Source organism: Hibiscus syriacus, unplaced genomic scaffold (genome assembly GCF_006381635.1).
Source record: "Hibiscus syriacus cultivar Baekdansim isolate YM2019G1 unplaced genomic scaffold, ASM638163v2 tig00000132_pilon, whole genome shotgun sequence".
NCBI classification, from domain to species: domain Eukaryota; kingdom Viridiplantae; phylum Streptophyta; class Magnoliopsida; order Malvales; family Malvaceae; genus Hibiscus; species Hibiscus syriacus.
Genome location: NW_024061764.1, coordinates 1046059 through 1100334, shown reverse-complemented (window position 1 = coordinate 1100334; position 54276 = coordinate 1046059). Strand labels below are relative to the sequence as shown.

Below are 54276 nucleotides of genomic sequence, written 5' to 3'. Positions count from 1 at the left end.
CTCCTCCTTTATCGGTGTTGCATGTTCTTCATAAGGATGTTCAAACGTGGGATTAGGCTTTGTTGGACATTGGTTGTTATTTTTTGACTGCTCGTCTTTCGCAGTGTTTTGTTTCTTGTTATCATGCATACTCTATTCCTCCGACTAGGTTTAGGGGTTTTTTAACGAGACAAATTCATATTTTATAAACAATTGTATCTGATTTGCTACTATTGCTATATTTCAACTGCAAATTGTTGTGCAAATCCCCCACGTTAGGAAGGAATGCTTAGCGGGCTGGTTTTTATTTAAAACGTGGATGACATAACAAACCTAAAGCGTGAGAAAATTAGAGAGAAGAAAATTCCAAGGAAATTTTGTTTCTCTGGTAACATTATTGTGTTATATGAACTCAAAACGCATGGTCTATTTTTGCAACGTGACAAGCTCCCAAAACCATCCATCAATTTTCCTAACACTTTCTCTTGCCAGACGGTCTAGCATGGCTGATAATGATAGGACCCCCTGTTTATCTTTTTTTCTCTCTTTTCTTTTCTTCACTTTTGATTTTCTTTGACTTCCATGGTTCATTTTTCCTGTGAGATTTTGATTTCTTGTTTTATTTGTTTGTTTCCGTAAATTCTTTGGATTTCAGGTTGTGTTGAAGAGTTGTTGGCCAGTCTGAAGTCGATGCAGGTGGCAGAGCAAGTTTGTTTTGTCCTACTGTACCTCGTGGAGATCTCATTATATAAATTATGTAAAGGAAAATGGTGCAACATATGAATTATAAACCAAGAAACTTTTCATTAATAAGATTTCTTGTACAACATTGGTAAGGTTATCAATGGACAGTAAAAGTAAAACCAAAATTGGGATTTCGGGTGGAATTACATTACTTAAACAAGCCAATTGATATTGAAGGCCAAGGCATAGGAACTAAGCAGACGTGGGGCTACCCCTGGATTTTCTCCTTAATGTTTTGGGCCTGTAACCAGTCTCTAGCACCTTCTCAACCTCCTCGAACGGCAGTCCTTTAGTTTCAGGCACAAAAGCGTAGATACAAATGAAGCCCGTCACACAAAACCCAGCAAAGAGGAGGAAGGTGCCAGCCGAACCAATAGCTTTGGTTAAGGTCAAGAATGTCTAGCTGACAATGAGATTGGACATCCAATTGAACATGGCAGCTAGCCCCCCACCTAAACCTCTATACTTTAGTGGGTAAATCTCAGAGTTGACAATCCATGGCACAGTTCCATGCCAGGGGAGAAGCAAATGATGTACGACCCTAGAAGAATGATTGCCACGAACCCTATTTTGCTTGGGCAACCCACCTCGAACCAAGTACGGTTTCCCGCCCGACATGCATCCTTTAGCTCTGTAGTCGCTGCCAGACAAGCTCCTGGAGAATGCTGAAAGAACAACAAACCAAGTGAATATGGTACATGATTTTTTACGAGTCTAGAAGAATTGGAGAGGTAAATATGCTTACTTGATTTGCTTTATCAGCACAGAAACCGCATTCAGCTTTCAGGCAAGACATGCAGTTCCATGATGCTGGGTTAGCAGCTGACGTATAGCTGGGACATGTAGCATTTGCAACAAATTTCGTGGATTCCGACGGGTTAATCTTCGGAGCGTGGAGAGAAGCCTGCCAGAACACGGCGGACAACCCTACGAGGCATACGATGATACCCACCATTGAAATCAGCATCATCTTCCTCCTCCCAGCTCTGTCAACAAAAAACATGCTCACCACAGACCCAGGAGCATTAAGGCCCGAAGTGACCAGAGAAAGTGTCATCGCCGTCTTGTTCGATGCAAACCCTGCGAACTGAACTGTCATTGGGCTGTAATACATCACCGTGTTGATGCCTAAGAATTGCTGAGCCACATGGACCGTCACCCCAGCATACAGCCCCCTTCGGACTACAACATTTCCAAAAGCACCCTTCAACTTTGGCATCATAGAGTCCCCAATTTCTTGCTCGTCAGCCTTTTCAGTTTCCACAGAGATTCTCGAAGTATTGATCTCTTCGTTAACTTCGTCAGCAGAATAAATCTTTTTCAGTATGGCCTTGGCCTCTTCCACCTTGTTCTGAAATGAACATAATAAACAATATATCATCATCATCATCATTATTGCCTCATAAACATCAATTGGGACAAGATTTTAACCTGTCTGTAAAGCCATCTAGGAGGCTCGGGAAGTGTCAGCATCAACATAAACTGAACCAGGGCCGGAAGTCCAGCTACTCCAAGCATCCAAAGCCAGGTTCCTGTTGTCTGAAACACAATAAAAATTTGTTGTAATTGGAGAGGAAGTTAACTCGAACATCCCTATACTTGAACTTGAGACAATAAGAGATGATAAATTTCGAGCTATAATGGTCATTATGACATACACGAGTGAATGCGAGATTGACTACGTAACCCAGAAACTGGCCTGCTGTAATTAGCAAGCCGTTGGTGCTAACAAGTCCACCTCGGATTCTAGCAGGGGAAGCTTCCGATATGTAAAGAGGTACGGTCATAGAAGCCATTCCGATTCCTAAACCAACAAAAATCCTTCTAAGAATAATCATCTATGGAGCCACAGCGACAGACATCACCATGGAACCAACAAAGAAAAAAACATCAGCAACCAAAATCGATATTCTTCTCCCGAACCTGCCATTTATCCACCCTCCAAATCCAGCTCCAAATATAGCACCCGCCACAGCTATAATCACAATGGTTTCCTGCAACAATGTTATCATATAAAGTAGAGCACCGATATCAATCCTGGAATCCACCATTAATGATCATTTATATCAGTAAATAAAAGTATGAGAGTGAGTAGATGTTATAGACCCTTTTACCCGTGTCATAACCAAATAGGAGCCCTCCAATTCCAGCCGATAATGCAAGCTTCACAAGGTAAGGAGTCCTCCATGTTGTCTTCCAGCATTCAGTAAACTCTGTCTCGTCTGCTTTTGAACCACCACCTTCCACCATCTTCTGCCAAAGACAAAACGAAATTTCCTTTGTTGAAAATAACAAAAATGAAAAAAGGGTAAGTTAGAATTATACACTCCTGTGTTCGAATTATATGGTCTTGTCCTATAAATAGATGAGAAGGTTTTACCAAATGTGAGAGCCTCAGATATGTTCAAGTGAATTGTTTGATTTGTGTAGTTGCAGAATGATTATTAACTCCAAGTGAATGAGTTAAATTTCTTTGTTTTCAACGTTGAATAAGCCGATGTTGACAGTGTTTTAATAATGTTCGCCATTGTCTTAAATTAACTCGTTTTTTTACTATGTTTAAAGTAGTAAAATATAGCTGTCTGAGGTTCAACACAAATTTCTCTGTCGCACAGACGCCATCAATTTTAGGACATGACAATTATAGGACGTCCTTTTGAACTGCTTTTTACTTTTTATTTTGAGGTTGAATTCATGTGCTGAATAGGATTTTGCTCGCAAAACTTTCGAGATAATGTTCTTGAGCAAATTAATTTACGAGATAATGCACTCCCCATATTAATTGCTCAAATAGGGTGAAATCTATAGTTGGCCGTAGGTCGCCATGCCATCCGGGCGACCTACTAGGTCGTCATGTCTTCCCGGCGAGCTATGAGAGAGATTGCATGTGTCATGCACGTCCCAACACGCTGGGCATCCGAGGCCATCCGAGCGAGCTATGCGAGAACATCCGAGGCCATCCGACCAAGGGCATCCGACCGAGGCCATCCGAGCAAGCTATGCGAGGACATCCGAGGGCAAGAGGAATCACGCGAGGAGCAGGAGGGAGTGCATGGCGACCTACAAGGTCGCCCGGAGGGCATGGCGACCTATGCTTGGGGACGTGCATGGCTGGCCACGTAGTAAGTCGCCCGGAAGGCATGGCGACCTACGACCAACACTGTGGATTTTACCCTATTTGAGCAATTAATCTTGAGAGAGCATTATCTCGTGAAATAATTTGTTCGAGAACATTATCTCGAGAGTTTAGCCGATTTTGCTTTTACTGCCAAATCAACTTTCAACTCTCTTCGATTTTATTTGGATAAGTAGTGCCTTTCATTTATCCAAAAATTAAGCATAGATTGCTACTGTCGGTAAACTATTTATTTACTCATCCTATTATCTTGTTGTTTCGTTTTAGTTATCCTATCATTTTTCTTCTAAAATCATATTTAATATTATATTTTGATTCCGTTTTGATCAATCTATGTTGAAAAAAATAGAACTATCAACATGAAACTTTTTATTTATTTTTAAATGATGACATGTCATTACATTATGTTGACATAACAATATTACCGCTAATTTTTAACGATGAATGATCGAAATAAAAATAAAATATAATATTAATCATGATTTAAAAAGACAAGTTAGATGATCAAAATTAAATCATAAAAATAATTGGTTGACTACCTACGTAGTCTTGCAGATGGAATTAAATAAAATGATATTTGATTTCCGTCGTCGTATTTTACTTTATATATAATTTAAAAAAGAGTTAAATATTATGAAATTATCACAAACTTAAACCTCACTCTTTTATCCTAGACGTTTTTCAAACGTTTTTATCATAAACCTTAAAATTAATATCCATTATTAACAAATTAATATCCTGAACTCAAATTAATTTTTCTTCTCCACCCCACCACCACCACTGTCATTGGAGCCATATGCCTTCATCTTGTCACAAACTTGGGCTTTTTCCCCACACTTTGGGCTATTTTGGCTATGTTGGGCCACATTTGGTCTTGGAGGTTGATAGAATAGTATAGATTATTCTAGAACACTCAAGACTTGTACATATTCTAGAAGCATTCTAGAGTCTTCCATGTTAGGTAGGAAATTATGGAAAATTCTAGAGAATCTCTCCCTACCGTAGGATCAAGTCAATCTCCACCGTCCATTGAGGAGGTGAGATGCTATAAATAGGTGTAGAATCCTCATTTGTAAATCATCCAAAAGTTGTAAGCTTTCAAGCATATCAACAAGCTTTCTTTCAAAGTTCTTTCCTTTCTTCTTTGTTTCCTTGCCAATCCTTTCCCACACTAGCACGAGTTTGAGTTAGGCTGACTTAGCTATCGCGAGGGGCGAAAAGGAGCTAAGGCCGCACGAGGCTTATTGAGAGATTAAGTCCGTGATAGTTGGTATCAGAGCCGGTTAAGGCATCAATATCATGCACGTATCTTGTAGGAATGACTGGGAACCCGAACGAGTAAACTGTTACTAAGGAACGTGGGAGAGAAGCTGCACCCACCAACCCGAAGAAGAGGGACCAGAGTAAGGCCCGCGAAGGAAATTCCTTAGAACCAATGGTGGCAGAGTTCGGCGAAAGGCTGGAGAGGGTCTAGCATGACTTCAAGACGTTGGAAGACCATGTCTTGGAGCAAGTTGACACACTCAAGGGGAGTGCTGAAGAGACCAACAACGAGGTGGAAGCTCAGTTCGTACGGCTAGAGGATATGATCCAAGCCTTACGTGAAAGTATCGAGGGGATGCGGGAGGACGTGGCACTTTACAAGAGGGCTGCTGTTAGCGGGGGTGCTAACATCACTGTCTTCACCCCGAGGGTCGAGTGCCCCAAGCCGCAAGGGTTCAACGGGGTAAGGGATGCCAAGGAAGTCGAAAACTACCTATGGCAGATGGAACAATACTTCGAGGGAATCGGCCTTAACGATAAGGCCGCCAAGGTAAAGATCGTTGCCTTATATCTTTCAGATACTGCTATGTTATAGTGGCGTAGGAAACATGCCGACATAGAGCGAGGGGCTTGTCGGTTAGATACGTGGGATGAGTTAAGAAGAAACTCAAGAAGCACTTCTATCCCGAGAATGTGGTCTACGAGGCTCACAAGAAATTACAGGAGTTGAAGCAACGGGTTATTATGCGGGACTATGTAAAAGAATTCACAACCCTTATGCTTCAAATTCCCAATATGTCCGAAGACGATATCTTGTTCTATTTCATTGATGGACTACTAAGATGGGCCAAGCAAGAGATACACCGTGGCGATATTAGAATGGTTGATGAGGCCATTGCCATCGCCGATTCACTCGTCGACTTCCAACCCTACTCCCACACCAATGCGATGAAGAATAAGGATAAGTATCCAGCCAAAGGTGGGGGAGAACGGCAGGAGAACAACCAAGGAAACCGAGATCGAGATCACCGAATGCCATAAACTAAAGAGGAAGATCGAGATCGACGTCCGGACCGAAGGGACTACGAAGAGAAGAAAAAGGCCTTCGTTCCTAAAGGATGATGTTTCTTGTGTAAGGGGCCGCATCCGATGAGTAGCTGTCCCAAACTTGGTTCATTGTCCGCCATCGTCGATCGTCAAGACATAGAGTCTCAAGCCGAGATGGGGTCGCTCTAAGTTCTAAACGCCTTGAAGGCCAAGTCGTTGACACCAACACCGAGTAATGGGCTCATGTATGTGGAAGCGGTGATCAACGAGAAGCTGACAAGAGCTATGGTGGACACGGGGGCTACCCACAATTTCGTGTCTAAAGACGAAGCCAACCGTTTGGGCCTAAAGTACACTGCAAGCACAGGATGACTCAAGATGGTAAATACACAAGCGGTACCACTCCATGGCGTGGCACGAGGGGTCGAGCTACGCTTAGGCACTTGGAAGGGCCAAGTGAACTTTTCAGTCGTTCCTATGGACGACTTTAAAGTTGTTTTAGGGTTGGACTTTCTTCGACAGGTAACCGTTATCCCTATGCCTTCATTTAGTTTAGTTTACATCTTGGAGAAAGGATCTCCCTGCATGATCCCCACGGTCGAGGCACCGAAAGAGCAAGGTCGATATGCCAAACAACTCTCGGCCATACAACTTAGTAGAGGCATCAAGAAAGGGGCCATGACTTATTTGGCCATGCTAAAAGAAGATGACGAGATCGAGAAAATGGATTACCTACCACCAATCATCCGTGAAGTCTTAGAGGAAAACAAGGACGTTATGTCGCCCGAGTTACCAATAAACTTCCACCAAGGCTTGAGGTGGATCACAAGATCGAGTTGGAACCCGATGCCAAGCCGCCTACCCTGGCACCATACTGAATGGCCCCACCCGAACTTGAGGAACTTCGAAGGCAACTCAAGGAGTTAATCGATACGGGAAAGATTAGACCTTCAAAGGCACCGTATGGCGTACCGGTACTCTTCCAAAAGAAGCATGATGGGTCGTTGTGCATGTGTGTCGATTACTAGGCACTTAACAAGGTAACAATTAAGAACCGCTACCCGATTCCTTTGATTGCCGATTTATTTGACAGACTTGGAGGAGCCAAGGTATACACGAAGATGGACTTGCAAAAAGGCTACTACCAAGTTTGAATTGCGGAAGGTGACGAGCCAAAGACCGCATGCATCACCCAATACGGATCGTACGAATGGTTGGTCATGCCCTTTGGTTTAACCAATGCACCATCGACGTTTTGCACGCTTATGAACAAGCTATTCCAACCGTACTTAGACTAGTTCATGGTGGTGTACTTGGACGATATCGTGGTATATAGTAACTCTATGGAGGAGTATATAGACCACTTGAGGATTGTGTTTAAGATACTTCGAGAGAACGAGTTGTACTTAAAGAAGGAAAAGTGCACGTTTGCCACCGAGGAAGTACACTTCCTTGGATATGTAATTGGTCACGGGAATCTATTAATGGGCAGGAACAAATCAAGGCCATAACTGAGTGGGAGCCGCCGACCAAGGTAAGTGAGATAAGGTCCTTCCTTAGTCTAGTAAACTATTATTGTCAGTTTATACAGGGTTATTCAACACGAGCATCACCATTGATGGACCTACTCAAGAAGGGGAAAGCATGTGAGTGGTCCGAACAATGTCAAAAGGCCTTTGAGGACCTGAAGGCAGTAGTTAGCCAAGAACCTGTCTTGGCCTTACCCGACTTTACCATGCCGTTCGAGGTGCATACAGATGCATCCGACTTCGTTATTGGGGGAGTACTAATGCAAGAGGGACATCTGATAGCATTTGAGAGCCGCAAGATGAACGATAACGAGAGACGGTACACGGTGAAAGAGAAGGAGATGACGGTCATCATCCATTGCTTGCGGGTGTGGAGACATTACTTACTCGGCGCACACTTCACCATCAAGACCGACAATGTGGCGACGAGTTATTTTCAGACTTAGAAGAAGCTGTTACCAAAACAAGCCAGGTGGCAGGACTTCCTAGCCGAGTTCAACTACACGTTGGAATACAAGCCGGGCAAAGCCAACGTTGTATTCGATGCCTTAAGTCGAAAGGCAGAGCTCGTCGCGATTTCTTTAGCCAAGGAAACCGTGTTAGAGCACATCAAGGAGGGCCTTGAACAAGATCCAATGAAAAGAGAATTAGTAAAGCTAGCTAGCGATGGTAAAACCCAACGGTTCTGGGTAGAGGAAGGTCTACTCTACACCAAGGGACGTCGAATCTATGTCCCAAAGTGGAACAACTTAAGGCGATATCTTATCAAAGAGTGCCACGACACCAAGTGAGCTGGTCATCCGGGTCAAAAGCGCACTATGGCATTGCTAGAGACAGCATACCTTTTGCCCCATATGAAGGATAGCGTGGAGCTTTACGTGAAGACTTGTCTTGTGTGCCAACAAGACAAAGTGGAGAACCGATAGCCGATAGCATTACTCGAACCTTTACCAGTTCCCAAAAGACCTTGGGATTCAATCACCTTGGATTTCATTAGTGCATTACCCAAGTCCGAAGGATACAATTCGATCATGGTCATCGTGGACCGATTTTCCAAGTATGGGACTTTCATACCATGCCCCAAGGATTGCACTGCGGAGGAGGCCGCGCGAGCGTTCTTCAAGAACGTTGTGAAGCATTGGGACTTACCAAGGAGCTTCATCAGCGATCGAGACCCTCGATTCACCGGACGACTATGGACGAAATTATTCAAGCTCCATGGCACCGAGTTAAATTTCTACACAAGATTTCACACTCAAACTGATGGGTAGACTGAACGGGTGAACGCTTTGTTGGAGTGTTACTTACGACACTTTGTGAGTGCTAACCAGCGAGATTGGGCAAAGTTGCTAGACGTCGCCCAATTCTCTTATAACCTGCAGCGGAGTAAAGCCATATGACAAAGTCTGTTCGAGCTTACAACCGGACAACAACCGCTCACGCCGCACACATTGACAATGCTACTTAACGAGGGCAAAAGTCCCGGAGCCACCAAGATGGCTAAGTCATGGGAGGAGAATGCCGACATCGCCCGCGCATGTTTAAAGAAAGCGAGGAAGAAGATGAAGAAGTGGGCGGACGAGAAGAGGCGACATCGAGAGTTCTCCGTTGGAGACTTAGTCATTGTGAAACTTTTGCCACAACAGTTCAAAGCTCTCCGAAGCATTCACAAAGGACTAATACGGAGATACGAGGGACCGCTCCAAGTACTTGCCAAGGTGGGTAAAGTGTCGTATCGCTTAGACTTGCCAAGTACACTTAAGATTCATCCGGTCTTCCATGTAAGTATGCTCAAGCCATATCATGCCGACAAGGAAGACCCAAGCCGAGGGTATTCACATCGAGCACCTCCCGTAGTAACCAAGTCTTACGACAAAGAGGTTGAAACGGTGCTCACAAATAGGACGGTCCGCAAGAGAGGAGTCCCACCGCGTACCCAATATTTAATCAAGTGGAAAGAACTACCAGAGTCCGAGGCAACATGGGAACTAGCTGAAGACTTGTGGCAGTTTGAAGAACATCTCAAAGCGTATGAGGCGACGAGGACGACGTCGAAATAGGTGGGGGAGGATGTCACAAACTTGGGCTTTTTCCCCACACTTTGGGCTATTTTGGCTATGTTGGGCCACATTTGGTCTTGGAGGTTGATAGAATAGTGTAGATTATTCTAGAACACTCAAGACCTGTACATATTCTAGAAGCATTCTAGAGTCTTCCATGTTAGGTAGGAAATTATGGAGAATTCTAGAGAATCTCTCCCTACCGTAGGATCAAGTCAATCTCCACCGTCCATTGAGGAGATATGATGCTATAAATAGGTGTAGAATCTTCATTTGTAAATCATCCAAGAGTTGTAAGCTTTCAAGCATATCAACAAGCTTTCTTTCAAAGTTCTTTCCTTTCTTCTTTGTTTCCTTGCCAATCCTTTCCCACACTAGCACAAGTTTGAGTGAGGCTGACTTAGCTATCGCGAGGGGCGAAAAGGAGCCAAGGTCGCACGAGGCTTATTGAGAGATTAAGTCTGTGACACTCTTCTCTCTATTCCTCCCTTCCATTCAGACAGTACGATGGTAAAATCTTCCTATTTTACCCTGATTTATCATGTTTTCCATACCTCACTTTTTAACCACTTCTTTCTCTCTCTCCACATTCAAACTTTATTAAATACATCGTTGTCATTGTCACTACTAGTTGTCTTAGGAAAAGCGAATTAATGTATGTGTCTTTAATATTGTTATCCTCAACAATCTTTGTGTTGATCTTGTTTTTAATATTCTCAAACGTGTCTTTCTTTGATGTTTTTTTATAATACTCCTCATAATAAATTTGTTGTCGATAAATTTAGTATTGATGATTTTTTTAATATTTTACCAATGAGTATATTTAATAATTTGTTGGTGATTATTTCTTTAAAATATCATTTTTAAATATAAAAAACCATAATTTACTCATGAATAGGTATTTAGATTTAGTAAAAAGTTAAAGAGTGCTTTGGATACAGATAGTTTGTCATTGAAGAACTGAAACTTTTATTTTATCTTATTTGTAAGTATAGAATTTTGAATTGATAATGAGTTTATTTTGGTAAAACATTAAAATGTTTAGGTTATTTTTTAAAAAATAATATTAAATATAAAAATTAAATATTGGATTTTACCCTAAATAAAAAGGTGCACTCAAACGTATATATTACGAAGACAGACCATAAAATATGTAGCTATTGGGTTTTCGCGTTAGGTCTTTGTGCTCCATTAATATATTGGACTCTTAATTCAGCAAACCCTAGTGAGCGGCAGCACTAAATCAAGGCTATAAATCACCTCCATTGTTAGCTCTAGTCGACACTTTTCTTTAAAATTCACGGCCAAATTCGTTAGTCGTTTCTATTTTTTTTTTAATTTCATACTATGTAGCTTTGATTTGGTTTTACCGATGGTAGTTTGAATATGAAGGGGGATCAAAAACCCTTTCTTCGTTTGGGGCAAATCGATAAATTATGTTTGTATATCCCAAAGATAACGTTGTATAGTAATGATGGTTGACGTTAATGGTCTTTCTTTTGAGGGAGTTCCTCCGTCGACGGCAGTCTCATATTCCATCGCCTTGTGGAGCGGCGTTGTTGCTTTTACCACGTGGGATTGGCCATGAGACTTAGGTGGTGTTTGTTTTTATTGTGTAAGGTCTGTAAAGTTCTTATGTCTACGCCGCGCAGACCACGCACAGACATTGAGCTTCGCAGACCGTTTGTTTTTTTAGAAGACAGAAGTTCTTCTAACGTCTGCGCGAGGTCTTCTTGGTGCAAACATGGTTTTATGTCTTCAAACGTCTTCAAAGAAATTAAAATTATTTAAATCTATTTTAAAATTTTATTTTAAAATATAGATTGATTTATTTTAAAATATAGATTGATTTATTTTAAAATATGAAAAAATTTATTTTAAAATATGAAAAAATTTATTTTAAAATATGGATTGATTTATTTTAAAATATGAAAAAATTTATTTTAAAATATGAATCGATTTATTTTAAAATATAAAAAAAATTTATTTTAAAATATGAATTGATTTATTTTAAAATATGAATTGATTTATTTTAAAATATGAATTGATTTATTTTAAAATATGGAAAATTTTATTTTAAAATATGGATTGATTTATTTTAAAATATAAAAAATTTTAAAATATGGATTGATTTATTTTTAAATATGGAAAATTTTATTTTAAAATATGGATTGATTTATATTAAAATATAGATAGATTTATTTTAAAATATGGATTGATTTATTTTAAAATATGGATTGATTTATTTTAAATTATGGAAAATTTTATTTTAAAATATGGATTGATTTATTTTAAAATATGAAAATATTTATTTTAAAATATGAATTGATTTATTTTAAAATATGAATTTTAAAATATGGATTGATTTATTTTAAAATATGAAAAAAAATTATTTTAAAATATGAATTAATTTATTTTTAAATATGGAAAATTTTATTTTAAAATATGGATGGATTTATTTTTAAATATGGAAAATTTTATTTTAAAATATGGATTGATTTATTTTAAAATATGGATAGATTTATTTTAAAATATGGATTGATTTATTTTAAAATATAGATTGATTTATTTTAAAATATAGATTGATTTATCTTAAAATATGAAAAATTTTATTTTAAAATATGGATTGATTTATTTTAAAATATTGATTGATTTATTTTAAAAAATTTATTATTGTAGTTGTATGGATTATTTAAATTTCAGTATTATAAAACTAAAATTATTTAAATTTCAGTATTACAAAATTCTTTTAAGTTTAAAAAATCAGTTTATTTATATTTCAATTTATTTTAGCAGCCTGCAGACATTAAAAAATAAACAATCTTCTTCTTGTAGACTGCAGACTTTTAATCTATCTCTACTGCTGCAGATGTGGTCCGCAGACTGCATACCTTTTACTTCTGAAAAACAAACACTAGTTGCTTTGCTTGTTTTATTTTAAATAATAAAACTGGTTTTAATGTGGGCAATGAGGACAGCAATCTCAAAATACCATCTTTCGGGACTGATTGGCTTTTTAAGCCTAGATGTTTTTCTGCAATTCTGATGCCCTCTTAACTTACAGCCTTTTCGAATCCGTGTACTTTATATGTTCATAGTGAATTACGTTTTCTTGCATTTCGTTGCAATTGTTATATATCCATATTCTCTTGCACTGTTGCAGCAGAAGAGAGAGAGATGGCTTTGAGGAATATTATGGGCAAAAGGGTCGGCATTGGGTTTATGGGGAGGAGGCTACTCTCAACTTCCACTTGTGATGTTGAGAGCGGCAACTTCAAATCCCTCAACCTTTACTCTGCCATCAATCAAGCCCTTCACGTTGTGCTTGAAACTGATCATCGTGCGTTTGTTTTTGGAGAAGATGTTAGCTTTGGTGGGGTTTTCCGTTGCACAACCGGACTCGCTGACTGATTTGGTAAAGGTAGGGTTTTCAATACTCCCTCTGTGAACAGGGTATTGTCGGGTTAGGAATTGGCTTAGCTGCTATGGGAAATCGTGCCATAGCAGAAATCCAATTTGCAGATTACATTTACCCAGCTTTTGATCAGATTGTAAATGAAGCTGCCAAGTTTAGGTATCGGAGTGGCAACCACTTCAATTGTGGAGGTTTGACAATAAGAGCCCCTTGTGGCGCTGTGGGTCATGGTGGACATTACCACTCTCAATCACCTGAAGCTTTCTTTTGCCATGTTCCTGGTATTAAAGTGGTCATTCCTCGCAGCCCGCGGCAAGCAAAAGGATTACTGTTGTCATGCCTTCGTGATCCAAACCCTGTTGTCTTTTTTGAACGAAGAGGCTTTACCGTTTGGCCGTGGAAGAAGTGCCTGAGCATTGATTATATGTTGCCTCTATCCGAAGCAGAGGTCATTCGACAAGGCAGTGATATCACACTGGTAGGGTGGGGAGCACAATTCTCCATCATGGAACAGACCTGTATTGAAGCAGAAAAGGATGGAATTTGTTGTGAACTTATAGATCTGAAAACTCTAATGCCCTGGGACAAAGAAACAGTTGAAGCCTCAGTCAGAAGAACTGGAAGAGTTCTTGTTAGTCATGAAGCCCCAGTTACAGGAGGATTTGGCGCAGAGATCTCGGCATCCATTGTTGAATCTTGCTTCTTAAGGTTAGAAGCTCCGGTTGCAAGAGTGTGTGGCCTGGACACCCCGTTCCCTCTTGTTTTTGAACCCTTCTATATGCCAACCAAGAACAAGATATTGGACGCCATCAAAGCTACCGTAAATTACTAGAAAAAATCCCGAATAAAACTTTGCTTCTAAACGAAAATGTGAACCGGAAAAGCTAGAAAATTTGAACCGGAAAATCTAGTTTTTGGGTTGGTTTAAAATCGACTGTTTCAAATGCACTTGTACATTTAAATTTTACTCGTTTGATAATTATTTTACTTTCAAACCTGACTTTTAGACCAAAAGTAGTTTTAAACAACATTACCAACTGAACCTTTAAAATATGAATTGATACTTCTTAAATAAGCATGATTTTTTTGAGTAAAAAAATAATTATTTTAATAGTACTTTCTTTTAACAATTTATCTAAGAGTAAGGAAGAGAGGTTTTACCAATGTTTTCAAAATCGGACGGGATATTGAATCGATGAAGGTATTGGTTCATTGGTTTAATCGGATTCAATCGCGGTTGAACCGAATTTTATATAAAATAATATTTTTTTTAATTTTACATAATATTCAAAGTAATATTAATATATATATAACACTTTTTTTAAGTTTACAATATTAAAAGGTATAAAAATATCACAAGTCATAACATGTATAAATGAAAAATCATAAAATCAAGTGAAATAAAATGATTCAAATAAACTACAACATAATATTTAAGGTAAAACATATTAAATAATAAATATAATTATATAACTATAATCAAAAAAATAAAATTGGGGTTTAAAAAAATCATAACAAATGATGTCATTTGGTTTAATTATTTAAAAAAAATAATCCCACATGGCTAAGAAACATAGAAGAGTATCCCAAAAGTTTAAAGAGTAAAAATATGAGAACAAAATAATCTCATATGGTTAAGAAACATAGAAGAGCATCCCAACTTACTTCTATAAATAATAGAGGTAATTTGACATTCAAAATCATGGAGCCTTTTGGTGAGCACAAAACGAACTATTATTTCGCTTCAATTGAGCTCAAATTTTAGGCTTCAATCGAACTTCTAAATTTTTTTAAGTTCGAGCCTTTTCGATTTCAAGTTTTAATATTATATTTCGAGTTGATAATTTTTAGCTCGTGAGTTTTTGAGTCGAGTTGAGCTTACTTTTAAAGTTTTCGAGTTCGAGTCGAGCTCAGCAATACTCGAATTTGACTCGGCTCGTTGAACAAACGACGTCGTTTGGTTTAATTTTTTTTAAAGAAAAAAAGTGAACCGACGATTCAAACCGGTTTTGCCGGTTTTCAGCCGGTTCACCCCGGTTTTCCTGATTTTCAGCCGGTTCTTCCGGTTCTTTACGGTTCTGTGCTAATCCGATTTTGGGAGTTAACCGGACCGGACAAGCAACCGGTTCACGGTTCAACCGGTCGAACCGGCCGATCCGATCCGATTTTAATAACATTGGGTTTTACTCTTGATGAATATAGAACCTACATCCTGAGAGATAAATTAATGTCAACTAAAAGTTTTTAATTACCTATTCTAAAGATTGTTAACATTTTAATAATATTTTATCACTGTCAACAATTTTTATGTCTTCATTTGAATATTTTTTTTAACAATTTCTACCTAGAAGAAAGAGGAAGGGAAATTTTTACTTTTAATGAATATTGAACTCATAATCTAAGAGAGATAAGAAGTATCAATTGAAAATTTTTAACCACTTATTTTATAGGTTGTTGATCCTTTGAATAATTTTTTAGATGTTATTTAATTAAAAATATTAAATTAATATGTGTTATTTATAAATATAATGTTAATCTTAATTTTAATTAGTATATAACTGTAATACTTAAAACATTTAATATAAATTTTTATTCGCGTAAGTGTTAAAATTTAGTAACATTCGTGTATATATATATTAAAATTTTAACACTTACGTGAATAAATTACTATATATATTTTAAAATATCAAATGATGTTTTTAATTATTAAATATACATCTCTTCCAACAATCAGTTGGTCTAGTGAGATGAGCAATTAGATTCCTTAAGCAATGTCATAGGCCCGAATCATGACATTTGCGAATGTAACAAATTGGGTTGGAAGGATCTCCCTCGCCTTTGCAGTACGTGATTTAGTTTAGTCAGTCAATAAATCGGATATCAATGATTAATTCAAAAAAAAATATAAGTCTCTACCATTTTTTTAAAATATATATGAATCATTTTTTATTACTATGAATTTTTAATATATATTCATGGATTATAGATAAGAAATAAAGTCATTGCCAAACTATAAATTTTTGGTATTTAATAACAGATGTTTTTCTTTATGTGTAAATTTTAGGTTTCATTAATAAGCTTTCATCTTACTCTTATTTTATTACTAAATTTATAATAAAAAAAATTAATTTAATCACTTATACACTAAATTATTATTATTATTATTTTGATCACTCCGTTAAAGTTACTAAAGATGGTATGATATGTCATTTTCTCACTTAAAATAAAAAAATAGGCTTAATGCAAAAATAACTATCAAAAGTAAATCAGAAGTTAATTTTAGGTACTTAAAGTATTTTTCGTTAAAAATATGTGTTTAAAATTTTTTTTCGTTATACTTTTATGTGCCTAATTTTTCGAAGTTATATTTTTAGGTGTCTGAACTATAATGACCGTTAAATTCAAGTGTTAAGTGACAAGTGTAAGACGTATAAAATTTTATTTAAAAAACACTTAAAATGAAAATTTATTTTTAAAAAACACCCAATATTTTTATTGTAACACCCCCAACCCGTATTCGACCCGGATACGAATCCGAGGTGTCACATTGACTAGTCAAAGCACATACTTTTACAAAATAAACCATAGAAAATTTAAAACTTCTGTTCTATAAAGAAATTCTTTTACATAAACATGTTAAAACCTTAACATACTCCATCAGAGCGTACATATTTAATGACTTAGTTACATGCCAACATACTAAATTATATGACAAGACATACTTTACAAAATATTTATGATCTGAACTTTGCATGGAGATATGCTGCTTTACGGATGCCAACATACTAAATTATATGACAAGACATACTTTACAAAATATTTATGATCTGAACTTTGCATGGAGATATGCTGCTTTACGGATCTGAAGCTTGATCTTCTGACTTATCCACACCTACGTGTAAGACACTTACACGCTAAGTCATAGACTTAGTGAGACATGTAAATGCACAATGCAAACTAACAAATGCATACATATATCATATAATACACATCATAATTACATACCTATTGAACCAATCATTAACATATTTATCATTACTTATTTCCTTGTCATTAATTATATTCTATCAACTGAGAATATATTTGACATAAACGTATAATATAACACCAAAACACAATAATACATGAATAAATACTAATGTCATATCATACATAATCACATATCATCTCTTATCACAAAACACATATGCACTCATTATCATTATCTTCTTTTCTATTATCATATGATTCTGAGCTTATCATTTATAACTATCATATAGCACAAATATCATTTCACCAAGAACACATATTTATTATCTTTAAAGCTCATGCACTCTTTTGAGAACTTAAGGTATGTGAGTACATAGAGGTTGTGCACAATGCTGTCACCACAGCTCGTATAAATCCCACTAGGGACGCATAGAAATTTGTCTCGTAGGACCACTGTGTCCCGAAGGACCACTGTGTCCCGAAAGACCACTGATAATCCCTCGACTCTTGGCATGCCAACTATACCTATAGCTCTCATAACACATGACACGAGAATTACCTTTTATATCTTTTCACACATTCACGTAGGCACATAGTTCACTTTCACATAGCATATTTCCATGTAACTCTCATTCACTTATCATATAACTTTTCACCTTTACTTGTATTCTTTTTCACATAGCTCATAGTCAGGATTCTTATCTCATAACACATGTTCACATATACATATTCTCATACAATCCCTTCACTCAGTTATAACATTTAACCTAGCTTATTACACTAACATGTATTCACATCACTTATTTAGCATACATAGCATATCATGTAACATTCTAGTATAACACATATAAGTCATATCACTTTCACATATATTTCATCTCATGGAATCACATAACCTATTATCACACATACATACATTTACATAGTTCACATATAAAGATGCATTTACTCATATACAATACATTTAGCACCATATCACTACATGTTTATGCTTCAGTACCCCTAATCACATAATAGCAGAATTAGACTCATCGCAAGTCTTAATTCCCTATACATAACGTATATATAATATCATGTACTCACCTGGTCTCAATTAACACTCTTAAGCTCTTATTTTCCTTGCTCATCTTACTCTGCCGACCTATCTGAACTTTGCTTTCGATCGATGTCTGCACAATCATATATTTATACTATCAGTATCCAATTGATATACTATAAGACATCACTTCTTACACTGAAAGAAATATTTATTCAATTTCCCATTGAAATGCATCGGTACATTCTACAGTGTATCGATGCATCCCTTAACATGTGCATTGATGCACTACCCATGCATCGGTACACAAATCACCTTCGATGTTTTCATTTTAAAGGGGTGCATCGAGCACTCCTTATGCATCGATACACTAATTGCATTCGATGTTTATTTATTTGAGAGTGCATCGATACACATTGAAGATGCATCGATGCACACAACCCAGAAATTCCATTTTGAGCACGAAAATGTCTTACTTTGTCCTCAAATTCTACTTATTAACCCCTCCTTATACCTTAAGACTTATCAATACATATGTAAACCTTCTTATAACACTATAACACTTCACCATCTCTCATAATTCACCATAATTCTTGAATTAAAGAATTTCATCAAATTTTTCATGTGTTCTTAATTCAATTCTATCACCTCTAACTTCTTAATTAACCATTTGACAAGTCAAATTCATCCTTAGAACTTCAAAAACCTTTCTATAACAAAAGTTCATTTCTAAACTCTTAAATAGAAATTCCTTTCTATTTATCTCTTCTTGGTGTTTTAAGCTTATATAAGCTTTACTTAAGCTTATATAACACTCAAATAATCAAAATCTACTTAATATTCAAGAAATCAACAACTAAAATCAAACTTACCCTTAACAATGGAAGCCAACGTGAAGATAGAAGAAGAAGAAATAAGCTTTCCAGAAAACTCTCCCCATCCCCACATGTTATCTTCCTAAATAAGGGATATAAAAATATCCTCCAAGCTAAATTACCATAATACCCTTATAATCCTATCATAATTACCCTTTTATCCAACACTGAAATATTTTGATTAAATCCTTAAACTTTTCAATTTCCCTAAATTTCAAAAATTCTCATTTTAGTCACTGACCCGAATTTCAGGATGTTACATTTATGAAATTATAAAAAGGCTTAAATATACAAAAGGTGCCCGACCTATGTTTGTTTTTCTAGTTTAGTGCCTAACATTTATTTCATTCCAGTTTGGTGCCTAACGTTTCATTTCGTTATTCAAAATGGTTCAAACAGTGACGAACCGTTAGTTTTCTCCGTCAAGTAACATGTTTCACAATCTAATATTTTTTAAAAAATTATATAAATTTAAAAAATAAAATTATATATATATTTAAAATGAAAACACATAAATTTCAAAATAACCCCAAAACTTTAAAAACCTTCATTTCAACCTCTAAACCCACGTCGATTGTCACCCTTTGCCGTCGAAAAAGCTCCAACCGATCTCACCTCCCTCTGGTGACCGAAACCCCTATGAAATTGTGATTGATCAACGCTTGATCGACGACGAATCGATGTTTTATACCCCACGAATCCTATGATGAAAATCACAATCTCAAGCGATTTTAACGGCCAATCGACGACAACTACAATGACTTATAATTAGAATGATTAAAAAGACTACGTTGTCGGCAGTGGTCGTGGCCGAAAAGGGTGACAACGACAAATTAGTGTTAAGATTTGAGGATTTTAGGGATTTTGAGGGTTTTTTGTAATTTAAAAGAAATAAGATTTTTTTTTATAAATATAATAATATTTTTTATAAATAATATTTTTAAAAATAAAAATTACATTTTTTTATAGATATAAAAAAAATTCAAATTAGATAACGATATACAAGGCATTAAGTTCGAACTCAAATTGAACCATTATTATTGTTTGATAAAGTCATATTCTCTTCTTTCTTTCTAGGCTGGAGCCGACCGCTTGCCTGCCTGTCAGGGTAGGCGCTAATTAATATGAATTTCTTAATTGATTAATTCCTCGATGCTTATTTATAATGTCTTCAGATGGAATAATCCAATAATTAATATCTATCCGATCATTATTCTTATTTAATTTGGAATAATTATATTAATGAATCCTCTAAACATCTTTATTTCTCCCAATTTCCCAACCCTTTAAATATATATAATTAACATCTCTCTATTTTTTCATATAGAGTTTGTTTCGTTTTCTATAATTTAGATCATCTTTATTGAATACCACAAATTTTGACTAGTGACTAAAATATAAGTTTTGAAAGTTGAGGGTTGAAGTATAAATTGTGTAAAAGTTTAGGGACTAAAAATATAATTTTAAAAAGTTAACGATTTTAGCCCATAAACGAACAATTTGGCCTAAAACAAGGATTTTTGTGAGAATCAGATTTTCGGTACGAGATTTGTGTTAAAAACTATAAAGCGATAAAGTTCAGTATTGAAATCAGATAATAGGATCGAACCGGAATTTTATGAAAATTTGATGGATGTTAGAAAATAATTGAAAATATTATTTACATATTTTAGATCAAAGAAATTTGGCTCATAACAGTGAAAATTTTCAGATTTGGTCGAAAGTGGAGTTTTAGTGACTAAAGTGCAATTTTAAAAAATTGCATGCCAAAGTGAAAAGTCAAAGTCAATTTGATTCATCTTTTACTAAGAAATATTTTAATGGAAGATAATACAATGACATTTGGTAATTATCAAGTTTCATTAATGGTATTTTTTAGATTTCTCACTAATTGAATTTTAAATTCAATTATATTATTAAAGTGACATGTGCCAAGGTTAATAAATACTAGATTAATCAAGAAAATTAGCACAAAATCAGCTCCTTCAAGCTTGGTCGAAACCACCATTTCTCCATGGTAAACATTTTATTTTTTATTTTTGAGTTTACATGATTGATTTTTGGACTAAGCTATGAATTAGAGAATTTATCTACATGAAATTCTCTATCATTTGGTACCAATATTTCATAGTGAAGATGCTTATATGTTGAGACTGAAGATGCTTATATGTTGAGACTGAAGATGCTTATATGTTGAGAGTGAAGGTTAGGGTTTATGTAGGGTTTTTGGAGTTTGAAGAATTAATGAAAGGTTATTATGTTTTTGCTGTTGGAGATTAATTTTCAAGCATGTATGATGCTTAAAATCAAGTGTATAATGATTTAAAGCATTTGGCCTAATTATGGTTTTGGTGATTGATTGGATTTTGGTTCAATTTGATGCTGTGTTGATTAGAATAGCATGAATTTGAAGTAAGGAAGTTGAATTCATGCTTTAAATTGAATCAAAAGCTAGTCTTATGATCATAGTGACATTCGACCATTGGGGAAAATTAGAGAAAAATATTGGAAATTTTCCTATGGTCTAGAATTGTTATTAGAAGTGTTATATGTGACTTGGAGATCAATTTGGATCAATCTGGAGCCTTGAGTTAGTAAAAGTAGGGGTGTTCATTTGGTTAATTCGGTGACCGAACCGATCGAACTACTATTTTCGAATTAACCGATTTTTTTTTTCTTTAATCGTTAACCGAACCGAACTTTTTTTCGAAAATATTAACCGAACCGAATAAATTTCGGTTAATTTTCGAATTAACCGAATTTTTTTAGAATTTTAACAATTTACAATTAATTTAAATAATATCTAATTATAAATAATATCTAATTAATTTGATTCAAACATTTTGCATTTAGTTTTGATATTATTTTAATTAATTAATATTGATTTGGGTTTTAAATGGATTTTAAATGGAATGGGCCTCTTAATATAATTATATTTAAAGGTTAATTCGGTTAATTAACCGATTTCGAACCGAATTAACCGTTAACCGAATTCCAAAAAAATCCTTAACCGTTCCCCAACCGAATTAATTCGGTGGCCGATCGAATTAACCGAACTAATTCGGTTCGGTCGATTAATTCGGTTAAAACCGAATTTTGAACACCCCTAAGTAAAAAGGTTAATATAACAAGTGTTGAGAATTGTGGGATATTATTGCAAGAATGTAATATTTGAAGAGTTAATGCTGATTTTTTATAGTTGAAAATGCTGGAAATTTAAGTTGGAAAGTTGTCTGGAACCAAATTTCAAATTTGGTAAAATTTGAGGGTGGAATTCGAAAAGTCTCAATACTATGGGGACTTAAATTTAAGTTTATTAAATGTGTAAGTATCATTTGAGTAAATTATTGTAATGCTGGAAATTTATTTAATATGCTGATTTTTGGGTTTAATTCTTAAGTTGAGATTTAATTCTAAGTTTATCAAGTTGTGTAGTTGAATTTGAAAAGTCTAAGAAAATTTAGGATGAAATTGCAAGCTTTTGAATGTTTAAGTGTTGATTTTAATATTTTGTTGAGGTGCTGGAATTTTTATGTGATTAATGTGAAATGATCATAATGGTGAAAAACCATTATGGATTAAATAAGAAAGTTGATACGAATTCTAAAAAGAATTCTGGTTGGATTAGGAAATTAGTAAAAGTTGAAGAGTTGATAGTGAAATGAATATTCATGGAATTTAAGGAATATTTTGAGAAATTTGAAATTACCATGGAAGTACGATTTAGTTTTATATCAATTTAAGTATCATATTTAATTTTATCGAATTTTATATTTAAGTTTAGATTACGTTAGTTTGATACTAACGAATAGTTTGAATATTCTATGTTATTATATGACGTCGTCAGTCCACATTAAATTTAGTGATTTAAGTAGCTTGAAAGGGAAGGAAAAAGTGTTGAATCAAGAATATTATCGTTGAGAAGAGTTGATAGTGAGGCAAAGGTGAGTGTATTTCATTTGTATATATGTTTCGACCAAACATTGGCTTACGATGAGTCAATGCATAGTTAAATTAAGAAGTGACTTCTAATATTATGTGAAGTGTGATTCAAGTTTATATGTTTATTTAGTAAGCTAATAGAACTAGTGAATGAATCAAGAACACTAGTTGGTAAAATCTGCCTAGAAATTATATTTTGAACAATAAGTTCAAAAAATCATCAGAAATTCTAAATAAAATGATTAGATAATGAATTTTATACCATTGGATTCGTATATCAATCTAGTTTTGTTTAGAACAAACAACAACTGATTTGAAGGAGTATACAAAAACATATAAATTTTTAATCAGTGGTAGGTCAGAAAATAAGATAGCATATTCTAGCCAAAACAGTTTCTGTCAGTCAACTTTGAAAATTTGCTATAAATTGTACAAGTGGAACTATATGGAGTGCCTTATATAGTTAGATTTTTATTTGAGTCTAGTTTTCAGTGGTGCAAATGAAATAATTTTTCAATATATATATATATATTAATACAGAATAATATTTCTTTAAAAGTAGTACAAACTGTTAGAATATGGAATTTAAATAAATTTTGTAGTGGAAATAATTTTTAAAGCTTAGTGAAGCTTATATTTGATTTATACGTAAATTGTTCAAACAATTATAGTTTATTTATTTATTTACTCTGATCGAGGACGACTTGCGATAAGTCAACCTCATTTTATTTTCCAGTATGATTTATGAATTTTCAGTATGAAATATTTCTATAATATTTTTCATCAAGTTTTATGAAATATTTTGGATATGAACTAACCAAGTATGATATTTATGATGATGAATTCTAAATGTTTACAATTATCATATGATTTTCAGTTATCAGATATTTATAGTTATCAGATGATTTTCAGTTATCAGATGTTTACAGTTAACAAATGTTTTACAATTATCAGACTTAGATTAATAAATGATTCTATGATGATAAATATAAGCTCAATTGTATGTTGCATTGAGAGTCGTAAGTACATTTGACACGTCATTAAGTGAGTTCTTATCAGTTATCAATTATCAATTTAGCTTTGGTACATTCGTGTACCAATGTTCAGCATCATTAGTGCTCATGTTATGATTGTTTAGTGCATCATATCGCAATTTCAGTTATTATTCGGCATCGTGTTGTGCCTAGTGCGCATCTTATACTCACGTACCTTGTATTCTCTTGCATATACATTGAGCTATAACAATAAGTGTGAAAGTTATGATAATATATAAAAGAAAAGAACATAGAATTGAAAAGAAAGTTATGAAATATATTCAAATAAAAAGAATAATATTTATGATATTTAATGATGACTTACATAATTTTTGATAAAATCATGAGATGATATTTTCAGTTTTCCAAAAGAAAAACGGCGTGACTAGCCCGATTTGAAGTTTTTATTATTTTTTTTTAATTTAAATTTCTAGTTTATTGTTTATATTTTATGGATTTTATGTTTTAGTTATATTCTACCTCACTAATTTACTTAGCTCATGATGATTTTCATGCGTAGGTTCGAATAAAGTAGTGGATGTAAAGTGAGGACTTTGGCAACATCTTATGGAAAATTAAACCTATTACAGTATCAGTAAGACATCATAGCTTTCACTTATTAGTGATGTGTATATTATATCTGTTGGGTTGCTTTATCAGATTTATTTTAAAAGGGGTTGTAATAGTAATTAGTGATTATTTTCTTTAGTTTTGTCTAATTTTAGTATTAATCGTATTTATGAATGAATAGTATAAATGTTATATTTTAAATGGTTTAAAATCAAGTGGTAATAGACAGTTGTATTTGGATATGAAACAACATTGAACTGCCTAATTACTGACTGAAATCGAATTAGTTTCAATGATTAAACAATATTTTATAAATTTATATAATTAAGGAAAAAATTTAGCATTTAAGTTCAACAAATGTTGAATTGGTGTGACATTTTTAGCTCGTATTATAAGACATATACGGGCTAAGGGTGTTACATTTATTTATTTTGTTTAGTCGATGGCAACATCACTTTTAACGTGGGTTATTGACCGTTGGTTCTCTTTTCTCTTTGTTTCTTTTTTAGTTTTTAATAAGAACAATTATGCCTTTGTGACACATTTTTTTCTACCTCCATGTCACATATTTTGTTTTCTTTCTTGGTCGTTTGACTTTTTTTTATGTTTTCTCAGTATTGGATTTGATGACGTCATGACTGATAAAGATAACACTTATTTGTAACCATGTTGATCTTTCCTGCCATAGATCATCATATTGAATTTCGTTACGCAATTTTACTTTTTTGGATAGTTTTTCATACTCTCGACTCTGATATGTGGTTTCTAATAGTATTTCAATATCTTAATCTCCTTTTGTAATTCATTTACCGATGTAGTTAGATTTGTTCGTATTTATTTTTATTCGATTCTTTTGTTTGAGTTTTTAACATTTTCTATATATGATCCTTATATAATCTAAAATGACTAATTTCAATGTTATAAGAAAATATCTAAATTATATATTTAGTTTACTATGATAATTATAAACTCTTATTATAATTTTAAATATTTTCATTTTTTAATAAGACTATCAACTTATATATATATATATATATAACTGGACAAACATTATTAGTATGTAACTTGAGTTGTTTTTGGTGCAAAACCAATCCCTCCTGTTTTTCACATTATTAATTATATATTATTAAGGTTGGATGCATAGCTATTTATAATTAATCCTCTAATATTTAAACCGCGTTGAGACGACATTTTAAATTAAATTTAAACTTAGAAACACAGAGAAGTTATCCATCGTCTCCTGAACTACTTTCTTGTAAGATTTAGCCCCCAACGCCATTCTCTTTCTCTCTTCTAAATTTATATATAAATTCAAATATTTCATATCCATTCTTTATCCGCTCTCAGCCTCTCTGTTGGATGCACAGAATCCATTCATTTACACCACTGGCACACGTGTTTTTCTTCTTATTTATACATCCCAATTCCATTGATATTCAAACACAGTAATTGGAAGAAACAAAAGAAGAGAGGAAAACGAGGGCCTTTCAGCCCTCTCTTTTTGTTATGCTTCCTCTCAGATCTTAGATTTTCTTGCTTTCCCTTCTGGGGTCCCCCCCACCGGTATGTTCGATATCATTCTCTCCTCCAAACTAGATTAAAGCTGCTCCATTTTTCATGCTTTGGTTTCTGGGAATCCTGGATTGTTGGTCGATCCGTAATCGGTCTTATGTTTTTCGATCGAATCCAACAACATGAATAACAAAGCTTGGGTTGATTTTCGTGTCCCGACAAGTCACAGTTATCTTTGTTTATTCTACATTACGTTGTTTATGTTGGAGAAATGATGATCAATTGTGTGTTGCCTTTAAATTCAAGAAAACAAAGCCTCGATTATATCTGACATTATTTACATGAAATTACGAGTCGGATTCTAGATCCGATGTTTTCCTTCTTCAATTGTTGAACATGTTTCTTTTTAATGATATGCTTATTCATTTCGTTTATGATTGATTGAGAATTCAATATTCAGCAAGACTATATTGATATTGTGTTCAGAATGGAAATGGAGGTTGGCAAGCTATTCATCGGCGGGATTTCTTGGGGCACAAATGAGGACCGCCTTAGACAGTATTTTGAAACTTTTGGGGAAGTTGTGGAAGCTGTGATAATGAAGGATCGGACAACCGGTCGTGCCCGTGGGTTCGGGTTTGTTGTTTATGCCGACCCGGCTATTGCAGAAAAGGTTGTTATGAAAGAGCATATAATAGATGGTAGAACTGTAAGTTCCTAACCTTTTTTAACTCCCTTGTAATGTGATACGTTCTGAAACATACTTTTTCTTTGATAATATGATTGTATAGCCTGCCATTCAAAACATTAAAGTTCCTTGTCTCGGTGTAGTTGATGGCCATTCGTATGATCATTTCTTTTTCTTTTTAATCATGATTGGTTGGCTTTTTCTTATTAAGGCATGCCTTTGTTTTATTAGTTTTGATTTTGATGTTTGTATTATACATTGTGAGGTTTGATTGGCAGCATGTTGCTGTTGAGTACGAACGACTCAAGTAACATGTATTTACCTTTCGAGGGCCATTGAAGGTGATAGATTCCCAAACATCAGTCGATGTCAACAGCTTCATTCTGCAGTTTAATCACCCATAGAAAATCACTTTAAGTATTAGAATAAATTTTACATAGACCTGATGCTTATCGTAGACTATACTTGAATGACAAAGACCTTCTTCTTTCAGTTTCATTGGGATGAAACAGTATATTCAGAACACAATTTGCTAAACTGTAAAATGAATCATTGGTAATTATTTAGCATCAAAGAGAAGATGTGAACTTGTAATTTGTATGATGGGGAAGAAAAATGTATTATAGATCCAAGTCTTGCAGAGAACATTTCATGAACTCAACAGGAAAATGGTTGAGGTCAAGCGTGCTGTCCCCAAAGAATCATCTTTAGGTCCAAGTCGGAACCAGTTAGGTGGATATAACTTTGGTCTCGATAGAGTCAATAGCTTCCTTACTGGTCACATGCAGGGTTGTAATACTAATTCAGTCAGAGGTTATGGTGTTAGAATGGAAGGTAGATCTAGTCCAGGTACTATTGGTCAGAGTGGATTTTCTCCATCGAACCATGGTTATGGGTTTGGACTGAATCTTGAATCAAATTTGAGTCCAAGTTCTGGATGGAACTCAAACCTTTGTTCTAAACTGTGCTATGGGCGAGGATTGAACACTTCGTTTAGTGGAAATTCGGACCGGTTTGCCAGCCGTTTTTGGTATGGTGTGGGCAGTGGAGTGAATAGTTCTGTCTTAAACTCAGCAGGTCAAAATATTTGGGGAAATGGAAGTCTTAGCTATGCTACTAACTCCACAAACTCTAGTCCTATTGTGGGATCTCGAAGTGGGAAAACATGTGTGAGTTCCTTTAGCAGTATGGGATCACTTTGGGATTCCTCTCCTAAGTCAGGTCCAAGTGGAGGTGCTGCACTTCTGCTTCTGCTTACGACATTCTTAGGTATGGCAGTGGAGATTTAGGTGTTGCGTCCGGAGTGATAGGCCACGAGAAAACCAGTGATGCCCGGGTATCATCCCATGGTGCTTCAAATGATTGCTATTCTGATATTTTTGAAAATGGTTCATTTTATGGGGATTCTACTTGGCGATCTTTGCCCTTAGACCTAGAGCTGTCCAGTTCTTTCGATTTCGGTCAGTGAAATACAAGTTCTGATGTTATAGCTAATAACGTTGCTGGTTACATTAGTGGTTATGGTGTTACGAATAGGCAGTCAAATGGGGGTAAGACGATTTATTTTCTATTTTACTGTTCCATTAGTCTACTTTTATTTTCCCCCTCAGACATATTGCTCTCTTTAACAAACTAAAGTCTCTGCATCTTTCATGTTATAGAACATCATCAACAGATGTTTAGTAATGAAAAGAACCCCATTTACCAGCTATTAGTCCACAAACAGATAATGTTAGGTGCTTCATTGTGGTACTCATTTTCTGTTGCTTACCCATATTTTCCAGGAATCGCCACATAGGTGGATGGTAATATGATAAGGAAGGATATTTACACGGTGGAGTGGGTGAATCACTGGATTTCTACATTTCCCCCGGTGAGACATTTCGGTTTTATACGAAAATACAAGTAGAGCTAATCCGGTTTACCTGTCTTGATGGACCTGTTATAGAGACGAGGTTACATAGAAGTCATGCATGTGCTTCAGGTTTTTCTTTTCATTTTCTAGCTCACGTTTTCCTTTACCGGGATCAATTAAATGTAAAATCAAATAGTGGGTATACCCTGATTATTGTATTTCTTTATTTAATTTCTCCTTCATTTGAACTTTAGAGTAGTTCCAATTGTTATGCTGAGTGAAGTTGCCGGTTCATGTATATGGTAGATATTAGTGAGTTATTTATTTCTCCTTCAATTAATGCCATAATTGTGTGGCCATTTTGCTCTCTTATCTTATCCTTTCCTGGAGCTAGCTTTGCAGCCATTTTCATCACCTTCAACTCCCATGACGGGGGATTTTTGTCACCGACTGAATGGTTCTTCATTCAGTGCACCAATTAATTCACAGGAGAATAAAGTGTAAAGACTTTACATTCTTCCCAGGTTGTCGCTTAGCTTACTGGACATATATATATATATATATATATATATATATATAAACAAACAGTCTTAATTAACAACTAATTGATGTCAGCAAACACCATTAAATTATCATGATCTGAGATTTAAATTACTATTGTTTTTGCAGTCGTTACGGATATCCGGTTATATAACTCTACTAAAACCTATGAAATACAAGAATTTCAACAATACTAGTAAGCGTTGCCGGCGTGGACCTAACGCCATCGCGCTTGTTGTAAGGATAAGGGTAATTTGGGCATTGTCAGATTTAAGGTTAGTTGTCCCAGACAGACGCCCCAAATTATTTTCTTCACTTCCGCAACTTGTAAGGCCATGTTTGGTTATCGAGGTTCTCAAAGTCGTCGTTTGTTTAGCGGGTGGGGATGGATAAATGCTGAAACCAAACACGTCTCAGTAAAGTTGATGGATCGGTTTAAACGTTGGGGAGATATTATAGAGGAGTGATTCAAAAATTGAAGAAAACGAAAAGAGAGGAGCAAAATAGATTGAGTGTTATCTTCTTTCTCTAATCTCTAATGGCGGATAAAACGAGACCCTCAGCTTACAACTCTCATTGCTTCAAACTTGCTTCATCTTCTTCTCTTTGATCTCTCTGTTTCTTTCTTCTCTTTGCTTCTGCTTCTTTCTTCAGCTCTATAATCATAGTAGCTATGGCTTCTGCTGCTAATTGTGCAGTATGTTTTAGCAGCAACACTAACTGCCTTACTTTATTTGAAATCAAAAACCATTGTCTGCCGGCTACCTTTGTTAGCAAACAACCCAACACTCTTGGGAGAAGGTATGATTATGTTAAATTTGAACTTTATCTTTTTTCTGTTTTACTTCTCTGGGTGTTGAAATTGTTGATTGGGTAATTCCATATGGTGTTTCTTATGCCGCTTGAAGTGAAACAGTTTAATGCAGTTGTATACCCTTTGGAATTGGATAAGCTCATTCGGATGATGTAGTTAATTTAATCAACTTATCCAGATTTAATACGACTTGAGGGTTTCTTTAGGACAAAAATGAGTTATGATGTTAGGAATCGTATCTGAGTATGACTCTAGTGTTAAAATATCCCTGTCCATTATAGTTTCAAACTTCACTGCAGATTTCATGTCTACCTTTGGGCTTTGGCTGCAATTTTGCTTCCCAAATTTTCTTCAATTGCTAATGCTACTGTTCAACTGGTTTTGCACTTGCTAACATTGTATATATCTTGAGTTTTAATCATAACAGGCTTAGATTGTCATCATCTACGACCAGAATCAATCCACCATCAGCCACTGCCATAGAGGTACGGAAGAGCAGTAATATATTTGTTTGATTGTTAACCGTTTTTTAACTCGCTAATAATCTGTTTCTTATGGTTTTACGTTTGAAGAATGATGGGAGTCTGCTCGATACAGTTCCAACCCCCAAAGTTATAATTGATCAGGACTCTGATCCAGATGCCACTGTTGTGGAAATAACCTTTGGGGATCGCCTTGGAGCTCTTCTTGATACCGTATAAATCCAATTTTACTTAACCGCTTTAGAATATCTATATTTTGCTTTCCATTTACAATTTTGTATTCTCTTTTGTGATAAGAAACTCTTTTGTGTATAATCTTAACTATTAGCTAATGAGCTGCAGATGAATGCACTTAAAAGTCTCAGGTTGAATGTTACTAAGGCAAATGTCTATCTGGATTCATCTGGGAAGCACAACAAGTTTTCCATCACTAAGGCGTAAGTTGTATGCCTTTTAAGTTATTTTCAGTTTGTATTCTCATGGTACTCGGTTAAGCCTTTCTAGCAGATCACATTTCCTGCCACATTTTGGTATCTGAAAGTTAATGAGTGTAAGTTTCTTGTTTGTGGTTAATGCTCACCTAATTCAGCATAAGTCAGTTTTTAGGCTTGGTTTATCTTCAAATTAGGTTGAAACTAGTTGATATATCTCTAGAAACATCAGAGATTATTAAAGCTATATTTATACTTCTAAATAACACAAATTTGACAACCATACGATAAGCATAACAGATAACACCTTTCATGGACTGCAAGATGGTGTAATATCTACATCATATAGGTTTTGAATCTTCAAAAGTTTAGATCACCATTTTGCTTGAATTATTGGAAAGAAGTAGGGTTATTCATTTCCCTTGAATTAAAATCTTGTTACGTGGCAAATCAATCAGAATCTCTTTGTCTGATTCATAAAGTCAATACACTCGGATCATTTAAGGCCAACTTTGGAAATTCAATGTTGTTATTAAAAACACTCAGATAAAAATTGGATCTTCTGTCTCAGTTGTTATAAATGCAATTTCAGATGCAGTTTTACTAATATAGTGACGTTGTGTGTCTGCAGTAGTACTGGAAGGAAAGTTGAAGAACCAGAACTGCTTGAGGCAATACGATTGACGATTATAAACAACTTACTTCAATATCATCCGGTAATCATCTCTTCTTTTTTCTTATTCCTGGTGAGGAATCTACTAGTGAAGTCTATTGACATGTTATATGGTCCAGGAATCAAGCTCCCAGTTAGCAATGGGTGCGACCTTTGGTGTTGAGCCACCAAAAGAAACGGTATTCCTCTAGCAAAATCTCTCTTTTCTTCTCGCCGAATGAGTTTGGGCATTTTCCTATGTTGAATGTTGAAAAAAAAAGCTTGCTGCTGACGCGAAAGGACTGTTATTTTAATATTTATTGTAATTCCTAAGGATACTTTTCATGCTTGCTACTGAGACCGATGCAACTGGTCATAAGTGTTGCAAATTGTCAATCAATTAATGAGCTGAGCATGATATCCCACATTAATCTTGGCTTAAATTTTGCATTCTTGGAATTCCTCAGGTTGATGTGGACATTGCAACCCACGTAAGAGTTCGTGATGATGGTCCTGACCGAAGGTAATGGTTACCCTTATCGCCTTACACAATGCAATACCTGCCCTTGAAATTTTGATGGCTTAGGACCTTGGCCACATGTTGAAATTTTGCTAGTAGGCTCCCATGCCTGATGACTCTTTGGTGTATTAATGTAAATGAAAGGATTTGATATCTTTTCCTTTTTACCTTCTTCATTTCCATAGAATTTTATTTAGCTAAAAAATTCGGTTCAGCTTGCTATTTGTGAAGACAGCTGATCGTCCAGGGTTGTTGGTGGATCTTGTGAAGGCTATCACTGATATCAACATTGCAGTTGAGTCTGGGGAGTTTGACACTGAGGTGATCGATCAGTTACCGTTTTCTTTTTGTCACCTAAGAACTACGATTTGATGATCATCTTTTCACCTTCTTTTCAAGGGATCGGTATTAGTAACTTTGTAGTAGCATAATAATTAATTTTGTCTACTGTGGACCTTTGTCACCTAGGGGTTGCTTGCAAAGGCAATGTTTCACGTCAACTACAATGGTAAAGCCCTCATCAAGCCTCTGCAGCAGGTAAAAAACAATATAACCTAAACCACAGTTACTGTCTACTCCTATAGAGAAATATGATCTTTTTAAATCACATTCCATAGGATCTTTTTAAGTCACATTCCATAGGATTAACCATTAAGGCGGTGGTGGTGGTTGGGGGGGGGGGGGCATAGTTTTACTATATATGAAAATTTCCAATGTGTGCTTATGAAATCTGGCAGGTTCTTGCTAATAGTTTACGATATTTCTTGAGGCGTCCGAATACGGAGGAGGCGAGTTTTTGAGCCACCATAGCCTAGTTTAGGAGCAACTTACCGATACCAATGGGGTGAACTTTAGAATGTTGTTGCCAATAATCTCCTCTTGTAGCAATTCTACATATACTCCCCAATTACTGATACTGCAATGATACTTGTTGTATAACTATTTTAATTCATTTGATCACAACTTTGTTGGCTCAGTTTGTGGATTTTGTATGTAATTTGATGTCATTTCCCACTTTTTTTATTTTAATTTATTTATATTTCTTAAAAGACCGTTGCTATAAGTTCGGGTGTACTTAAATTAATTGCTTTTTAATCCATCCATGTCATATATAAGAAATTGTATTTACTCGATATAAAAATGGCAGTATTTTTTATTATGCGTTCGTAGGGTAAATATTGAACAGAAGTGTTAATTTGTTACGCATTTACTTGGCTGAAGCATAAGTGAAACGACGCCGGCTTAATTACAGGAAATAACATGCACACAGTTATCCCCTGCCCATAAACAAAACCCGAAAGGGGAAGGCAAACAAGAGAAATCCAATTCTCCCCGGATGTACTCAACGATGGAGGCCACGCTAAATGAGCAAAACAGTGAAGCAAACCCTCCCGATTTCCAGCCTCAGACTCTTTCGAAGAACGCCCAAAAGAAGCTTTTGAGGCAACAGAAGAACGAGGCGAAGAAAGCAGAGAAGAAAGCCCAAATGAAAGAGCAAAAACAGAGGGATGCAGAGAGGAAGCGAAAAGAGTGGGAGGAGAAACTGGCCGCCTTATCCGAAGACGAAAGGGTTGAACTCATAGATTCAAGAAAAGAATCGAGGAAAGAGAGAATGGAGAAAGAGACCGAGGAAAGAGGCCAGAAAATCCAGAGACTGACACAAGCCAAGGAGACCGGCCAAAACATCGTCGTTGATCTTGAATTTTCTCACCTCATGACACACTCCGAGATCCACAGCCTCGTCCAACAGGTTGTCTTCGGATCTTCAGCAAATGACTAAATTTGTTCCTTTATTACGTTGTATCCATAATGTATTTTTTGTTGTCGTCGAACCCTGCAGATTACGTACTGCTATGGTGTGAATGGAAGATGTAATCTGCCTGCTCACCTCTGGTTGACTGGAGTGCAAGGGGAAATGGAAACTCAATTGCAGTTGCTCCCTGGGTTTGATAAGTGGATTATTGAGAAGGAGCGACAATCTTATATCGAAGGGTTTTCCGAACGGAAAGATGATTTGGTGTACCTTACGGCAGATTCTGGAACCGTGCTGCATGAACTTGATCCCGCCAAAGTTTATATTGTTGGCGGATTGGTGGACAGAAATCGGTGGAAAGGTATAACTCTGAAGAAAGCCAAGGAACAGGGAATTCGTACAGCAAAACTCCCAATTAGAGATTATATGAAGATGTCCAGTTCTCAGGTATGGGCCTATGGCTCTACTTTCTTTCATCACGTAGAACGACTGCACTGCTAAGAGTGTCTTGAATTTTCTTTACCTCTTTCATATGAAACTGTTGGTTTATCATCTTTATGTTGATGCAATTATATGTTACTTGCAAGGAAAACCCGAAAAAGGCAATAGTTAGCCTAGAATCTCTTGGGGATTAACAATGCAAAGTGCAAAGTGCAAAGTGCATATTATATCTTAATGGTTGCATGCTATAGTTATACAACTTTCAATCAGACTAATTTTCTAGCAAACAAATAAAGAATCAAATGTTTATTCTAAGCTTTTCTTCTCTAATTAGCATTTTCATTCCTATGAGTGCAGGTCCTTACTGTGAACCAAGTTATAGAGATACTCCTCAAGTTCCTCGAGACAAAAGACTGGAAAGCTTCCTTCTTTCGAGTAGTTCCTCAGAGGAGAAAAACTGAGGGCGATTCAGGAAACTGCCAACAAGCAGATGGAGAAGAGTTCGAGGAAATTAAGGAATATGAGACGAAAAAGAGGTGCCTTGAAGTGCTTTCTCATGACTAGAAGAGCTCACCGGATTTTGGTTTATGTTGACACTTCACTTCTCCCATTACATGCAATGGCTGTACAGGTGGAAAATTTATGACACGAAAATTTATTGGCTTTTTTAGTTCCATCACTTGCCTCTCCATTGGCTAAAGTTGTAGAGAAGTGGGTACTCACTTTCGAGCAAGAACTAGTGCATATTGAGTTTGTAAGGAAAAAGGTAAAGTGGATTATCCAACATTCACTTTATATTTTCCATTATTATTGTCTCCCTCCAATTCACAAGAGCTAGCTAAAACCTGCAAAAGTATATTTGTAAATTGATCAGTTAATGTCCAAATGAGAAGCCAAATGGCATAGAAAAATGGATGACTTCTTGTCATTACCGGATGCAGGATGGAGATGTATAAACTTCTATTTTGCCATTCAAGTCGCTTTCCTTGCCTATCGCTATCACAACAACAAAATGAAAAGGCTAATCTAATATTTCTTTTAGTTTTACATTAACACTAAACAACCTTGCTCTTAAAGACTTCAACAGAAAACTAAACAAACAAAAATATGGATTGAAGTTACATAATGCATGGTTTGACAGGCTTTCACCTCCATGCCGAAAATGTCGACATTGCTCTATTTACCCAGCCAAGATAGAGGGCCCCATCCTTCTCTGCAAGTCTATAGTTATTGTCATACTCCTTCAACATATCTCTTACAGCCATAGTTACTGGAGAGCTCAATGGATACTGTGAAAAACCAGCCATCGTTAGCCTTGATCTCCACTTTCCCAGAAGTTCATGCCTTTCCACCCTCTCAGTCCCCTCACAAGCAATCATATTCACTATATCGCGAGCCACACATTGCTGCTCAGCATTGATCCTTTGTTTGTCGTCTCTTGGACAAGCTGCATCTATGGATTCAAACATAGCCGAATAATAGTCCAGTGTCTCAAGATACCTTGAAAAGAATGGAGATGTATTAGTATTGGACTCTTGTTCAGAAAGAGTCACAACCTTGGGTGACAGACTCTTGACCAGCCTCAACAGTCGATCTCTGTGATTCAAGATGCTTACACTCTCATCTGGCATGTGATGCAATACGTATGGGAAGTTCACGGCAACGGCTTCCCCAGGGTGAACCTTAAGATTCTCTAGTTGAATTTCACAACTAGATATAGCGGCATCATGAAAATCAAACTGCACATTGCATGACCGAGCAAATTCTGATAGCCTCTGCCCCACAATATCAAGTCCCCCACCTCGAGCATGATTTGATTGCGAATCATCAATACCAGTTACACGGATGGACAGTGGCCCACCAGGTCGTTTTGCAAGTGCTGCAATAAGAAACATCCACTGGGTGCCCTGTGCTATTTGGAAATCTATGATGTGAATTCTTTGTTCATATTCCATGACTTCCCTGATAACAACATTACCCGACATGTATGCAAACTTCCAGTATGGGCAGATCCTGAAGAGAATATGCATGTAAGACATCAGTTCTGAGCTCGTTGGCTCCTTGCATTTTAGAGCTCTGTAGATATTACTCCCTGAGGATTCCAACCTAGCTCTAAGCCCTTCCAGCACATAAGCACCCAATCGCTGGATAGGTTCCCCGGACACTGAAACCATTTTCTCCAACTCATGCATTAAACCTGTCATTGTCAACATATCACCATCGTGAAGTGCTTGACCAGATGCAACAAGGATCTGTTTCAAGTCTAAGTTAGGGATCATGTCCACCAGTTGATCACAGTTGAAGCTCGCCAGTAATGAAGCAGCTTGGTGGGCCCCAGTAATGAAGCAGCCATTGCAGCTATCTATAGAATCTGATTCAGGCCCCAACAATGAAAGTTCCAGCTCCCGAAGCTTGTGCTTCAATTCATTGCTATCATCAACAACAGAAGATCCACTGAATGGTGATCTATAAGTGTTGTCAGGGGAATGATGAGGATCAAACAGGTATGATTGAGAACCTTGTGGGGAGAAAGGACTCCTGCTTGATGAGATGCTTACGGCAGAAGGGGAATCAAAACCAGCAGCTGCCGTGGATGATTCCAGGGTAAAAACTTGGTCCTTGTAGGTCTGGAAGGAGACATCAGTTCCTCCGCCGACCATATCTAAACAAGCATTGTTGTCTAATATCTGGATATGAGACAAACAAAATGGATCATTTTCTTTAACAGGTTGTTCATACAACCTGTGTATAGTGGCTGAAGTCTGGTGTTTCCGAGATTTTCGCATCTAACCCTAATAGCATCAGTTACTTGATTGAGCAAAATCACTTGTTAATGGAAAAGAAACATGATTGTGCAAATCTCGATCCCCAGCATCAATGTGGACCATCAATTGTTTTGGTTGTGCAACGCAGATATATCAAGGAACAAATACAACCTGGTAAAACAAATCCAAGAAAATAACAGAGATTAGACTATGCAACTGATGGAAGCACAGTGTACTAGTCGAGAGAACCAAAGGGGGGAGGGACAAAAAACTAGGCAATAACCAAAGGAGCCTACATGTAGATAGGGAATAAGTTGAGAGGAAAAAGTTTCTTTCAGCAACAATGATTTGAATAAGGACCAAGGAGTTAATCAACCACCATAATCAAGTGAAACACAAAAAGAGATAATATGTAGAATCCGACAATTAGATGTTTAAAAATGCAATTAGAACAATTTTTTTTCCGAGAGGGAAACCTCAATATTCAGAGATCAAGCATAGTACCAACTTAAATCTCTCTCCACTGAAAATAATGTAAATTAAAGAGGATATATTATAAAGCCCAAAGGTTATAGTCGAAGGCTGGTAGCCAGCCAAAAGGGTTATGAAAAACAAAGGACGGGAGAGAGAGAGAGAGAGAGAGAAATCAAAACCAGGTGACAAGGAATGAAATTGTGCATACCAAAAGATTAAAAACATATCAGCTACCGGGTTCACGATTCATTTAAATCTGTAGAGCTGCAAAGAAATTGAAAAAACATATCTGCAGAGTGGCTATAGAAATTCAAAAGAAGAAGATGTTTCTTTTATCACGTTTGAAAGGGCCAAAATTTCATTTAAAATTTCTTTTTCTTCAGCAGCGCCTACCAATATGAAATTTTGTTGATAGCGTAAGAAACGCAGAATATACAAAACGAAATTGAAGGCTAACCTAGCCATTATTCTTCCCCAAATCACGAGTTATGAACAAAATCCTTTGAATTGATCGATCCAGGAAAACAAAAACAGACCGGAAAGAATTGAAGATTGTAATGATGAAAGCATGAGCAGAAAAGAAGGGAGAGGAGTTGGCACACCTTAGTAAAATAATAATCAGCTTTTTTAGCTTTGGGTGCCTTTAAGAATCTTACTCAACCACCATCAAACAAAACCCGTATCCTTGTCACCTCGTGTGCGTCTCTGTTTCTCTCCAGAGATATATTGCTTTGTGGTATAACTCATATATATAGATGCAAGCGGGACGAACTTATATTGAGGGCCGTTGATATTAAAAAAGTTTGATTTTAACTTTATTTGGAATTGATGTTAAAATAATATTTTGAAAAATATAAAAGGTTAGTTTTAGATATTAAATTGTAATTAAAAATATATTAGTTTAAATTATATTTAACTTCATATTATATATGAAATATTTTAAGTTAAATTATAATAAAAATATAAAAATATTTTATGAAAACTTGTTATTATGGTATAATTATAAATAAAAGGTTTTTTATAAAATAAAATTTAAAGACATTATAATGGATTAATATAAATGATTTTTCAAATTTAATTTGAATATATAAATCATATTTTAAAAATTAAAAAATATATAAATATAATTACTGCAAATTAAATATTTTATTTTATATATTTAATATAAATTAAAAATAAAATAATTAAAAAATTGACGATTAAAATTAATTTTTTTATAGGATTTATTGGATCTAGAGTGGTAGCCTGGGCCAATGTCTTGGTTACCTCATCCACTTTATGTTATCACTATAGTTAATATTTGAAATTCTTTCAATTCAATTTATTTTATTTATGAATTTAAGATTTGAATTTTGAATTTTATCTTAAAAATTTAATATCTCATCGGATTAAATTAATTAATGGTTCTTGTTAATATTTTTTGTGTGTGAAGTAAATACGACCATAAACATGTGATCAATTCTTTTACGTTTGCATTGTACTTGTATATGAAATTAGCCTTCGGTGGCTCGCAGCGTGTGGTGTGTGTGCCTTGGGTCAATAATATAGAAGGGAATTTGCTATTGTTATGAATGATGCCAATTCTGCAGCAATGAATCAACATGATCAGCAAGCAGGGAATACCGTACAATTGAGCAAAGCTTGGCCGAAGAGAGCTGTTCGTTCAAAGAAACTTCCACACAAGTTTGGTGATTACGTCATGGGAGCCACATCAGCATTGGCTTAACCGTTTGGAGAGAGAGGGAATAAAACAAAATCCAAGAGAAAAGAATGTCGGGAAGTTCGTATGATACTCTTAATATACAATTTAAAAAAGATATTATTAGTTTTGTTATTATTTAAATAATAAAATCAGTAAAAAATTATTTAAAATATTATTATTTCTACTTAAAACATTAATATTTTTTAACATTTTCGAAAAAGTGTTCAACAATAACAAAATCGGTATAAAAATAATAAAACTAGTAACACTTTATCGATTTTATTAATAAAATCGGTAAAACGCTCGATAATAATAAAATCGGTATAAATAAAAAAGTTTTTAATAATTTTTTACCGATTTTATTATTTAAATAATAATAAGACCAGTAGAACTTTTTTAGCCGTATATTAAGAATGGCAGGCTGATTGTTGCAATTCTATTGAAATTCTCATCTATTTTTCTTCTCTGATTTCTCATCTTTTCTTAATTTCCTTTCTGGTCTATGCAAAGGCTATTTCAAATTCTTGCATATGAAATGGAATGATAGTTTTCTTTGATCAGTAAAGTTCCCAAAGCATTTGTTAGTATACCGCTACCTAGTTGCTTGAATTGCAGTTTACTTCAGAACTTTTAAGTGCCGTACAAAAGTAGAATTTTAAATTTAATTATTTGAGATTATTTTAAGAAATTAAATTTGAAAAGAGCATATATTCATTTTCGACCATGAACTTTATAATAACTTGCAATTAATATTTTATATATAAACCATGAGTTTTATTTATTTTTAAGTAATTAAAATAAATTATTAAGATATAAATTATTTTTTGAAGATATTAGTATTAAATTATTAAAATAAAATGTAAATATATAATTGAGTGGTACTCATACATTAGTAAGGGTAAAATTTTAAATTGCTTCCAAATGTAAAGTTAAAAATGAAAAAGCTATAAATTCTAACTTTTGCTGTTGGTTTGAAACAATCGTTTTCACCGTAATTTTTTTCATTTTTACTCGTTTCACATTAATATTACAGTTAAAATGAATTTTCTAACTAACATTACTTTAAAAAAAAACATTATCAAACCTAAATGTTTTTCAAGTAATCTCAAGTGCAAAGCGATGACGTCAAGACAGGGGCGAGGCAATGTATCATGGCCCCTCTTAAATTTATGATAATAACAAAAATTATTAAAATTAAAATTTTATATTAAAATAATCTTTTAAATTAAAAAATATATCAAATTTAACTCGTCCACGGTCACACTTGATTCGTCCCTGCATTGAGGTAACGACAGCTATATAAAATCGTTTTATAGAACTATATTGTTTCAAATGTAGAGTTAAATAAAACAAGGGATTTGATCCGAGGCTAAAGTGGCCTAGCAAGCAAGCTTTTTCTGACTTTGGCTTCATTTCTTTTAACAGTACAAGGAAGGATTTGATATTGGCGTTGATAAAACAACTTGGAGAATCTTGGTGCTTTTCATTTACACTATTAATGTACTTTTAACAAAGGGCTGGGCAACTTACCACAATATATACATATTGGCCCACTTTCGTTATCTTGAATACCTCAGCATGAGATAACAATCGAGAAAAAAGTGATGGCCATACCCAATGTTTGGATTTAAGAGCACCACCAACTTCGTGCTTGAGATTTGACGATGCTCACATATATTAATTACTAATGGAACCAACCCCATACTATTTCTATTTTCATAAATATTGAAATCTATTGAAAAATGGGACCGGAAAAAGAAAGTTAAACCTTTAAGAAATAATAACGCAATTTCCCTGAATTCGAGAGAATGTTATTGGACGGTTTTTATGAGAAAGGCGGTTGGGTAGCAGATGCAGAGCATCGAGGAAAATGCAAATAGGAAGATGGGAAATTGAAATGAAGATGTGATTGTGATATTATATTATTCTTTGTGGAACAGACAATTCTCTTATCAAACCAACCTTCGGTGCAGCGTTGGCAGATGCTCTAAACCGGCCCTGCAACTCGGTTATAAAAAGGTATTGTCGGCGACACAGACCCCATGGGGGCGATCTGCGAACCAATTTACGTAAAAGGGAATATTCCCATCATCACTGCATATATCAAATGATAAATGGAAGTTGTTGGGGGGTAACAAATCACATGAGAATGATTCCGAATTGATTTTTATATATATAAATAAACCTAATCAAAGGTACACTCTTCACTGACCTCACTCCATATGTATTTGTTGGGCTCCATTTCTTTACTCTTTCTTGTAAAGGGAAAAAGGTCGTATCACGCGTGCGGAATAGTCTCTCCTCTATTCCAAATAATAAAGGAAGACCATAGACTTGGAATTATAAACAAAGGCTACTGCCACGAGGTCATTTGCTTATTTTATAAACATCTTTTTTCTCTTTCTTATCTCAAAGTTTTACTCCACAATAATCTTAACAGTATCATCGTGAGATTATTATTATTTTTAAATAAAACATATTTGATCAAATGCGTTGTAATATAACTTTTAAATTTTAATTTTTTAATGTAAAAATATTTTTATTTGAATTAATCACTGGTATTCGATCTATTACTGACTAATCAAGATCGGATAATGTAGAGGCGAGAGCAACCCTCCCAACCCAGTTTGCTTCGTTCGCAAATACTAATGTTCAAACTCTCTGACCTTACTTAAAGAATCTAGTGTCTCATCCCACTTGATTTTTAATATTATTTGTTTGAAATGCTATATTTTATCTTATTCAATCTTATTTTAATAGGATTATTCATTCTATCCAGACTTTATATATTCCATCATATATTAAATTAAAACTTATATATTTAATATTTAATCTTAAAATAAAATTTGAACGGAACCCAATTTAATTAAATATTGTTGGAATCAATTTTTTTTTAATCTTCATACTCAACTCTCAAAGTCTTAACCTAAATGATCTCCAATACACTTCGATCTTTTAGCTTCACCGTGCCTGTTTAAGGCAATTTCTACCGCATTTAGAAAATAAAAAATTGTTGTCTGAATTGAGCAGATCAAACATCACGACTGATTCACTTATATATACAAATTGATCAGCTATATGATTCACGTAAAGGACTTCATTAAGTTCATACTTGAGCCAAACCAGGACTGGTTACTACAAAATGGTAAGACTACTTAACTAGGATAGCAATCATACAATAATTTACCAACTGAAACGCATAAGAAAAAGAAAGACTACATCACTTAGAAAGCAAGATTAGTGGAGAATTCAATTAAGCCATGATTAACATAAATCAAAAGACCCATTTGTTATCTTAATCAAATTGCCTTTTGACTGTTTTGGTTCTATTATGATATTGGTGGGAATCTTTTCTTTTATACTTTGTCATCTTTACAATCGCCAACGGCTTATGCCTTATGAGCTAATAACAGCTATGTTACGTAATTTTCTTTACGTATTGATGATAATACTGAATATATACAATCATTTACCAATCATCAATCATGCTTTTAAGCAATGAAAAGAAAAATAATTATAGCTTTGAAAAAAATGCAATAACAAAAAGTCATCAATCCGTCGTAGTCTAGTTGGTTAGGATACTCGGCTCTCACCCGAGAGACCCGAGTTTAAGTCCCGGCATCGGAAATGTTTTTGCTGCTTCCATATTTTCAGGGCACTGGTTTTTTCATTTCGCCTCAAAGCAGTGATAAACTTATAATTTTACCGTCACTATTGCATTCTTCTATGGATTTCATTCGAACAACCTACTAAGCATAGCCCTTACAAACATTTCTTTAATCCACTTTTATATCTTTTACCAGACAAAAACCAAATGTATCCACAATTTTTTTAAATCTCTAGAAACAGCATCATATACCCATAAGCCATAAAGTAGAGCTCGTTTATTCTTCTCTTCAACCAATCATGTATGAAGTAGAATGTAGCTAACAACGATTTAGGTAGTGTTGGGCCTTCTTCAGTTGGGAATAAAATGATATGGATGCTTCTACAATGAAGTTAGAGACTGGAGTTTGGAACCTTCTTGTGAAGGCATCGGCTCGATGTCAACTTTCGGGTTCGTCCTTTCATATAGCATCTGCGTGGTTGTTCAGCCGCGGGCTGCTTCAATTGCATCGGCACTTGGTTTGCGCCCTCCATATTTACTAATTACAAAGTTCTGTGCAGTCTGAGCTTCATCTTCAGAGTTCAGAAGCCTCTCTGCTTTCTTATCATCCAATTAAAAGAACAACTCGAGAAAACCATAAAGAATATACAGTCGAAAGGGGAAAGTGGAAGAATAATCCGTTATTAGCTCAACAGAACATTAGCTAAAATCCCAATAAAGATCGCTATTTTATCTTCACCAATTAACCAGGGGTAGAAAGCGGCTAACTTTGCGGCATAAATTAAGAAATTCAATCCAGCGAGCATTGTTTTATAGCCGAAATCAAGCATGAAAATTTTAGTGAAGGGTAAGGCTTGGTAAAGATAAATGTGAAGAAGACATACCTTTCTGGATACGACTGAAAATACAAATTCGGCTAGAGCGGGAAAGTGATGCAACGGCTAGGGAAGCGAGGTGTTGGAAACACACTAAACCAGCTCGCCGCGAGCTAACCCAAAAACTTAAATAATTTTGATAAAGTATATATTATTCTTTTCTTTATTGATATCCGTTGTAGTCTAGTTGGTTAGGATACTCGGTTTTCACTCTAGAGATTTGGGTTCAAGTCCTGTCAACGTAAAATGTTTTTGTAATCTCCTCATTGGTGGTTACCCTACTGGATCATAGCTCTGCTAAAATAATTGCACTAAAGCAGTTTTCATGCTCCATTTTACCAAACAATAACATAAAAAGGATTATTTTTATTGCGGAAACTTCATTGGTAAAAAATGAAGAAAAAGTTCTAACACATTAGATAACAGCTGAGAAAAAAGGGTCATGGATTGCTCAATGTTCCAACACATATGTAATGGACTGGGGTTTATGGAGAAACACCGAGGCACAAAGGCGTAAAACGTGAACTATCAGACTTTGGTATAATAGTTTAAATTTGTATGTAGCCCTAGAAGATAAGTCATATGCCTATGACGTGCATTGGTAAAATATTTTATGATCTTTTTTGGTAAATAGAAGAGAGACAGCTTTAACTAGTACTATTTTCTGCGTGCAGCAGCTCACACACCTCCAATGGTGGATAAACAAATTGGAAGAGCTCGAAATTACTAGAAATGGCTAACGTAGCCAACTTATCGGCTACTTTGTTTCCTTCATGGCGCACATACTGAAAATTTAAACTCTATTGTCGACGACACACCTCACGAATATACAGGAGAACAGTAGGGAATTCTTGACGAGTTTCATCCTCGAGAATGATACGAACCGCCTGCTTACTATCAGATTCAATCACTACCCATCTGAAGCTCGACCGTCCAAATCACTTCAGGCACCATCAGTATTCATTTTAACCCACCCCAATGGTGGAAACGACCAGCGATTAGGGCCGACTCCCATCACAGCTCCCATGCTTCGATAAATACCTTTGACAGCGATAGCATGCTGCATAATCCTCGATAGCTCCCTGCTTCGGACCAAGGTGGAATGACCAAAATCCTCCAAATTGTCAATTTCTGTTCCATTTCTAAAAAGCCAAAAATTCCAAATTATCGCACCAAAAAACAAAATATTTGATGATCGATCGTCTACTTTGGAGTGCTTAATTCTCAAGTAATAATTAATATATAATTTTGAGTTCAAATCTAAAATCTTTACTTTATTCGTTTAATCTTATAAAAAGAACAATTCCCCATGATTTGCAATCCCAAGAAGACATATAAACCTTGATAAATTGCAGGAATTGAGTTCCATGCATTTTAGTATCAAGAAGATAAAAGATTTTGATTAAGAACAAATTCTTTGTTCCCCAAAGCTGAAATGGGTGAAAACGTTTATTTAAGCATCAAGGTTGCTGATATCTGTAAACACTAATTTTTTTCATTTTCATTATTATTATTATTATTATTAAAATTATTATTATTATTAATATTATATATATTATTATATTATATTATTATTAAATAATTATTACAAGCCCAGATCCTGGGAGCCCAAATACAAATCCCAGGCCCAACCAGAATCGGCCCAGACCCAAATGGAAACCCTGAACTAATTTGGGGTTTTAGTTAGGGTTTCTAAACCCTAGCACTCCAGCCGCATCTGATGATTCCAGAAGGCCAGCCGCCGCCTCTGCCAGGTGGTCCAACGTCCAGCTGCCGACACTCCAGATGCTTCCAACTGCCCCACAACGACGACACCTTGCTGCCACGACGCCAACAGAGGATTCCAGAAGGCCTGCTGCCCCCCACACGTCGCGGCTATGGGGTGAGTCACCACATAGCTCGGTGATTCACCGAACTTCCCCATCCAGACCGGTCCAAGCATGGCTCCGTGGTGGCTATAAAAGCCACTGGTTCCCTGCAAACAGAAGGGAGAGAACAAAGACGAGAAAAGAAAAAAAACGGAGGAGGAGACAAGCAACCACAACAAAAAACAAACAACAACAACACCCAACAACAACCAAATAAAGAAGGAGAAGAGGAAAGGAGACTTACCAAGGAACTGCTATCATCGGAGCCTCCCTACGCTGTTAAAAAACCAAAATACCGAAGGTAACAAGCTTAGATCTAGGTCGGGTTAAAGATTTTTAGGCTAAACGGGCCTCAGTTTTGGCTTTAGGGTATTTAGGGCCTCGTTTTGGTGTATTTTAGAATTTTTCGGCCACCGTTAACGGTGGCCGGCAACGGTGGTCGGAGCCCGGCAGTGGTGGCTAACCGGGACTGTGTTCTCTCATTTTAGAGATAAGCCAGAGAGAACTCTGGCTCTCTCAGTTTTGAGAGAGAAGAGAAAGGAAGAAATGAGAGAATGGCCCGTAGGGCCAACCGGTTTCGGGTATAAATACCCCTTCCTAAACGACGCCGTTTTGGGAGGGTATATCTATAATTTTGCGCATGGCCAAACGATACGTGTAGTCATCCAAGTTTGTAACCTTTTCAATTTAGTCACCAGAATTGTTTTTCTGGATATTTTAATTTTGTCTTCCAATATTATTTTATTATGTTTTAGTCCTTTCCAGTGTTTATATATATTAGGGTAAATACTCATTTTAGTCCCCTATAATTTTATAAATTTTATTTTAGCCCTGAATAAATAATTAAGGTTAAATTAAACTATTAGGATATAGATTTCTTAATATTTCGAATTTGATCTTTTATTTTCAATACTTTATATTTTGATCATATAATTTTAATTCTATTTGCTTTTATTACATTGCAATTTTATTGTTATATATTTAAATTAGTAATTATTATTATTATTTTAATCATATTAATATATATTATTTGATTAATTTTATGTAAAATTTATAATAGTATTTATTTATTTTTTAATATCAAAGAAAGGGGCAGTCTTAAAGCAACTAGATGTCCGTTTTCTGATATTTTTAAATAAATAAATATTTTACTTTTATAAAATTGTATATATTAATCTATTTTTATTATTATTAGATAAATGTTTTAATATTTATTTATTTTTTAATATCAAAGGAAAGAGCTGTCTTAAAGCACTTAGAAGCCCTTTTCTGATATTTTTAAATAAATATCTTATTTATATATATAAATTAATAAATTTTCTTAAAATTATAGTAACAAATTTAAATTAAATAGGATTATAAATTAAATATATCTTCGAATTTTTAAATTTCTAATAATAGAGACAATTTATAATTAATAAAGTACCAATTTTGGGCGTTGTAGGGGTGCTAATCCTTCCCTAAACGTAATCGACCATGAATCCCTTTTTATTATTAAAAAGAACGAATTTTTGGTTAAAACGCAAATTAGTTTATCTTTTAATCGATGTTTTCTTAAAAGCTCTTTTAAAAGATAATTTTTAGGTATTCGACCTACCTGACCCAAAAGGTCGATGGCGACTCCCAAATCATTTTAAAAATATTTATTCATATCACTTTTTCCGCCGAGTAAAAAATTTGTGCCCGGACAAAAACCGGTTACGACAGCTTGGCGACTCCGCTGGGGAAAAGTCAAACTTTAAAATTAATTATAAATTGTCTCTATTAATTAGAAATTAAAAATTCATTTATTTAATTTTTAATTCTATTCTTTCAAATTTTTATGATTTTCATAATATTTATTATATTTTTTATTTTTACTTTATTTTCAGATATTAAATTTTTCATTTAATTATTTGTCAAAGGTTTGAATATTTCTCCTCACACACAACACTTGCATTGCATAACATAAGCTTTCTAATCAAGCTTATCCCTTTTAAGTGGGAGTGAAAGCGACGTCTTCGTGAGAATTTATTCTCTGTGTCAGACCTAGCAAGTAACTTTCGGGGTTCATATGCTCTATGTCTTCGTGAGAATTTATTCTCCGTGACAGGCATAGAGAAATGTGTCCCCTCGAATTGAACCCGATCCGCTTAAGTCTGTAATGGACTAGGATTGAGGGTTTGACAGCCCAAGGGGGCATCAACAAGGACAATTTGAGTACCTTTACTCCTAGAACTGAAACTCTGCATATAATAAACCCTAGAAATTCACCTGATCTAAGACAGTACTGAACCTCTGTTCATAGGTGTACACAAAGGAGAAATAAGTTCTAATTTTTTGTCTTTTAATAAATGCATGCGAACTATAAATCATGCGGTTAGGTTAAATTTTCCAAACAAAGCATGGAACTAGAAAGCATGAGGTTAAGATTTATACCTTGATAGATATATTTTTTTAGTTTTCTTATTTTTTCATGCATGTTACATTGCTCTAAACTTGTTTATATTGATTTCTTTTGTTTGCATTGCACGATCATGGCATAATCAAAAGGTGTTGACTTGAAAGACTGTTCATCAAATTGGAAAGAAATCGTAAATGGACAAAAAGTTTTATGATCAAACAAAATATGACGCGGCCAAGGAATCGCATCCCGAGGGAACTTCGAGGATAGAAGAGAGCTATGCACCTAGAGATCATGTGTCCATTAAGGAGCAAGAGGAGATACGAAAAATAAGAGAGCATATGTCCAAGATGATGGATAGAATATCTGTTTTGGCCAAAGGAGAAGAGATTCCTACACAGAAAGAAAGAAAGCTTAATGAAGATAATCCTGCAATTTCATATATGCAAGGGACTTATGATCCTAATCAATTGGAGAAGTTACAGACAATCATCATTCGTATTCACAAGTCATCTGAAGATACAAAAGAAATGATGACAACTGTAAAAGCTCCTAGAGAATAGAAGAAATCATGTAACTTGAAATCATCGAAGTTTAGTCTGCTCCCGACGTCTAAAACTCAGGTTCAATCCAAGACAAAAGTTGGTTCTCATTTTGATGTTATCCCCATATCATATAAAGAATTATATGAGAAGCTACTTGAAGCGCGAGAAGTGGCTCCCTACTACATAAAACCGTTCCAACCTCCGTATCCGAAGTGGTATGACATCAACGTTTATTGTGAATATCATGCCGACGCTCAAGGACATACCATCGACAATTGTCTTGCTTTCAAACGTCGAGTTCAAAGTCTTTTGGATCATGGAACCTTACAATTTATGATAAATGATCAACCTAGTTTTGTAACTGAAGGTCATGCTAGATTAATACCAAAAGTATTCAAAGGTAATAGCATCAGTAGGGACGTCCAGAAGAAAGAAGATTTGCTGAGATTCGAAGCCCAAATATGTCATTTGAAGGATCAAAACGATAAATTGAGCACCGAAATGGAAAGCATACAGGAAGATTTCCAGAAGGTCATTCAAGTATTTCAAAATGCTCGCATAGGAAATACCCCAGAAGAGTGGATAACAGGGATCACCAAACTGAAAAAGAATTGCAACATAAATGAAGGACAAGTCAAGAAGTTTTCTCATGATTTACGATTTGCAGAAGAAAGACTCAATACAACTGTCATGAAATCGAGAAAATATCAAGTCGACAATCAAAGGTTGAATAGTGCTATGACCAACATGGAAGCATCATATCAGATTCATCAGCATGAGATTGATACTGAATTAAAAGCCACTATCGACAAGAACAAGACATTGAAGAAATGTTTAGATAATTATGGAGATCTTGTACGAGAACTCTGTAATCATAAAGATTCCCTTATAAGGGAAAATGAGCAACAGTGCCTACAGCTCCGGGAATTGACATAGAATATGAAGAAAAAAGACATTGTCATGAAGGAAGCTGCTGTTCAAGCAAACAATGTGGCTCATAAGCTGGTGGACATAGCTGGCTTCGCAAGAGAATTAAAGCAGATTGAGAACTCCACACCTGAGCGTGAGTGGAAGTTAGTTTGGTTTTTAAGGGAAATAGAGAAGTTAGGAGTGAAAGCTATCCCCTACATGTAAAAGTTTTGTTTGATGTACCGAAGCTTCTGTGTTCAATGAAATCTGTTCTAAGATGATCACTCTTGAGTAACACCTTTTCATACATGCATTTACATTTTGTATCTGTGTATTTCCATTTTGTATTCTTACTTTTTACATCTTTGCATTACACAGTTTGCATTCTTATTTTTGCATTTATGCATTTTCGCATTTACATTACATTTTTTTTAGTATTGTTATATACTTTAATTATAAAAACATGTAAATAATTCATGAAAGGTTCTGTAACAGTAAAAACAAAGACCATTCATATTACTTTACCATCATCATAAAAATAATGGAGCAATCTTATGAGGGACTTCAAGATCAATGGCCAGAACAATTGACAGGGTTACCTCAGGATATAAGGAAATAAGCATCAGATTCAGTACCAGATGGATCAAATCAAATTATTCAGTATGTGGCATCTGATAAAGAAGAGATAATTGCTAAAGAGCAACCATGCTATCAGAATGAAGAGTCAAGAAAGATAACATACCCTGGGGCATCCCAATTGAACCCAAATAATAGCCTCATTCATTATTCACAATATGAGGAAAGATTCAAGAGGATGGATGAAGCACTCAAAAATATGAAATGTGTTGATACTTCCCACAAAGAACTAGAAGCAAGAGAACTCAGCTTGGTTCCAAACTTGATTATTCCCCATGAATTCAAAATGCCAAATTTTGAAAAATATGATGGCACCGGTTGTCCCTTAATCCATTTGAGAATGTTTTACAGAAAAATGGAAGGATATTTAAGTTCTGATGATCTGTTAATTCACTCTTTCCATGATAGCCTTATTGGCCCAGCAGTAGTCTGGTATAATCAGTTGACCCAAGAACAGATCAAGAGATGGGTTGATATAGCTGATGCATTTTTGGGACAATATATGTATGTTAAAGGCTTAGCTCCAACACGTATGGATCTTCGAAGAGTAAAGAAGAAAACCAATGAAAGATTTCAAGAATATGCCTTAAGATGGAGATGAGTGGCAGCACAAGTTCAACCTCCTATATTAGAAGAAGAAATATCACGTATGTTTCGTGATTCCCTTCCAGCGCCTTTCTTCGAGTTAATGCATGCAACTCCGACAAAGGAATTCGGGAATCTTATGACAAGTGGAGATTTAATTGAGAATGTAATCAGTGAAGAAAACTCAAAAGTCACATCCAAGAGCCCGACGGATCAAAAAGTAAAAGCTGATGATGTAAATGAGTATCGCATCTAGAATTCCCGCATTTGCAAAAGAAAAAGAGCAAGTAACTGTTCGGATCGACCAAAGAAAGTCATGCGATCAAGAAAAACTTTGGAAGTGTTCCAAACTTCCATTTCAGACTTGTATCCTCATTTGGTTAAAGGTCAATACATCACACCAAGACCAACTAAAGTGACATCAAACCCTTCTGCTCATAGCTATGATCAAGATAATGTTTGTAATTTCCACTTGGGGGTAAAGGGGCATTCTACAGGCAATTGTAGGCCACTGTTAAAAGAAATTGAGATGCTTGTTGACAAAGGGGTTTTAACACAAAAAATGATCAAGAAATGGGGGCGAATGAAGAAAAGAGCCCTGATCCTATTACATACCCAACATTATAGGAATAATGAGGCATGATGCATAAACAAGTGGAAGTGTTATCTACCACTGTAGTACTTTCTATTTTCAGCATCTTGTTTGAACTTTTTTTTTGTTCCTTCCTCCACCTTTTGTGCAATAAATAAATGTGTATTGCTTTTATGGTTATGAGCAAGGAATCAAGTTTTAAATCTTGAGATTATTGAGTATCAAGTAGATTAAATATTCTTTTAATTTTTCAATAGTTATAGATCTTTGGCAAGTGGTAAAATTATATCTTCCATATCCAATCCAACGCCAATTACACAACCCGTACCAAAACCAAATTCTGACTCTACAATTATCTGAGACTTTGAAGAAATGTCTCTACCTATTTTTGAGACACTCACACTAGATGTTTATCTTCTCGGGTAGAATTGATTGATGACACTACATTCCACCATATACATGACTTTAAAAGTCACACATTTGTCCTTCCAAACACAAAACCATCATAAACCAAAAGACCTCAAAAGAACCAAACTTTCAATTATTTGGGAATCTTCCTTCAAGAAGAGACGATATGAGGCATCATGAATCAACTTATTGAAGATGATTTCGAGTGATTAGAGCATACTTAAAGAAGAAGGAAAAAGTGATTGATTGAAATAAATATATCATGCATTAATTACATTGTTTTCATATAAATAAAGTTAATCTTGAATATTCACCCCCTGGAGATACCTCTTTTTACAAGGACTTCTATGTATGAGATGACTGAACTTCGCACACGGATCAAGCATGCAAATTCAGTAACATATCGCCCAAAGATAAATGGGGCATTTGCAGGAGCAAATAAGAACCTTAAGAGGATCATTACAAAGACCACTGAAGTTTACAAAGATTGGCACGAGAAGCTACCTTTTGCCTTATATGCATATTGAATTACTGTGCGAACATTTACTGAGGCAACACCTTATTGTTTAGTCTATGGGATGGAAGCAGTATTACCAATTGAAGTTGAGATCCCATTATTTTGTATCCTAAAGGAGGAAAAAATGGAGAAGACTGAATGTATCCAAGCTCGATTTGATCAATTAAACCTTATTGATGAGAATCAATTGAAAGCTATTTACCATGAGCAAATGCATTAGAAACGGATGATGAAAGATCACATCCGAGAGAGTTCCAAGAGGGTGATCTAGTGTTTAAAAAGATCTTGCCTATACATAAAGATTTCCGTGAGAAATGGATGTCTAATTGGGATGGGTCAAATATTGTAAAAAATAGGCCTTTTCCGGAGGAGCGTTGATCTTGGTAGAAATAGACGGGAAAGTTCTGAGAAACCAAATAAACTCAGATTCTGTCAAGAAATATTATACTTGAAAAAAAAGGAAAAAATGAAAAAGAAAAAAGAAAAAAATTGAACCAAGATGGGTGACTCATAGAACCTCAAGTTACAAAGTTGATCAAGTACAATTAGTTCAAAGATTCATATTCAGCAAGAAGAGCAAGAAATGTTGAAGATATGAGAAAATATGAATGGATAAAAAATTTGGCAGTCTAGAGGGATCCAGATGATAGAAAAATCCCCAACAAAGCAGATCCAATTCAAGCAAAGCAAGATTGAAGGCATTCAATTAAGAGAGAATATCTTCAGAATTCATTCCGCCTCTCAAGATTGATTTTTATTTGCAAAAATTGGTTTTTAAAATCTTTAATGCATGATATGAAAAATGATAAAAGGAGGATTCGAGTTGAAAACCTGAGAAGGCGGCTCGAATATTGAATAGTGCAACAACGACATAAGAGACGATCTTAACCTCTTAATGAAGCACCACACATCCCAAAGACGTTCCTGAGAGTCAGACACAAGAAGTATCTCTATCAGATGAGCATAACAACGAAAAGTATCTCTACAAGATGAGCATAACAATCATTTCTTCAAGTTAACCCTAAGAGACATATATGCTGGACCAACTTGAAAGAACCTACTTTACCAAAATCAACCTACACCTCAAATCAGTCAATAATTTTGACACTTGCCATAGGACTATGATTTTTGAATGATTTAAAAGTGTAGTTGAATTATTTGATATTCATTAAACTCATTGTTTATGATTTGATTCTATTGTGAACTTGAGAAGTGCATTACTTTACAAAATTCTTTCATTCTTCAATAAAGAAAGGAGAAAAAACATTTTCAAACAGGGCAGTCTCAAATGAGGAAGGTCCTTGAAGCAATTCTACCTCTGTTGTAAAAAAAGAATGAACGAGGCCATAATAATGAAGCACTTCATATTTTTGAAGGCAAGTGGTCTAAGAAGCCAGAAAGTTATGAGAATTGAACTTGTGACACTCTCCTATGACATTATTAGCAGCTCATTAAGAAAGATTATCGTTTATCTCATGCTGAGGGCAATAAGCATCACCAGACAGATTATTTTCCCCAACCATCAATTCATGTTCTCTAGAAGATTACATCATAGAGCCATGAACAAGTCACTACCTACACTCTGGTTATACCGTGATGCTGGCTCAAGTCTTGATACATCATTGATATTTCTTCTATGCCGATCATTTTCTTTGTCAAGATGATATCCATTATGTCCTTCAGAAGATTGTTGAATTTGAATTTGAGGACTTATGGCACGGAATAAGACATTGGAACAGATTCTACACTTGTATGCCGTACAGGATTCTAAAAGTTGAGATAACTAGTTTTACCATCAACTAAACCTTTCCATGGTTAGGGAAGAATGGGATATGGCAGTGCGTATTTTGGAGCAGCAGAAGAGACAGTTGTCATAGCAGTCATTGCAAGAAAATGCACCAACAAAAATCTTCTAGTTCATCCTGATGATGTTTATTTCTTCCAGTAAGGTTGTTACGCTGGATGCCACTAACAACAAGGTCGAATTCAACAAATCTACTCATCAATTGCTCCAACCGATCATCATTCAGTTCTTGCACATCTGTTTTCAAAGATATGCTAAGACAGTAGAAGGCGACCTCTACATCACTGATCCCAGGAAACAAAAGAGACAGGACATGGAT

The 54276-nt window shown here is 35.2% G+C and overlaps 3 protein-coding genes and 3 pseudogenes across 4 annotated transcripts; 4 read left to right on the top strand and 2 right to left on the bottom strand.

The window, feature by feature from the left end:
* Window positions 1-915: 915 nt before the first annotated feature.
* LOC120130287 lies at window positions 916-3015 on the bottom strand (annotated as a pseudogene).
* A 9706-nt stretch (window positions 3016-12721) lies between these two features.
* Window positions 12722-12809, top strand: LOC120132514 (annotated as a pseudogene).
* A 119-nt stretch (window positions 12810-12928) lies between these two features.
* On the top strand, window positions 12929-14019 carry LOC120129995 (annotated as a pseudogene).
* Window positions 14020-26604: 12585 nt separating this feature from the next.
* LOC120122950 (heterogeneous nuclear ribonucleoprotein 1-like) lies at window positions 26605-28792 on the top strand. Its single transcript, XM_039142005.1, has 3 exons — window positions 26605-26820; window positions 27426-28349; window positions 28584-28792. Exons 1-2 carry the CDS (start codon window positions 26605-26607, stop codon window positions 28086-28088), a joined length of 879 nt encoding a protein of 292 aa, XP_038997936.1. The 3' UTR covers window positions 28089-28349; window positions 28584-28792.
* Window positions 28793-29658: 866 nt separating this feature from the next.
* Window positions 29659-34908, top strand: LOC120129750 (ACT domain-containing protein ACR11-like). Of its 2 annotated transcripts, XM_039147199.1 has the most exons (12): window positions 29659-29995; window positions 30436-30493; window positions 30581-30703; window positions 30833-30927; window positions 31553-31637; window positions 31714-31773; window positions 32041-32096; window positions 32309-32414; window positions 32562-32630; window positions 33346-33843; window positions 33934-34293; window positions 34645-34908. In XM_039147199.1, exons 1-12 carry the CDS (start codon window positions 29868-29870, stop codon window positions 34849-34851), a joined length of 1845 nt encoding a protein of 614 aa, XP_039003130.1. In that variant the 5' UTR covers window positions 29659-29867; the 3' UTR covers window positions 34852-34908. The 2 variants fall into 2 exon arrangements, with proteins under 2 accessions (XP_039003130.1, XP_039003175.1); XM_039147244.1 differs by lacking the exons at window positions 33346-33843; window positions 33934-34293; window positions 34645-34908 and adding an exon at window positions 32831-33076.
* Window positions 34909-35367: 459 nt separating this feature from the next.
* Window positions 35368-37315, bottom strand: LOC120129904 (scarecrow-like protein 13). Its single transcript, XM_039147322.1, has 2 exons — window positions 36266-37315; window positions 35368-36166 (listed from the first exon to the last, which is right to left on the bottom strand). The coding sequence occupies exons 1-2, from the start codon at window positions 37071-37073 to the stop codon at window positions 35433-35435; spliced, it is 1542 nt and encodes a 513-aa protein (XP_039003253.1). The 5' UTR covers window positions 37074-37315; the 3' UTR covers window positions 35368-35432.
* Window positions 37316-54276: the final 16961 nt, after the last annotated feature.

Excerpts from the sequence above, each read along its gene's own strand:
- LOC120122950 (XM_039142005.1), top strand. The coding sequence starts at position 26,605 with ATGGAGGTTGGCAAGCTATTCATCGGCGGGATTTCTTGGGGCACAAAT. Across the intron at positions 26,821-27,425 it reads ATATAATAGATGGTAGAACT|ATCCAAGTCTTGCAGAGAAC; the intron begins GTAAGTTCCTAA and ends AATGTATTATAG.
- LOC120129750 (XM_039147199.1), top strand. The coding sequence starts at position 29,868 with ATGGCTTCTGCTGCTAATTGTGCAGTATGTTTTAGCAGCAACACTAAC. Across the intron at positions 29,996-30,435 it reads CCCAACACTCTTGGGAGAAG|GCTTAGATTGTCATCATCTA; the intron begins GTATGATTATGT and ends TAATCATAACAG. Across the intron at positions 34,294-34,644 it reads TGAAGATGTCCAGTTCTCAG|GTCCTTACTGTGAACCAAGT; the intron begins GTATGGGCCTAT and ends CTATGAGTGCAG.
- LOC120129904 (XM_039147322.1), bottom strand. The coding sequence starts at position 37,073 with ATGCGAAAATCTCGGAAACACCAGACTTCAGCCACTATACACAGGTTG. Across the intron at positions 36,167-36,265 it reads GAAGTTTGCATACATGTCGG|CACTTGCAAAACGACCTGGT; the intron begins GTAATGTTGTTA and ends TTCTTATTGCAG.